Source organism: Anabrus simplex, chromosome 1, assembly GCF_040414725.1.
Source record: "Anabrus simplex isolate iqAnaSimp1 chromosome 1, ASM4041472v1, whole genome shotgun sequence".
Lineage (NCBI taxonomy): Eukaryota > Metazoa > Arthropoda > Insecta > Orthoptera > Tettigoniidae > Anabrus > Anabrus simplex.
Genome location: NC_090265.1, coordinates 497,985,021 through 498,057,109, shown reverse-complemented (window position 1 = coordinate 498,057,109; position 72,089 = coordinate 497,985,021). Strand labels below are relative to the sequence as shown.

At 39.7% G+C, this 72,089-nt stretch overlaps 1 protein-coding gene across 6 annotated transcripts; it reads right to left on the bottom strand.

The window, feature by feature from the left end:
* Positions 1-12,435: 12,435 nt before the first annotated feature.
* LOC136867843 (zinc finger protein 383) lies at positions 12,436-67,501 on the bottom strand. 6 transcript variants are annotated; one of them, XM_067144734.2, is made up of 3 exons: positions 67,292-67,501; positions 43,025-43,080; positions 12,436-13,832 (listed from the first exon to the last, which is right to left on the bottom strand). In XM_067144734.2, exon 3 carries the CDS (start codon positions 13,743-13,745, stop codon positions 12,894-12,896), a length of 852 nt encoding a protein of 283 aa, XP_067000835.1. In that variant the 5' UTR covers positions 13,746-13,832; positions 43,025-43,080; positions 67,292-67,501; the 3' UTR covers positions 12,436-12,893. The 6 variants fall into 6 exon arrangements, 5 of the variants coding, with proteins under 5 accessions (XP_067000835.1, XP_067000837.1, XP_067000836.1 ...); XM_067144736.2 differs by lacking the exon at positions 43,025-43,080 and having other exon boundaries at positions 67,278-67,501; XM_067144735.2 differs by lacking the exon at positions 43,025-43,080 and having other exon boundaries at positions 67,296-67,501.
* Positions 67,502-72,089: the final 4,588 nt, after the last annotated feature.

Below are 72,089 nucleotides of genomic sequence, written 5' to 3'. Positions count from 1 at the left end.
CAGGTTATGTACTTAAACCACTCATTCGTTTACCTACCAGTGCATACAATGCCAGAATGCGTATCCTTTATAATTATGTTATACTGCGTTAAAATATACCTCTGTAGAAATGAACGCCCTAGTCGCTTGTTAATACGTATTTACGAAATGGAGAAGGCCCGTGGTTGGCTATTCGCATACTCAGCACAAACAACGTTCAACTCCGACTCGACACGCTGCTCGCCGCACAATGCGGGGACAACGCTCTCGAGATCTCTCGAAATTTCTCGGGAGAAATTGTGCCTGCGCTAGTCTCGAGAAATCCCGAGAAATCTCGAGACCTAGTCTCAGACTGCCCATCACTAGTGCTACCCTTTTTAAAGCAATTGTAGCTCATCTCATACTTAACAGTTAACTTTCCTACACCCTTCCTTTCCTGGCACCAACCTCAGTAGAGGAGCTAATGAAGACGAAATGTGTTATGGTGAATGAAATTGGGTAAGAGGTGCGAGGACTCAGATCTGGCCTATGGATAGGAACTGTACCAGCATTTGCCTGGAAGTGAAAATATTGAACCACAGAAAACTATTCTGAGAAGAGCCGGCGGTGGGATTCGAACACACGTGTTTCCCGAATGCAGAGCTTGGCTCCATAGCCATAGCGCGTTAAAACGCGCGGTTACTCAGCCTACTTTCATCTATATACCGGTATATATAATTATTTTTTGTCTGCACTCTTTGATTAGATGTATAAGATTCCAGAAATTAATGTGAAGAAAATGTTTAGATTACAATAATTTGAAAAAAAAATGACAATTCTATAATGATAGCGCGAAAAGATTATATTGCGTTCGGAATATAGTGGGTTCGAATCCCATTGTCGGTAGCCCTGAAGATGGTTTTCCATGGTTTCCTATTTTCACAAGCAAAAGCCACGGTCGTTTCCTTCCCACTCCAAGCCCTTTCCTATCCCATTGTCGCCATAAGACCTATCTGTGTCGCTACGACGGAAATCCAGCGGTAAAACAAACCCACGTCACCAAACGTTCCTCACTTTTCAATAAATTTCTGTAGGAGTACCCATTATGTAAAGCATAAGGCTTGCCTTTCTTCGTCTCGTTGACCTCTATGTCGCAAGTAAACACGCAGATAGTATACCAACAAAAGCTACGTCAACGATGGATGTCTAAAGCTGGAATAATTACACTATGTTAAGAAGTATAGACTAATATTACCTAAAAAAAAGCGTTCAAGACAGAGGGTACGGGTTGGGAGAATCCTTATCGCACAGTTGTGTGGAGTACGCCTTAATTAGCAGTCCTCTTGCTGCATTGAAGTTGGAAAATCCTGACAGGCTGCTGATAATTTTACAGGGATCGCAAATGGGACAATAACTGGTCTTTCTTCGCATTCTTCTTTTCCACTGTAATGGGAGTGGTCGCAAATGGGACAAATTTTGCTGTGACTGTGACTGACTTGGTCTCATGTTACGTTATTTTTAACAGGGACCGGCCTGATAAGCTCAGAGAGTAGAGCGCTGGCCTTCTGATCCCAACCCCGGCTCAGTTAGGTGGTATTTGAACGCGCTACAGAACGTAAAATCATAACATTATTATTATTTAACAGGGGTGGTACCTATAGCATGACAAATCATTCAACATGCCCTTTGTCCTATACTTTGTCTCTGCACATCTTATTGGTCGGCGGTATTTTTTTCACGAGGTGGACGAGTCCTGCGCCTTCCTCCCCCTCGAGGAGTATTCATCGTACTCGACTTATAAATTAAAAAAACAATGATTGCACGTACGTACGTAAATAGTATTTAAAATACAATTAGAAACTTGCTAACGCCACAAAACATAAATAGAATGCCACTCACACTGAACAGCTTGGGACAAGATCCAACTCACAAGTGAAGTGAGAGATTTGGCAACTCCCAGCAAGACGAGCTGCCCTGAAGTTTTTTCTCCATGGCAACCGCAGTCGCCCCACCCTCGTTTCCATGGCAACCACACAGCCACTCCCTTTATCCCGCCACGGCAGGCAGTAAACGGATCTCCCTCTAAGAAATGTCAAACACCAACTCTTGCTATTACTACTATAGTGGCATATAGCAGGCAGTATAAGAGGATCGAGACGGCGGTGCCCCCCTGTGGGTGGGGGCAATAGAATAACACCCATGATATACTCTGTCTGTCGTAAGAGACGACTGAAAGGGTCTCTCTACTTGGGAGCGTGGGTTGGCAACCACGGGGCCTTGAGCTGAATCCTGGCCCTGCTTTCACTTACTTGTGCCACGCTCGTCAGTGTCATCTATCCTATCAGACCTCCCTTGGTCTACTCTCGTTCTTTTCCGAACCCGACGATATTAGAGCACTCGAGAGCTAGGGGGTCTCAATTTCACGCCCTTCATGGCCCTTGCCTTTCTCTGGCCTATACCTTCATTTTTTGAAATGTTGAATCCCTTCCATTTTTTCCTTCTGATTAGTATTTTATAGAGTATGGTTGCCTAGTTGTACTCCCTCTTAAAACAATAATCACCACCACCACAACTGTTACTATGGTGGCAGCTTCCTGCCATCATACCGCTGGCATGCAGCTTGCAAAATACAGGCAAGTGGGTGCTGCCTGCCTAATAGGGACAATCAATGTACCGAGTTTAAATGAGAAGTGTGAAGAGCTAGTGGAGATCATGGAGATAAGGTAAATATCAATTCTACGACTGAGTGAAACTATATGGAAAGGTAAAGGGAAGGAGCTGAAGAAGAACTCTACCCTCTACCTGAATGTTAATAAAAGAGATGAGCGATGGCTAGGACTGATATTGGCAAAAGGCTTCCAATGTATTGCAGAGATCCAGTATATGAATGAGAGGATTATAAAAGCAACAGTTCACCTAGCAAAAGAGAAGCAGACACTGGTGCAAGTGTATGTTCCTCTCAAAATGAAGTTTCTAGAAGACCTACAAGAAACCATCAGTGATGAAAGGGCGGTTATATTCTTTTTTTTTTTTTTTTTTTTGCGAGGGGCTTTTCGTCGCACCGACACAGATAGGTCTTATGGCAATGATGGGATAGGAAAGGCCTAGGAGTTGGAAGGAAGCGGCCGTGGCCTTAATTAAGGTACAGCTCCAGCATTTGCCTGGTGTGAAAATGGGAAACCGCGGAAATCCATTTTCAGGGCTGCCGACATTGGGACTCGAACCCACTATCTCCTGGATGCGGCGGTTATATTCGGGGACTTCAATGCACAGCTTGGGACAGACAGGAATGGCTATGAGATGGTGATGGGACCACACAGCCATGGGAAAAGGAATTCAGAAGGGGAACATCCCCTAGGCTTCTGAATCAGAAACAGTTTGGTGGCAACAAAGAAAGAGTTGATTCAACAAAAAGAGTCAGTCACAAGATTACCCAATAAAACTTGCATGGAGAGAGCAAGACGGACATTAAGTATGTCATCAGGTCATTACAGATAAAGAAGTAGACTTGTTACTGATGTTCAGGTGATTCCACGTGAGAACATCAATAGCGACCATTGGTTATTATAGTAGAAGATCTGAAAACCATTAAGGTACCAAAGATAACTAGGAAATTATGTAAGATTAAGATGTGGGAACTATAACAGATTGGAAAGAGAACAGTCTCTCAGGATAGTATAAGAGGACAATGCCTACAGAAGAAGAGAACAGTGAAGTAGAGTGGACCAGATTTAAAAATACCTTGATAAAGGAAGCAGTTGAGGTTTGCAGGAAGACAAGTGCAAGAGTAAGGGAAAAAGAGACAACCTGGTGGAACGAAAGAGTAAAATCATTAATAAAGGAAACGAACATAACACAAAAAGAATGAGATAGAGAGAAATCAAAGCCAGAACAGATAAGGGATGAGAGGAAGGTCAGAGATCTCAAGCAAGGTGTTTTTTTTTTTTTTTTTTGCTATTTGCTTTACATCGCACCGAACAGATAGGTCTTATTGCGACGATGGGATAGGAAAGGCCTAGGAATGGGAAGGAAGCACCCGTGGCCTTAATTAAGGTACAGCCCCAGCATTTGCCTGGTGTGAAAATGGGAAACCATGGAAAACCATCTTCAGGGCTGCCGACAGTGGGGCTCGAACACACTATCTCCCGATTACTGGATACTGAATGTAGGATGCTAAAAGGTCTGTTTTGTCACCTATTCAATACATATAAATTATACAATTTAGGAATTTATTATTGATTCCACTTGAGACATGTTTCGCCCTTCATTGAGGGCATCATCAGTCAAATTATCTCCTCAAGGCAAAAATCAGGTACCTGGTTAGTAGTTGACATGCACAAATTAATACATATTATTAATACACCTTACAAAAAATAAGTATGAGAAACAGTTGTACAATAGTGATGGTTGAACATATAGGTTTATAGATTAAGAAGTCAGCACCAATGCGTAAAATTAAAATAGTAGAGTTCGGCAGTGGTGCTCTGGAGAACAGCTGACGCAATCATAGGAAAATATAAAGTTTTAAAAATATTTACATTATAACAATCAAGGGAGAAAGGGTGTAGTGCTCGGCGTCAATGTTTGTAACCAAAAATTGATGTCAATGGTTGGTAACTATACAGTATTTACATTGTCCAATTGAACAGTTGAGAATAAGGTTTTAAAAATTTACATTATAACAATCAGGGGAGAAAGGGTGTAGTGATCGGCGTCAATGTTTGTAACCAAAAATTAATGTCATTGGTTGGTAACTATACAGTATTTACATTGTCCAATTGAACAGTTGAGAATTTTACTATTTATATACATATTTACACAAGAGCAGCTTGGAGAGCAAGGATATTAAAAAAATAAAATAAAAATCTAGTACCAAGTGCGTCTTGTTGTTTTAAAGGTTGGAAGAAGAATGTAGCATTGACATTTCAGAAAAATGCAGAGTGGTTTATCTTAGTTAAAATCACGGGGGGTAGGGAAATATTCCATAGCCAAATGAGGTTTTATATGCATCAAGCTGAAAGTTGTCTGGTTGCAGCACCGAGATCGATACGGAGACTGGTCAGTGTGGATGGAGACTCATGGGTATTCAGTGCATTTGAATGGCAACAATGATGACAGTTATTTGTAGGTAATTGCTTGTTAGGAATATGTTGCGGGTTGAAACTTTCGCTTATTCTTTTAGGTGACTTCTGTAGCTTCGAATGTTATGTGAAGACATCGGTGTGAGATGCCGGTGAGACTAAATTGATGTTATTCCGTGGGAAAAAGTATGACAGACCTCGGGATGAAGTTATGGTTTTTTGTTGCTGGTCTGGTGAAATAGAATAGAGTTGCTTGTGTTGTGAACTGCAGTGGAGAGATTAGAATGTATATGGTAACTGCAGAGTCAGAGCGTTGTATCTGGGATGAGGCATCTTCTCATTCTGACAGCGAAGAAGAGCCGTAGTGGCACGCCATATTCGCAAGACGCATTGCCAACCGCATGTGCGTACTACCGACTGAGCCTCCTTCATAGTGCACCAATACTCGTCAACAATTACCTCTCAGCGACACATCAGATAACTTCCACTTCATACAATAAAACTTTCAACAACACGCCAGAACCCAGCGCACATCGGCACGAATATGGTGTGCCACTACGGCTCCTCTTCGCAGTCAGAATGAGAAGATGCCTCATCCCACCTACAACGCTCTGACTCTGCAGTTACCATATACATTCTAATCTCTCCACTGCAGTTCACAACACAAGCAACTCTATTCTATTTCACCAGACCAGCAACAAAAAACAATAACTTCATCCCGAGGTCCGTCATACTTTTTTCCACGGAATAACATCAATTTAGTCTCACCGGCATCTCACACCGATGTCTTCACATAACATTTGAAGCTACAGAAGTCAACTAAAAGAATAAGCGAAAGTTTCCACCCGTAACATATTCCTAACAAGCAATTACCTACAAATAACTGTCATCATTGTTGCCATTCAAATGCACTGAATACCCATGAGTCTCCATCCACACTGACCAGTCTCCGTACCGATCTCGGTGCTGCAACCAGACAACTTTCAGCTTGATGCATATAAAACCTCATTTGGCTATGGAATATTTCCCTACCCCCCGTGATTTTAACTAAGATAAACCACTGCATTTTTCTGAAATGTCAATGCTACATTCTTCCAACCTTTAAAACAACAAGACGCATTTGGTACTAGATTTTTATTTTATTTTTTTTAATATCCTTGCTCTCCAAGCTGCTCTTGTGTAAATATGTATATAAATAGTAAAATTCTCAACTGTTCAATTGGACAATGTAAATACTGTATAGTTACCAACCAATGACATTAATTTTTGGTTACAAACATTGACGCCGATCACTACACCCTTTCTCCCCCGATTGTTATAATGTAAATATTTTTAAAACCTTATTCTCAACTGTTCAATTGGACAATGTAAATACTGTATAGTTACCAACCATTGACATTAATTTTTGGTTACAAACATTGACGCCGAGCACTACACCCTTTCTCCCTTGATTGTTATAATGTAAATATTTTTAAAACTTTATATTTTCCTATGATTGCGTCAACTGTTCGCCAGAGCACCACTGCCGAACTCTACTATTTTAATTTTACGCATTGATGCTGACTTCTTATTCTATAAACCTATATGTTCAACCATCACTATTGTACAACTGTTTCTCATACTTAATTTTTGTAAGGTGTATTAATAATATGTATTAATTTGTGCATGTCAACTACTAACCAGGTACCTGATTTTTGCCTTGAGGAGATAATTTGACTGATGATGCCCTCAATGAAGGGCGAAACATGTCTCAAGTGGAATCAATAATAAATTCCTAAATTGTAAAATTTATATGTATTGAATAGGTGACAAAACAAACCTTTTAGCATCCTACATTCAGTATCTTCAATACGGATAACAATGATTTTTATCACTTACTGGATACTGGCTGCACTTAAGCGACTGCAGCCATCGAGCTCGGTTCAAGCAAGTTTAGCAGGACAAGAAAATGAGAGTTAAAAGAGTAGTAGAAGAGGAAAAGATAAAGTGCTGGGAGAACTTTACTCAAAAACTGGATGGATGAAGACAGCAAAGGCACTATGAAACTATTGTTCAGACTTATCGAAAACAAAAGGAATACTGTCAAAACCATCAAAGCAATTGACGATTCAGAATGGAAACCTGGCCAGCAAAGAGGACATCAGAGAGGTTCTGAGCAATCATCATGATCACTTATTGAAAATGACAGAAGCACGTCAGAGAAGAACAGAACCTATTGCTGAAACCTACACAGAGGAACCTCCTATTACATGGGTAGAAACAGAAGCAACCATTATGATACTGCAAGGGAAATCCCCAGGAATCAATGTAGTTAACAATGATATCATTAAAGCAGCAGGAGTCCAGGATTTACGGTGGCTACACAGAGTGTTCAATGCAGTGTGGAAGGATTATATTTTTTTTTTACAAGTTGTCTATTTCGCACCGACACAGATAGGTCTTATGGCGACAATGGGACAGGAAAAGCGCTAGGAGTGGGAAGGAAGCGGCCGTGGCCTTATTAAGGTACAGCCCCAGCATTTGCCTGGTGTGAAAATGGGAAACCACAGAAAACCATCTTCAGGGCTGCCGACAGTGAGGTACGAACCAGAAGGATTATAAGATACCTGCTGATTGGAGAGAGGCTGTCATTATCCCCCTGTTCAAGAAAGAAAATCGTGGAAAATGCTCCAAATACCGGGGAATAATGCTCCTTTCTTATAGGCTTAAGATTCTTAGAGACCAGTTTGCAAATCTTCTTAAAGCCACAGTTAGAATAGTAACAGTATGGTTTCAGGCATAATAGGTCCACAATAGACCTAATCTTCAGTGTCTGTATGTTAATGGAGGAATATTGGGAGAAAGGCGCATAGATCTGCTCATAGTTTTTCTGGATATTGAAGAGCATGTGACAGAACGGCAAGATAGAAGATATGGGAATGCCTGAGAACAGAGGAACTGGTGAGGAAAGTTCAGATGCTGCATGAGCATTGTACCAGTTGTGTGTGATTTGGTGACGGACACTCATCCTGGTTCCAGACCATAAGTGAAGTCTAGCAAGGCAGTGTACTATCCTCATTATTATCACCATCATTGATGACATAATGAACATCAAGCAAATCTCTGGTGAACAAAATGCAATGGCTTTCACTGCTGACATCAAGATCTGGGAAGAAACTGAGGAACAAATATGGTTGAGACTCACTCAATGAATGGAACGTTATGTTCCAGGAATTCAATCTCAAGATAAGCAAACCCAAAACAGTAGTGATGGCAATAGACAGAGAGGCAACCAGTGAACATCATGCTAGGAAACCATCCACTGGACAAAAGACAAAGTCACCTCCGTACAGGCCATGAAGGCCCTTGGAGGAGTGGAAGGTAAAGGCTTCCACCATTGTTAACCGTGGCATGTTATGGGGTAGAGTGGTTAGCTCTACGCCCGGCCGCCTTTGCACTCAGGAATTAACCTGGTACTCACTTTTGGTGTAGGCTGAGTGAACCTCAGGGCCATATGCACCTCCGGAAGTGGAAATCTTGTTTCAACCACTCACTGGAAGGTGTGGAAAACTTTGCATATGTCGGTAGTGTAATTTCTCGAGACACACTACCCACAAACAAGGTAGTAAATACGAGTGCAGGAAAGCTCTCACTTTTACCAGCAAGTAAGAACACTCCTCTGGGACCCCAAAGTACCAAAAAAATCAAAGCTGGAGATGTTCAATAAATACTTCTTACCAGTCTTAACCTATGGTATCACGCACGCACCCTCCCTAAGGACTCATCAAGATTACAGGCATCTGAGATACAATTCTTGAGGTCTACAATTAGAAACATGTTTTTAAAAATGTACAAGTTAAGGAATGACGTGATTAGAAAGGGAGCTGGGTTTGAGACATCACTGTTAGAAAGAGTCAGCATATCTAGATTGAGGTGGTTTGGGCATGCAATGAGGGTGGAACCAACAAGGACAGCTTATGTTAACTTAGATGGGCATGTGGACGGAAAACCAATGAATGCATGGATGGATATCATAAAAATGAACACTAGAGACGTCATTAACAACAGAATGTACCTCAACCTGGAATTGTTAATTGATAATGGTGATTACTGCAAGGAAGTATAATGATGATGTTTGGTGCGTGATAATTCTCAAGTCTTGGCGAGAGCAACATGTTGTGTGGTTTTAACACTAGGGTAGGGACATTTCTGACCAGACAAGGTTTTATGTGCCCTGCAGTATAATTTCATATATAGAAGATAAGAAAAAATTGTGTCAGCACTGCGAACATCGAATATAATTTATAGGGGCAAGCCAGGTAGTTTTAACACAAGTAGTTGGGGAGCTTGTATGTGCAGATCTGTATGGACCATTAGTGTTTTCCCAGTTGTTGTATTAGTAGCCCTCAGCAAATAGGTCAAATTGTTACGCTGAGGAAAGCCAAAGGGTGAAGGTGTGTCCACCAGATCAATGTCAACTATGTGCTTAAGGTTGGAAAGCCAGTCAGAGTATTACCACACCATGGATCACAATTTTCCTTAAAAATCTGAAGAACTAAAATGCAAGTAATTGGGATCCAAGAGATGCATTTACCGGGCGAGTTGGCCGTGCGCGTAGAGGCACGCGGCTGTGAGCTTGCATCCGGGAGATAGTAGGTTCGAATCCCACTATCGGCAGCCCTGAAGATGGTTTTCCGCGGTTTCCCATTTTCACCAGGCAAATGCTGGGGCTGTACCTTAATTAAGGCCACGGCCGCTTCCTTCCAACTCCTAGGTCTTCCCTATCCCATCGTCGCCATAAGACCTATCTGTGTCGGTCTCCATACGATATATGCACGGAAATATGTATGAGAGAGTCATGAGAGAACTCTGCAGGATGTTCAGGTTGTCTGTGAATGATACACATAGCTTCTAATTGCCTGTATGATATTGAGCAATAGTTTAACATCACTAAACACAGCAGTATTGGGTATTCTCGTAAGGTTCAATTAGATAGGATGAACTTGCTAGAATACTAGGTTTAGCTACAGGAGGGTTTGTACCAAGAGATATCATCATCCAGCTGGCTAGGGACAAATTTAATTAAAGCAGGTGATAGGAGAATTCACCAACAAAAATAGAAGGCAGATAGCAAGTTTGAGGTACATGATGTTCTCAAGAGTACTGATCATCTTCTTTAAATTTTTAAGTTATATCAGAGTCCAGAGCCTCCGTGGGTCAGGCGGCAGCACGCCGGCCTCTCACTGCTCGGTTTCATGGTTGAAATCTCGATCACCCCATGTCAGATTTGTGCTGGACAAAGCGGAGGCGGGACAGGTTTTTCTCCAGGTACTCTGGTTTTCCCTGTCATCTTTCATTCCAGCAACACAATCCAATATCATTTCATTTATCAGTCATTAATCATTGCCCCAGAGGAGTGCAACAGGCTTCGGCAGCCAGCCCAATTCCTATTTACGTGTTGATGCATATAACAGATACACACTGCATTTCCTAACTAAAAAATTAAAGGAGAGATGCCGGGTTCAATCTCAGGCTCTGTTAACAACATATGGGGAGAACAAGTATCGCGACATCCTATTCACAGATGAAAAAATATTCACTGTGGAAGAGTCATTTAACAAGCAAAATGATCGTGCGTATGCACGGTCCCCAAAGGAAGCAAGAGAGAACGTTCCATGTGTGCAGCGCAGAAATCACCCTGATTCTGTCATGATATGGTGGGCGGTTTCCCGGCGGGGAGCATCAGAGGTGCATTTTTGCGAAGGTGGAGTAAAGACTTCTGCAGCTGTCTACCAGACATCGTTGGAAAAGTTGATACATGCATCAATTCAAAGCCATTTGAAGGGAAATTGTGGGGTTTTGAGCAGGAAAGCGCTCCTGCACACTAAGTAAAAATGATGCAGCAGAGGTTGGCAACCGATGTCCCATGGTTCATTGCTGCTGCTGACTGGCCTAGTGGAAGTCCAGACCTCAACCCATTGGATTATTCTCTGTGGCAGAAACTCGAGGCGATAGCATGTCAAAAACGGCACTGCAATATTGAGATGTTAAAAACATCAATCACGTCAGCTATCAAAAAAATTCCACTGGACACGATTCGTGCAGCTATTGATGAGTGGCGTTTATGTCTTTCATACTGTGTTGCTGCACATGCTGATCATTTTCAATAAGAGTATGTACATTCTATAGAACTTTTGTGGGTTTTTCTTTTCACAATATATGTATATTAATGGGTTTAGGTAGTTGTATTTAGTTACATGCACTGAAAGTACTGACAGAACTTATGGTAGTACTGTTAGACATAATGTGTATATATACATTATATATATCTTTTCAGAAGTAGTATGCTCATTTCATGATATAATTTATTAGAGTAGGGTTTGTTTTATGTTTAATCATGATACAAGTGGGCATTATGTGATAGTCATATCACACATCTGCATTATATTTATTATTACAACTATTTATTTATTCATGCTTACCCATGCTGTGTACATTTCAACATGTTGTAGGTCTGTATAGGGCTGGATTTGATGCAGTCCAGCATCCACTGGCTATTGTCTATTGGCTCTTGTGTGTTGGAGAACTGCTAGTCTACAGTATACTTTCAGGGTGTAAATGAATCAACAAAAGAGATGTGTTTTTTTCAAAAGTAAATACTATGATTATACTTGTGTTAAAATGAATGAATGGCTAGAAAAGGTACAGTATAAGAATGGTGGTCTAAATCGGAATGCTACATGGTGATGGAACAATCCTTGAAAATTGTGTATATTGCACAAGGTACTGAAGTATGTTGCCATTATAATTAGCCAATGAAATAATTACTACAGATGGTAATAGATCATAGCACTTAATTCCCCATGTATTTATTTCAGCTATGATTTGTGTTTAATTTGACAGAAAGTAAGAAGGAAGACGACCCGTGGGAAGGCCACGAAAGAAATGGATAGATTTAGTTAAGAGCGATGTACTGCTGAGAGGTCATGATTGGGACAAGTTGGTGGAGGAAGAATGTTATAAGGACAGGATGAGATGGAGGAGGCTCATATACCACACCCAGGAAACTGGAGATGGTTTAGGATGATGATGATGATGATGATGATGATGATGATTATATTAGGGGAAAACTTATCAGTCTTTCATTTGTTTATGTGATTGGTGCTCGCGCCTGACAATGCAGATCTCCATAGATTATGTCATGTTTAGAATATAACTAGTTTATTCTAAGTCACTGTGGGGATTCTACTTAAAGTAGATAAATCTGAGGTAGTTCCCACCAGTTTAATGTTTCAAAGGGAAAGGCAATGCCCATAAAAGTTGTTTAATCACACAGCTTCATCTCCACACCCTGGGAGAGAAAGAAAGAAAGAAAAAAAAAAAAAGAATTACGCTCTATCTAAATTTGAGGGATCAATTTTGGAAATACTGGTGCCCAAATAAGGGACATTCCAGATTATTACAACTATTTATTATTTCAAATAAGTTAAAGTGTAGTACAGCTGTTTAAATTAATATATGATGCCTAATGGTGAAGAAAGTAGAATCAGTAATGTTACAAATGATGACCAAAATGATAGCAGTAATATTACAACTGAGATATAATACAGGTCAGGACATTAGAATCATTTAATTTTCACTAGCTTCTAGCATTTACAACAAAAATATTAACAAACATTTGTAACATTTGTACAAGTTTCCCCATAAACATAGAGATCACCTAAATTCTTTTTCCAAAATGACAAAAATCTGCTTCAACATTTAATACTTATGATTACCAAAAATCTTCTCTCATTTAAAATCTCTCACGAAGCATAACATTTATTCACCTCATAAATCCTACAAAAGCTCCCACACACAAACTATTAACAATATTTAAGTTATCTTTTTACTTTCACACTTTTTGAGGTGCTTGTCTAAATTACATTTCTGTGTATAGGATTTTCCACATTTCTTACAATCGAATGGCTTCTTGTCAGCATGAATAGCCTCATGCTTAGATAAATTACTCTGCTGAGTAAAGGATTTTGAACATGTCCGACAGCTAAAAGGTTTGACACCTGTATGAATGCGTTCATGTTTTACAAGGTTGGACTGCTGAGCAAACCCTTTGGGACAGAATGTACACTGATAAGGTCTCTCTCCAGTGTGAATCCTCGTATGTTTTAACAAGTTCACCCTCTGCGAGAACGCCTTGCCGCAATTAATGCACACAAAAGGGCGTTCACCTGTATGAACTCTCATGTGCTTTGACAAGTTGGCCTGCTGCGTGAAAGCCTTGTGGCACACCTCACAAGAATATGGCCGCTCTCCTGAATGTGTTTTTGAGTGTTTCCATAGATTTGACTGCTGGTTAAAGGATTTAGAACATACCTCACAAACAAAAGGCCGTTCTCCTGTGTGAATGCGCTCATGTTTTATAGCATTTGACAACTGAGTAAACCTTTTGAAGCACACTCGACAAGGGAACTGACCTCCTTGTATTGATTGAAGTCCCTTCAAAGATGAACACTGGGAGATAGTTTCTTCGTAGCAGATATCTGGTACTTCATCAATTACGTCAACAACAACTTCAATTTCTTCAATTTTGAAACAATGTTGGGTGTAATCATGTTCATTTTCTTCAGCACTGGAAACCTGAAAGGGAGAATCCCTTTCTCTCTTTGAAAATTCTTCTTTATCACGCACATACATGTCCTTTTTATCATACTGGCAAGGAACAGACATGCTAATGCTGAACTATCTATTCATTCAGCATTCTTATCTTGTATGGTGAAATTCTCCCTAAGGAGTGATGTAAAATCCTCGTGTAACCTGGAAGAAAATGGAATCACTTAGAAAACTGAATATGATCCAACCACATTTATATTCTAAGTACAGTATCAAATAAAAAAAATCGATTCCACTTAGAGTGCAGCTAAAACATGACTTCTTTTTAGGTCAGATACTTCACAAAACATTAAAATGATCGACTCCAGACCTCTAATTTTCAATTACAAAACAGCTAATATGAAACTCCCAATTATAGTACACATTCAGAATAATAATAATTCCAATTATTAAGGTTGCCAAACCAGCAAAGAATATCATACAATATAAATTTAGTACCAAATCTAGTTACAATATAGAATAAAAAATAAACAATAATTATTTTAATAATATAGAGAAAACAATCCCTCTTGATAAAGAAGTAAAAATAATTGTAATTTAATGAAGTAGGTGGAATGTAGAGGTGATGCCTAAAGATCAATATCGAGGCTTTCAATGTATTAAAGCACACTGAGGTTGACTGGCATCAGGAAGGGTATAAAGATGCCATATAAATTCATTTCACCTCATCCCTGACCCTGTATCAAGAAATGGACTACGGGGAAGACAAACACAACACAGTATTAAAGCACATGAACAAATACAAAATTGATTTTTGAAATAATGTCTTTTTTTTTTTTTTTTTTTGCTATTTTGCTTTACGTTGCACCGACACAGATAGGTCTTATGGTGACGATGGGATAGGAAAGGCCTAGGAATTGGAAGGAAGCGGCTGTGGCCTTAATTAAGGTACAGCCCCGGCATTTGCCTGGTGTGAAAATGGAAAACCACGGAAAACCATCTTCAGGGCTGCCGATAGTGGGGCTCGAACCCACTATCTCCCGAATACTGGATACTGGCCGCACTTAAGCGACTGCAGCTATCGAGCTCGGTGAAAGAATGTCTAATAAAACGACAAATTATTGTCGGTACCACATAATACGATGCAACTGACCTCTGAGTATTCAATTTAAATAACGAAGACATACTAAAAAATATGTGCACAACACAGAATATTAATATCTAATCAGGGACTGTCTAGTCGAGGCAGTAGAAGTCTCTGGTTCAGCTAGAAGGATGGGAGTTCAATTCCCTGTCAAGAAGTCAAAAGATTTACGGACTTCTGAGGTAGCACATGAGACTATGATCACTAGAGTACACCAAAAATGCATACCAGATTAATTCTTGGGGACGAAGGGAGCCGGGCAAAGAGCTTACAACTCTATCTCTCACAATGCTGAGGTTACAGACAGTGGAGGCCTTAACCTTCTATTCCTCCAAGAGCCTTCATGCCTAGTACCGAGATTGCTTTTAAATACCTAATTGACTGTTCTGAACTCTACTATGCTACAAACTGTTGAGTGGTCTGAACCCCACATAATAGTAGTCCACAGAAGTGCACTCATGTAAAAATGAAAATTTCTACTTCAATTTTTAATACACTTAGAACCGATTGTGTAAAACGTTTAATCTCAGGCGAAACACAAAATTGATCTCAGTTCATGCTAAACTTGGACATATTTGTTGAACAAATGTCAATCTGAGATCAATTTGCACAGAACTAGAATCAACTTTGATTGGAGAAATTTCTTTGGTCAGTTTCTAATTGCAATTAAAGGGGATGTTTTTTTCTATTTGAGATAGAAAAACAGCTGATTATGAACATATTAGCAGCGTTGTTACAACAAATGGTAAGAAAATGGACAAAGGACTTAATCTCATACATTGCTAGCTATAGCTGTTGTCTGCTTATAGGCTATGTTATCATTCTTATTATGCAGTGTAACATAAATATGTAATATAACCTCTAAAAACTGCTTATACTAGTATATCTCTTTCCTATGTTACAGATGTCTGATTACTTTGATACAGGCTCTATTGATGACATTTTTTCTTTCTTTTACAATTGGCTTTACGACTCACTGACACACACAGATCTTCCGGCGATGATAGGGCTAGGAGTGGAAAGGAAGCGGCCGTGGCCTTAATGAAGATACAGCCCAGCATCTGTCCATGTGAAAATGGGAAACCATCTTCAGGGCTACCGACAGTGTGGTTCGAAATCCTGCGCGCCCCTAACTGCAGGGTCAATTCGCTTTGTATGATGAATTTTGTTGGGTTTCCTTTGTGTTCTATGAAAGAGAAAATCCAATGAGAGAAATGTGGTTTAAGCTGCAGGATCCCTCGGGAAAAGATTTTGTGGAACAGCTAGAAACAAGATGGTGTGATGTTTTACTTGAGACAACCTGGAGAAACAAATCTTCTTACTCCAATGCACATGGTGTTGCTAACTCCGACATTCTTTGCTATGTGAAGATTTCACATGTTTATTGGTGATTTGCTGCATGCAGATGCAGCAACAGTCTGCAGGGCCAATCATTATGTATCTAATCTTATTGCTGCACTGAAACACAAGTTTATCAAAATGCCTTCTGAACAAACTGAAACAAGGAAAACCTGCATGTGTTTTTCTATGTGCAGCACTTCCCTGATGTTACAAGTACTACAGACTGTACCCATATACCATGATATTTCCTGTGGGCAAACACACACAAGTTTATAGGAATTGTCATGGATGGTTTTCCTTAAATGTTCGGCTTATTTGTGATGCTAGTCTCAGGTGCGTAAACATCATAGCAAGAAGGATCTGTGCATGACAGCAAGATCTTTATTAATTTATGAGTGCATGCTCAGTTCGAAAAATGAGACATTCCAGACAGCGTACTCCTTGGAGACAATGGCTATCGGTGTTGTTGTTACCTGCTGACTCTGGTGCTTCATTCAAACCAGCTGCAGAGTGAGCTTATAATTGAGCCAATAAACAATCAGGTCGGCAACAGAAAGAACGTTGGGTTGTGAAAAAATGGTTCCCCCGTCTTCGTATGGGACTAAGAGTGAAATTACCTTGTGTTCCAGTAATCATAGTTGCTGCATTCAACTTGTACAATATTGCTGTAAATGCAATAGATTGAGGTTCCTGAAATAGGCGAGGCTGTGTTTGCTGCAAGAAGAGCATATGAAAAAAATCCTGTCCCTGTTACAAACTATGTTGGTGAAAGAAAGGACACTGACAGCAATTAGTAATAATGTATTTAGGTATGGATATTTACAAAAGTATACAATTGATTACTGAGAAAAGTACATAATTAAGTGGACCCAACTAACCTAATTATCCCAACAGTTTATCTACAACAAGAAAGGAATATTTAAATACAAAAGCCAAAAATAGAATACACTGTCGAACTACATGCTTCTATTAATGCCACTGTTCTATGCATCTCAACTTAAGTTTTACTTATCGTCCAGACCTAATTTTCTTTCTCAAAAATTTCCAACTTTTGAATTTCTTTATTGAGTTGTAAGGTCTCTATTTTCACTCTGTGTTCTGCCTTACAACATTCTACGCATTCTAATAGTCATTTATAGAATAAACGTTTCATTTCAAGTATATTCCCTGTCTTCTTCCTTTTAGGCAACCTTAATTTTGTAAGCTCATCAGCTGTTTTTGAGGTTGAAGCAAGAGTAGTGTTCAGATCAGCTGGTATTGATTTGGAAGCAGGAGCCTGAAATAGAAGAAATAAAGAAGCGTGGACCTACTGCTTGCCGACAAATTTAACTTATATAATATAGGATTAATGAACGATTTCTTTATTTACTTCAATAAAAATATTGTCTACAACCTCATTCTGGGCTGGTACCACTTCTAACACTATAAAATGTCCCCCCCCCCCCCCTCTTGCATGCAAATAGCATGTGACTCATCAGAGGTGGAGACAGAAATTAAGTCACTGCTGCGTGCAGCTCTGCTACAAAACAGCGAAAGGCTATATACACACCTCATTAACATGAACTACAATTGAAGTGTGACAGCAAAATTATTTTAGTTTAAAAGACAAGTGGCAATGAAATGATTTCCCTTAAGTCTGTACAGTAGTATCTTACAGATGTAAGAAGTACAGCTCACCTGACATAACCTAAAAATTCAGTGGTCCAGCACAGACAAGAGGCAGCCCTTCCAACTGACTAGGGTGCTGTGGGCCAGTAAATGGCACACTGAAAGAAATTACAGAAACCAGACTAAAATTATGCTGACCAGATTTTATGGAGACCGACATTTGCAATAAAATACAAGACACGAACTGGATTCTGGAAGTGTCGGACCCAGCTGCCCCTCAGCTGCATGTTCCTGGAACCATTCCCGGGCGACGTGGGAGCGATGTGGCGGCGTGTTATCATCTTGAAACACTGCAGAACCGTCTGGTCGCTGGAAGGCCAAAAATGGGTGGAGATGGTCTCCGAGCAGCTCAACATACCGCGTACCATTCAAAGCCTCTTCCAGAACAAATACGGGGCCATTCCATACCAGGAAAATGCACACCAGACCATAATAGAGACACCAGCGTCCTGGACCACACCTTCAAGGCAGGCGGGAACCATCGCTTCATGTGGACTGTGCCATACACGGCACCTCCCATCGGCATGGTACAACTGAAATCGTGATTCGTCTGACCATATCACGTTATGCCATTGTTGCAGTGTTCATCCCTGGTAATTGGCGACAAATGCGCGTCGTCGTGCCCGATGACGTTGGGTTAACAGTGGCACCCTTGTGCGGCGCCGGCTCCCATACCCCATAGAACCCATGTTCCTACCGATTGTCCTCTGGGAGACATGTCTAGCATGGCCTGCTTTGAATTGAGCCATGATTTGTTGCACGGTTACCCGTCTGTCACTACTGACAATCCGTCTCAGATGTCAACGGTCACGGTCATCAAGGGTGGCTGGAAGGCCGGATGTTCATCTGTTGTGGATGGTGACACCCGCATGCAACCATTCATGATACACCCTGGACACGGTTGATCGTGTGAAGCCGAATTCCTGCACAACTTACGAAATCGCACTTCCCATCCGTCAGGCAACAACCATCATACCCCATTCAAAACAGTATCAGCTCATGACGACGTTCCATGTTACATCTGTCACAAGGTTTCCTATACAACTGTCGCTGGCACAGGGGGCGTGTGATGCGCAGACAACACACCTGCGCATCAGTGCTCCGCTATCCCCCGACATTTGCTGTCAGTGTACATTTACCTTTAATAATAATAATAATAATAATGCTATTTGCTTTACGTCACACTAACTACTTTTACAGTTTTCAGAGATGCTGAGGTGCTGGAATTTTATCACGCAGGAGTTATTTTACGTGCCAGTAAATCTACCGACATGAAGCTGACGAATATGAGCACCTTCAAATACCACCAGATTAAGCCAGGATCGCACCTGCCAAGTTGGGGTCAGAAGTCCAGTGCCTCAACCGTCTGAGCCACTCAGCCCGGGAACATTTACCTTTTGGATTACTTTTCTCCTTTTGTATTTGTCCTGTATTCATAAGTCTATTACCACCTGCATTCATTTAAATCTTTTTGTTTCTTCACTTTTACTGTGTTTATCTGGCTTTTTTCTTATCAAACACCTCCCACATAAAGAATGAAGAATTTTAACACTAGAACAGTCGGGCTGGATCTGTGGGACCCAGTAGTATGCATTTTCGTAATAGCTATAAGGTCGCAGCACCTACAGGTATAGAGCACCCTGAAATAGTCTTCAGAATGGGCAGCAGCAGTAAACCGGAAGCTTCATCAACGAGTCCTAGTCTGGAGCTACTGCAAAATAGTCATGGGTCCATCAAACCCCTAACGTTAATGTAACGCTTGTAGTCCAACATATTGGGGGTTATGTGTGTGATATATTAGTTCCTGTTTGTATGATATATATTTTTAACAAGTTGTTTTATGTCACACCAACACAGATAGGTCTTATGGAGACGATGGGACAGGAAAGGGCTAGGAGTGGGAAGGATGCGACCGTTGCCTTAATTAAGGTACAGCCCAAGCATTTGCCTGGTGAGAAAATGGAAAACTACGGAAAACCACCTTCAGGGTTGCCAACAGTGGGGTTCAAACCCATTATCTCCTGAATACTCGATACTGGACATGTCATAAAAAGATGAAGATTGAGTTTTAGCTTCAGAAGCATAGTTTTAGACCGACAATTTTTAATCTATTTTATCATCACATGTTTTAATTGATGGTTTTCCGTGGTATCCCATTTTCACACCAGGCAAATGCTGGGGCTGTACCTTAATTAAGGCCACGGCCGCTTCCTTCCAACTCCTAGGCCTTTCCTATCCCATCGTCGCCATAAGACCTATCTGTGTCGGTGCGACGTAAAGCCTCTAGCAAATGATTTTGTATTCCAGTTTTAGATTTAAAATGTTAATTGTCTACTTTCTGGTTACACATTTTTTATTTTAATACTTAAGTTTAGCATTTTAAGTTTGACTAAAGGCTGAAGATGCCGTCTAGAAACGGCGAAACATGTACCATTAATCTATATAGCTGTTTATAAATGTAACCACAGAACTGTGGGTTGTATTGAATAGTTGGATCAGTAAAAATACCTTTGTTATTTCTTATACTGGATACTGGCAGCACTTAAGCGACTGCAGCCATCAAGTGATATAGATGTTGATTCCCATAGGGAATTATTATTTGCAGCTATCAAGCTCGGTATGTATTAGTTCCTGTTAGGTTCTGTGGAGTGTACGTTATATAATTGTTAAAAATACAATAGAAATAAATATATTTTAGAAACCTTAACAACTGCACCACATGCAACTGTGTCAAGGGAGGAAACAGGGGGGATTTTATGTGAGGAAGACAGTGAATTTGATGATTCCGATGCTGCCCCAGATTTTGTGATGAACAGTGAACACGATTTTAAAAGTGAATTAAGTGACGTATAGAGGAAGAAACAAATAATATCTGTACCGGGCGGTACACCTCCACGCCGCAAATTCAAATATTGCGCCAGTTGAAACCTCTCTACAGGAGAAAGCCTGAACTTTAACGAACTGTATTAACTCAACGGTTTCTCGGAAGATGTCACTACTGTCAATTTGGTAATCTTGAAGTGTTCTGAACTGTGTCTATTTTGATATGTGTTTGTTTGCTCCGTATGAGGAAGTTTGAACATTCTCTAACATATGTCGCTACCCAAAACTACGGTAACACCCTCTGGTGCAATGGAATGAACTTTCTTGAAGAAAGTTTTATTTTTACTAAATTTTGTTCTGTGGTTTGTGGGTTGGCAATATAAATCCTTTCCTTCCGCCAGTTTTGAAATTAGCCAATCATAAATTTCTGTAATTAATTTCCCACCAATAAGGTGTTTCTTCATCGTCTTGTGTATTAGTTTTTGCTGGTAGCCAATAAAAGTTTGTGGGCGGGTTGTTATCATTCATGAAAGGTCTCGAATGTTCCACGAGGGTATATAAACTGCTGATTTTCTTGTCTCTGTGCCACTACAGTAACATCTTTCTCAGTGTGTGAATATATAGCAGGGGGCGGGAAGTGCCTCTTTCTTCAAGCAGCAGCTCATCTACAAGGTAATGGCCTGTTAACATCTTCATTTCTTGCCAGCTCAGCAGTCTACTCTCGGGGAGGGTTCGAAACCTTTAACATGTAACCAATTCCTTTAAAATGTAAATTAACTTTCTGTGTATGTAAAAAACTTCATATCTCTTTTACTGTAAAGCGGGGATAGAGTGTGCTTCACCCTCTCGAACTCCCCTTCATTTTGAAATTGAGGTGACTACGTTTTCATAACCGTTTCTTCTCTTCCTTATGCATTAAAGTTTTCTCATACTTGTCACCTCCCTGGCTTGGGATTAGCCCCTGTATATCGGCCTAGAGCCACTTAGGTTTTAAAAAGTGTATTAGGAGTGCAAACTACGCCTCCAGTCAATTTGGTATTTTGGGCCATGTAATTAACCTGTTTCTTTCCTGAATAGGCCCAGTAGGTTGGGTACATGATACCCCTGTGTAAATTTGCAAGTTGTGTCTGCAGGCAAGCGATTGTAAAAGTCGAGGATGCCTTAAATAGGCGTGAGTAACTGGGAGCCGGTTCGCTCATTTCAAAATAGGTTTTGAGTGCCTCTTGAAGGCCGGAATGTATTTGGTGAGAGCAAGTGCTCTTTGATTTCAGGGGAATTCTGCCCCAGGTAGCCTGGTTGAATATTGGTAAAGTGGAGCTTGGAGCTCATTAATTATTCACCCGGGGCTTGAACCCCAGCAAATGTAATTTATTAACTTGTTTTCCTGCTACTTGGTACCTGTTTCTCTGTTGTTGTTATTTGTTGATTTTGAAAAGAAAATATAACCTTTGTTAAAGTTTTAAATTAACCTTAATTTTGTAGTTGAGACCTATTCCCACCCGCACCTTCTTTCACCTCTAACTACCACGGATAACTCCGTAACAATATCGATATTCCGAACATCAGCGAAGCCACTACTGCTGACAGCAGTGCTACAGGTATGTTCCAGATGAGAGTAATCCTTGTCGTTATTTTGTTGGTAGAGACAATAAGACTAAATGGAAGAAAGAGAAATTTCCGCAAAAAGTCTCCTGAAGCCAAGACTTAGTTTCCACTCGTTTACCAGGACCTGTAAGGGGTGCTATGAAAGTAGACACTCCCTTAGATTCGTGGTCCTTAATTTTTCAATGAACCTCTTGTAGATTTGGTACTATGGTGCAACCAATATTTCTATACGATCCATTACATCTAACCACAAGAGTGACTTAACTATGTGCACAAAAACTACAGAGTTCATGGCTTATTTTGGTCTCTTATACCTTGCTGACACATTACATGGAAGCAAAATTAATACTGAGGATTTTTGGGATACAGAGGGAACAGAAATTGAAATATTTAGATCTGGTATGTCTCTGAAACGGTCCAGGTTTCTTACACGTTGTCGCGAGTGCTGATTTGCAACACGTCCTTCCGTGGGGAAATTATGAAGCGAGCGCATTGAACAGGGTTCGATCTATAACCATGCAGTCAGAAATCCCTAATAATCATGAGTAATTTATGTGTACAGATACAGCAAAAGCAATGGAAGTGAGTGATTAAGTGTAAATACAATGTCATTGCAGTGAATAAGTGCAGAATTACAACTATAATTAAAAGCATTTCTTAAAGCTAGTCTCAACTGGGAACATAAAGTGAGCCAGGAATATTTGTCAGAGAAAGAAGTAAACAGACAAAGTCACAGTTAAAGACTCAAATTGGGTGGACCAGGAAAAGCAAGCCTGTTGTTAGTCACGTAGCAAGGTGCCCTGTAAAATATGAATGCACACTGTGGTGCAATCATTCCTTCTAGAAGGAATCTGTGGAAGGTCACCAGTCACATGTAGATGCATGAGGTGGGTGGGACCACACTTGACGTAACCAATAGGAAGCCAACAGATTAGTGATGTGAGGGAACTTAGTAGTAGGGGATGACTTGTTCTGGAAGGTCAAAGAAGTGATACAGGGGAAGTAATAAAGGGGTGCGACAAGGGAGACTCTTGGTCATTTTTTGGTGCTCATTCTGGTTTGGAAAGGAACGTTCTCTCAGGAAGGGACGGTCACTAGGCAACGATAGACTCTGTAGAATATAAACTCGGTGAAGATAGCAGTCTATGGAGTTAGTCAGATCAGGCAGCAGTTGAGCCTGCCATCAGTCAGTGAAGAAAGCAGTATAAGAAGTTATTCAAATTAGGCAGCAATTAAGACTGTCAAGCAGTAGAACTGGTTAGCAGTGTCCCACAGGGTAAAGTACAGAGACAGTACGTAGAGAACTCACTGAGTGTTTGAAGAAGACTATAGCTTCAGTTCGCGTTTGTCTTAGAAAGAGTTCTGTGTTCGAGTCCTGAAACCGTCAGGGAGGATTCAAGAAAGAAGCGAGAAGCTTCAAAACCCGAGATAAGTATCAACTAGTTAAGAGACCTTAAAGACTGAAGGGAATTAATAAGTGTTGTATAGTGAACTGTAGAAGTATGTGTATTTTCAATAGAAGCCAGAGACTGATAAACTGATTAATTTAAAAGTAATGATGAGAGAAGAATAATTACAGGTGTGCTGTAGTATTATTGAAAAGGTATATTTGATAATCTGTTTAAATAAATGAGAGTAAGAATTTAATGGTGTCAGAAATGAAAATGAAATGGCGTACAGCTTTTAGTGCCAGGAGTGTCCGAGGACATGTTCGGCTCGCCAGGTGCAGGTCTTTTGACTTGACTCCCGTAGGCGACATGCACGTCGTGATGAGGATGAAATGATGATGAAGATGACACATACACCCAGCCCCTGTGCCAGAGAAATTAATGATGGTAACAATTCCCGACCCTGCTGGAAATCGAACCCAGAACCCCTGTGGCCAAAGGCCAGCATGCTAACCATTTAGCCATGGAGCCAGACAATGGTGTCAGAAAGTGTTTTCTATCCCGGTCAATCTGATATTTAAACCCAAGTGCCCAGCCTGTCCATTCTCTAGGATACGACAGGTGCACTAGAAAAATTTTGGTGTCAGATTCTGGGGTAATGAATTAGTTAGGTTGAAGTAAAAACCTATCTAATACAAGCTTGTACATGTACCAGAATGTTCAGTATTGTGAGACCAGTGGTGAAAGGAAGTACCCAGCAGCGAACCACTTGGAAGCATCATCAATAAGTTACCAGCAGTAGCAGCCCAGCTCCGAGTCCTGTTTTTTTCAACAGTAGGGCGAGTCAAATTCCTAGTTCATAATGGATCGGTCAGATAGAAGTGATAGTCCTGCTCCCAGCAACATAGATGTAGTTCATGAGGAAATAGTGCATGCTCACCACTATACTTCAGTAACAAAGGCTTTAAAACTTAATTGGAGCAGAGTTTGATGGCTCTCACCCTGATAGGTTAAGAGAATTTTGTGAAATTGTGGAGATCGCATTGGGGCCAGTGAGACCAGGTGACCTAGACTTATTTTACAAGTTAATCCTAACGAAGATTACTAAAGAAGTGCAAAGCAAGTTGATAGTAAGATCAGATATTCAAACGTGGGAAGATATTAAGGGTGCGTTAGAAGAATATTATAGCGAAAAGCGAACAATAGATTTCTATGCATGTCAGTTGTTTGCAGCCCGACAAGTCAAAAGTCAAAGTATAGCACAATGGGCCCAAAGAATTGACAGCATGGGTACGGAATTAAGAAACATGGCCACAAAGGGGGAAACGCCTGTATCGAGAGAACACCAGGCAAGATTTTTTAGATAACTAATAAAGGCTAGTTTTGTCCAGGGCCTCAAGGTCAAAAGAATCCAAAATTTAATTAAAAGTAGAAACGCTCTACTTTAGAACAAGCTATGGATATTGCTCGAGAGGAAGAAACTGTTATCATCTCCACTCAAGCAAAACAGCATTTGATGACGCAGGTGCGAAGACCTGTGGAGGTAAGAACGAGGTCGGAACCTCACTATCAGAGGACATCCATGCCTGCCGGTAAACCTGAGAGACAGGCAACTATTAGAGTCATATGTTACAATTGTAACAGAGAGAAACACCTCGCCCGTGACTGTAAAGCCCAGGCAACAGTGAAACGGGAACCAAGACAAGATACCGGTAGCTATTGTAAAAAGATAGGGCATCTCGAAAAAGACTATAGGAATGAAAGATAGAGGAGGCAAAGTGAAAGACACAAAATTAAGATGTGTGAGATTATGTTATAATTGCAATAAGATGGGACATACCCAACGTTATTGAAGGGAAGTCCAAAAACAGTGGGGAGACAGGGCGTGCTTTACGTGTGGACGAAAGGGTCACTTGCAAAGGAACTGTTGGTTCAATCCTCAGAACACAAGGGGTCGAAGAAATCGCGGAAAGGAGAAAATCAGAACGTGTGATAAAGAACAGGGTAGAGAAGAGGTCTCCAGCAGAGACAGAAATAGGGTTAAACCGAAAGCCCAAAATATAAACGAGAAAGGGACCGCCAATATGGGTCGAAAGGTGTGTCCCAAGAAGTAAACGACCCACGAAGTGATGAACCACAGAGTAGGGGAGCCCCGAAAAATCAGTCTGCTAAAGAAGTGGACAGAAGGACAGATACATGGGAAGAACATGATCGAAACAGCTCTATTTTAGTGCGAGCCAGAGAACGTAAGGAACCCCTCCAATTAATGTGAGACCTTACAGATTACCTGAGGCTCAAAAGGAGGAGATCCAAAGCCAGATTGACAAGATACTAGAGGATGAAATAACTGTGCGTAATACCAGCCCGTGGTCCGCACCGTTACTCATCGTCCCAAAGAAAATGGATGCTTCAGGGAAGCAAAAATACTGCATTTGTATTGATTTTCAGAAACTCAATGAGGTGATGAAAGGGACAGTATTTCCAATACCTCTCATATCAGAACTCTTAGATGCTTTAGGGAAAGCACGTTACTTCTCTACTATGAACCTAGCGTCAGGGTATCATCAGGTGTTAGTAAGGCCAGAGGACCGCGAGAAACGTCTTTAAGCCCCATCGGCAATAGAAGGCGTGATCACCAACAGGAAGAAAAGCATTGAGGGTGAAAAGGTAAACTGGTTACTGTTCAAGGAAATCCAGCACAGGAAATCAGAGCCTCTGTCAGATTTTGTGAAAAGTGATCTAAGACAAGAAACCTACACGGAAATAAACATTGGAAAAAGGACTGGTCAAAAATTAGTCAGTGACAGCCTACATTTCTCAAGAAAACTGCTTAAACTGTGGCCTGAAGGAAAACCAATAAGCTCAGAAAAATTACGTGATCTGAAGTCCATGTTTCACTTGATCCCTAAAGTTTGTTTGGAGTTTTATCAAAAGTTCTCCTACCATAGCTTAAGATGTCATTGGATTTCAGGAAAACCTAATTTTGAAATAACTTGTGAAGTCGTTTTAGAAGGTGAACTTTATTCTTACGATGATTTTACTGTTATTCGCATCACTTAGTTGTGAAATTCATACACTATAATGAACATGGGAACAGTGTTAATAAAAGAGTTATTATTGAATATAAAATGAAAAATATTAATATATATTGATATTGTGCCTGATAATTCTTTCCTGTAGAAACGTTGTGTTACTTTTGTATTAATCTGTTTCATGTTTGTAGACTAAACACCACGTGGCGCTTGGACTCTGATTGCATTATAGAATTTCTGAAATCACTTGTAGACTAAGACACTTTATCTAAATAAAATACTAAAATAAGGTTTTAGCTTATAGTACTTTAGAAAAACAAAATATACTTGAATATAATAAGATTTTATTTATAGAAAAATGCATGAGGTAGATAGTTTTACTTTAAGCATTCGCAAAGACGCCGTTTTCTCGAAATATGAATTTTGTCGCTTGGTCTATCATTGCATAACACCATCCAATTAAAAGTTGACCATTTGGCACCCAAAGACCGAGAAGAGTTGTATGCTATCTGTGCGGCATATAATGTCATTTTTCACTTGGAAGGGGATAAATTAACTTACACCGATGTGTTAAAACCTGCAATCCAGGTCAGGGAAAATCAACCTCCATTATGAGTACTTACTTAGTACTTTTATGAGGCTGATGACGATAGTGTTGTCAGGGCTGAATGGTGTGAAATGCCTGGTCAACATTGACGACATTTTAAACATTCGCAAGCTCCATTGAAGACCACAATCAGAAATTGCGGGAAGTTTTCCAGAGACTCAGGGAACACTGGCTAAAATTACAGCCAGACAAGTGTGAATTCCTGCGAACAGAAGTGGCATTTCTAGGTCACGTGACTACAGAGTACGGGGTGCAGCCAGATGAACGAAAGGTTGAGGCAGTGAGAAATTTTCAGAGGCCTACAACCACCAAACAATTAAAGGGATTTTTAGGCTTGAGCGGGTATTATCGGAGATTCATACCTGAGTATAGTAAGATCGCCAAACCTCTATATGAACTCCTGAAGAACAATGTCCCTTATGTATGGACAGACAAACAGGAGACGGCTTTCAGTATCTTGAAACAAAAGTTGACTGAAAAGCCCAATTACAATATCCAGACTTTGAAAAGACATTCATCCTAACTACGGATGCAAGTGGTGAGGCTTTGGGAGCCGTCCTTACACAGGGAGAATTAGGAAGAGATTTACCAGTGGCATATGTGAGTAGAACTCTAATTAAGGCAGGGAAAAAATACTCAGTTACAGAGAAAGAATTACTTGCAATCGTATGGGGAGTGAAGTACTTTAGACTGTATCTGTTCAGACGACACTTCACAGTCGTGACAGATCATATAAGCCACTGAAATGAGTATCCAATGTCCAAGATCCCTCATCCAGGTTAATAAAGTTCAGGCTAAAGTTAGCTGAATATGATTTCACGATAGTATACAAGAAAAGTAAAACAAATAAGAGTGCTATGCATTGAACAGAATTCCCGTTGTGCCTGAAAAAGTGGTACAAGTAGTGAATTCAGAGGGAATCGTATCCCAAGGGACATCTGAAACCGAAAGAGTAAAAAATGAGTGGAATGATCTTGTGGATGCGGAAGCAGAAAGGTCAGGAAGGGAGGTACAAACCAAATACTCTAACTCCGAGGATGCAATAGCAGAGGAGAATGAGTCCGAGGAAGAAGGAGGTTCACCTGCTAATGAGCGTTAAGATTTAACCGAGGAGAAAAGTTAGCAATACTACATGATGCCCATACGTCCCTTGTAGGTGGATATCAAGGGATCACGAGAACACTGGTGCGAATAAAAGACATTCAGTGGCCAAACATGAAGAAGGACATGGAAGCCTTTATACGCTCCTGCCCTTAAGTTCATACTTACTTGTCAGGACCAATTGTTCAAGTATTTAGTTGCAGTACAAATGGTTAATCAGGAAGCTGAAACCGTGGCGAAGGCATTGGTAACGAATATTATTAATGTATTTGGGAAACTGAGCTCAATTCTGACTGACATGGGGAGTAATTACATGAGTCAAACTTTTAAAAGGCTGTGCAAAACTTTTCGAATTCAAAAGGTACACACAAGTGCATTTCGGCCACAAAGTAATGGTAGTATAGGGAGAGCACGTAGAGTACTCACCAAATACTTGCATCACTATATTTGCAAGGATCAAAACGATTGGGATGAATATTTACCCACAGCCACATTCGTGTATAATGCCTCAAAACACAGTAATACGGGATTTACACCCTACAAGTTAATATTTGGAAGAAAAGCGAATATTCCTGGAGTCCTCCAAAGGAAACCTGGAACATCCTATAGTGAGTATTAAAATGTAGTCTAAGACTTAACTCGCCGACTACAAGGAAACCATTAGATTGCTCGAAAAACATTAATATAGAATAAGGTGAAGGAAAAAAAAAAAAGATGTGACAAACAACAGCATGGCATAACCTTACAGGTAAGAAATAAGGTATTGTTAAGGGATGAAACTCTGAGACGGGGTAGGTCCCATAAGCTAGAACCTCTGTTCAGGGGCCCCTATGACATAGAGTGAATTGATGGCATACATTGTCTTCTAAAAACAAATAGAAAGGGAAAATTAATCAAGCTGCATAGGAACAGATTAAAATTGTATATTTGAGTGTGAGAAAGGATTGGCTTCATTTCGGCTGCGATCGTCTTGCATTCTTCACCATCCCAACGGCTTTTTAGAACTATTGATAGTTGCTGGTGTGGTAAGTAGAACCGTGCCAAACTGCGTGCACATTTTTTTAAAGAAAAATGAGAAATTTAACGTGGGGATATCAAAGCCACGGAATTTTGGTACAGGAATATCAGTGCATATATATCCTTAGTACCCGCCATGAAAAGACTGAGATAGCAAGGCCACAGTCTAGATGTCAACCTCGCAAAAGGACAACAGTACTGGAAAAGCTGAGTCCTGCACTTAATAAATATGTGCCCCTGTACTGGTAGGCGACATGTAATTAATAGCAAACCCCTACATACATAGTGATTGTAATGTAGATGTAATGAGAAACCTGAATCAGTAGAATAAGATAGACTAACCCAAAAAAAGTACTACACTTACAAAAGTATAGCAACATTTTGTTTTCTTTACAGGTCATACGACAAACGATATGGAGAATCCCAGAACTAAAATAGTCTATATACTAGCTTTAACGTGCACGTTAAATTTTATGGGAGAGGCGTTAGATTTTCAGATTATGCCTTACGAGAAAACACCAGGGGTTTATTTTAAGAATCAAGGGGAAATGCAATTATATTCTATAGAATGGAATTTAATCACTTATGTAAATCTGAGTAAATTAAATGATGCGTACATTGTTATAGAGAAAAATAATGCAAAAGACCCAAATATTGTGCTATCAATTACAGCAACAGTTAAATCACACGTGCTGACACGAATTACAACTAGAAGTAAATCGATTGCAAAAGGTTCAAGAATTAAAAGAAACTATAAAGCAATTTACTAAACAGAAGGGTAAACACGAAAAGAGAGGAATTTTCAATTTTATAGGAACTACTATATCTAAAACATATTTGGCACTCTGAATATTATCAAAATCAAATTTCAGAGTTAGAGAAAGAGCAGATGTCAATGCTCAAAATCACGAAGAACAGTTGACCGTTGTTAAATCAACGTTACAATTGGTCAATAGTACTTTATATGATATAACGGCTAATGAGTTATGCTTGAGTAAAAACTAAAAACAAATAAAAGAATTTCTCAGAAATGAAACGGGTCAGTTAAAACAAGTATTTACGCAAATGGATATAGATATTGCGGTCAATAGGCACCTGTTCGAAATTGAGGATCTGATATCACAGTTGTATAAGGTAATAGGATCAGGGATAATGTATGCACAATTAGGAATTATACATGTGCAAATTTTAAGCCCCACAGAAATTGTAAGAGCCTATAGAAAATGTAGGGATCAATTTCCACACAGTGAGCTGGGAATGACTCAAGAACATTTAATCTATAAGATTGTAAATGTAAATGCATTTATTAATAAGAATATGCTGGTATATACAATAATGAAGCCTCCTAGTGACAAAAAGACTTACCGTATAAATTGTATGAAATACTTCCTTTCCCGACACTAGTGCAAAATAACATAGGAGAAATTGTACACATTAGAACTGAGAAAGATTTTATCGTAATTGACACAAAAAAGCAATTGTATGCATACTTACCTGATAAGCAAATAAGAAATGTAAAGAAATTAACGAGGACTGTAGGGTTTGCAAATCAGAATGTCCACTAAAGATAATACAGGAAGACAAAGACTGTATAGTTACTCTACTAAAATGGATAAATACTATACCTAAAAACTGTGCAGAAGATGTCACTCACATTAAACAGTTAACATGGTTGTTCATTAAAGAAAATAAATATGTGTATCTAGCACCAGAACCAACAAAAATAACTGTAGTGTGTAAGGACACCACTGAGGAGACTAAATAATTCATGGATAATTACATTTTATGAATATTTGGACAGTGTATGGACCAAACGGTAAAATACGGTCCACAGAAAAGGTAAATACCACTAACAGAAAAGATCTAATACCAGATGTCTTGTTAAGAGTATGATTGTTGTATACATTTGAGTAGTGATTTAAAATTAGCAGTTGTAATAAATTTAAATGAAGCCCCCTTGCACAGTTCGTTAACACATGTCGAGAATTTTAAACATGCAGGCAAGAAAGTAGAGGAAGTCGAGAACTTAATTATTGATTTAAAAAAAAAAAGGAAATGTATGCAAATCACCATGTATTCCAATTTTAACATCTATAAAATAATCCTATGCACTATTGTAGCCATACTCGCCATATTAATATGTTGTAAATGTTGTAATCCATGTCTTACCAGCATGTGTAAAGAGAAATATTCGGATTCAGCTACTGGATGTTGTACGAAAATTTGTTTCAAGCAAAAGATAATTAATGCAAGTCAAGTAAAGGCGAAGTCATCAGACGATGACATACTAGTACATTTTGAGATACCTGGAGTAACTGGCACTAGGCCTAGTATTCATAACCAGGAATCAGAGTCAAGTGTTTCGGAGATAGAGGAGGATAGAAAAAAGTGCAAACATCCCATAGCCAGAGGATTAAAGACAAGGCCAGAGTATAAAAAGGTCGAAAGAGAAGAGACTGACAGAAGTGATTGCGACGTGGGTCGCGATACACTACTTTACCTGGGCGGGGAGGTGTCGGGAGTGCCGATTTGCAACACGTCCTTCTGTGGGAAATTATGGAGCGAGCGCATTGAACGGGGTTCGATTCGTGACCTCCCAGTCAGATATCTCTAATAATCATGAGTAATTTAGGTGTTACATACAAAGATACAGCAAAAACAGTGAAAGTGAGTGATTAAGTGTAAATAAAATGTCAGTGCAGTCAATAAGTGCAAAATTACAATTATAATTAAAAGCATTTCCACAAGCTAGTCTCAACCTGGAACATACAGTGAGCCAGGTAGTGAATCAAACTTGTGCAATCAGAATATTTGTCAGAGGAAGAAGTAAACAGACAAGGTCATAGTTAGAGGCTCAAATTGGGTGGACCAGGAAAAGCAAGCCTGTTGTTAGTCACGTAGCAAGGTGCCCTGTAAAATAAGAACGCACACCGTGGTGCAATCATTCCCTCTAGAAGGAATCTGTGGAAGGTCATCAGTCACATGTAGATGCATGAGGTGGGTGGGACCACACTTGAAGTAACCAACAGGAAGCTAACAGATCAGTGATGTGAGGGAACTTAATAGTATGGGATGACCTGTTCTGGAAGGTCACAGAAGTGATAAAGGGGAGTGACAAGGGAGACTCTTGGTCATTCTGTTTGTCATTTTTGGTTGTCATTCTGATCAGGCAGTCATTCTGGTAATTTGGAAAGGAGCGTTCTCTCAGGAAGGGACGGTCACTAGGTCTCTTGGCAACGAATAGACTCTGTAGAATATAAAGTCCGTGAAGATAGCAGTCTATGGAGTTAGTCAGATCACACAGCAGTTGAGCCTGCCATCAGTCAGTGAAGAAAGCAGTATAAGAAGTTATTCAAGTTAGGCAGCAATTAAGACTGTCAAGCAGTAGAACTGGTTAGCAGTGTCTCACATGGTGAAGTACAGAGACGGTATGTAGAGAACTCACTGAGTGTTCGAAGGAGACTATAGCTTCAGTTCGCATTCATCTTAGAAAGAGTTCTGTGTTTGAGTCCTGAAACCATCAGGGAATATTCAGAGGAACCCTACAACGAGGATTCAAGAAAGAAGCAAGAAGAGAGAAGCTTCAAAACCTGAAGGGAATTAATAAGTGTTGTATAGTGAACTGTAGAAGTATGTGTATTTTCCATAGAAGTCAGAGACTGATAAACTGATTAATTTAAAAGTAATGTTGAGAGAAGAATAATTATAGGTGTGCTGTAGTATTACTGAAAAGGGTATACTTGATAATCTATTTGAATGAATTAGTTAGAAATTAATGGTGTCAGAAAGTGTTTTCTATCAAGGTCAATCTGATATTTGAACCCAAGTGCCCAGCCTGTCCATTCCCTAGGATATGTGTTATTCGCTTTGATGATATCCATTCATGGAATGAAAGGAAGTCTAAAGATAATTTAGCAGCACTCAAGGAGCTCTTGGACCTCTTTGTACTGAACTGTAAGAAGTATTACTCACTTTCAGAATTTGTCAATATCGACGAAATGCTAATACCATTCAGAGGAATGGTATATCCCCTCTTAGCCATCAAAATATGGTATAAAAGAAGTTTATGCTGGAACTCAACCAGAAGACCCATTTTGTGTCGGTAATAAGCCGAACGACGTTGTTTTACGAGTAGTGGAACCAATGACATGCAGTGGTTGAAATTTAACTGTAGATAATTGGTTTATATCTTACAGCCTTACTAAAACACTTCTGACAGAAAACAAATGCTTGTTGGTATTTTGACGAAAAACCAGGGTGAAATACCAGGGAAATTCCTTCCAAAGAAATCTAAAGAACAATATTCAAGTATGTCTGGATTTCACGAAGAGGTTACTATGGTGTTGTATGTGCCAAAACGTAACGAACGTGTAATACTACTTTCCTCCATGCATCACACTGCAGAAATCGATAAAGAAAGTGGTATCAAAAGGAAGCCAAAAGTCATCAATTCCTACAATGGTACCAAGGGTGGCGTTGATATAGTAGACACAATAACTGCGGAATATACTGCAAGGGGAACAAGGCACAGGCCATTATGTTTATTCTTTGCTGAATATTGCAGGGCCTAAATGCGTATGTCACGCTAAAAGCCAATCTTGTGGATATGAAAAAGGCATGTGTTCCTCACAGAGCTTGGAAAATCACTTGTGCAACTGTACATGGCAGAGCGAGCACACCAAAGTTGTCTACCTCGAGAAATTTGATTTCTGGCTTTGAGACTTTCGGAGGCAGCTATTGAAGAAAAAAAAATTTTTAAAAATTGCCGGAGCTTGGGAAAAGAGGAATATGTCACATGTGCAAAGACAGCAAGACAAAATACTTCTGCAAGATGTGCAAAGTTTGGGTTTGACTGACACATGTATAGACTGTGTTAACAATTGAGGGACATCATCCTAGTATAAAAACAACTGAACTGTATTTGTTGCGCTTTTTTTTATAAGCATTACTTTTACCAGCTAAAATTTTGAGTTTATTTTCTTTTGCAGTTGTGGAGTATAGCTCTATACAGTGCAGAAACACTGAAAATGAGAATGGAAGGACAGAGAAGAAGAGAGGCATTTGAGATGTGGATTTGGAGAAAAACAGAGGAGTGAGCTGGGAAGATAGAATAATAAATGCAGTTCTTTTTATCAATAACACAATGCAAAAATATAAAAATGACTTAAAGTTACTGAGAACACTCCATAATATTCTTCAATGTATCATATTGTAAAAATTAATAATTTTAAAATATTTTATGGGCATTTTCCTTTTGGGTCTACCTGACCCAGCCCGACTTTTCATGTTAAATTTTCTACCAGACCGTTGTAGTGTTGAGATGGCTCCTCAGTGAGTGCTGAAGCCTGCCCTCCTGATGAAGCTGGGAAGCAGGAATGAGCTAGTTGGGAGCTGAGAATAAATGGATGTAGAAGAACTGAGAGAGAGCCAATTTAATCGAAGACAATGATGTACTAGGAATAAACCAAGACTGTACATCAATTAGTTTATCACCATTTTACCAGTAACTAATCGATTCTAGAAAACATAAGACTATCATCATTCACTCGACAAGCTTACAATTGAAGAATTTTGATTACATGCTACCAAATGTAGTTCAACAAAACACCAAGAAAATCATTTAAATACATTACTATATACTGTAATTTGAATTGAGGGCATATATTTGTATCTTTACCTTTTAACTTTTGTACATTGTGAGATTGAAAGTGTCACTGAAAGAGACAAAACAAGTTCTCTAAGTGGAACTTTTTCTTGATAATCAAAAACTGTTCAAAGTTGACAATTGGGACAAAAAAATTTAATTGCATTATGTGTAGAAGAGAAGTAAGTAGGATCTATTCGCAATTAGACTACTTTTATGTGGGGTGGTAGAATGTCTATACTGATTATTGAAACTGAAAGCGATAGTGAAACTGGCACTCCTTCGAAACTCGATGATGACACCCTTGATGGTAAGTTATTAGTAAAATCAGTAACTGTTTGGTTCTTCAGTTTGCCTCAGGATAAAATCATCACACTGGTGGTCTGCCTTTCGGCAGGTCTTCACATGAGTTCTCCACGCTGTTCTGTCTTCAGCCATTCTCTTTGTCTTCCAATAGCTTCTATTCACCTTTACACTGTCCACTAACTGATATCTCTTCCTTCCTCTAGTCAGTTTCCCTTGTATCTTCCCTTCCAATGCTTCGGTTATTAAACAATTTTGTTGCAAGCAGTGGCCTAACCAATTATTTTTCCGTCTTTGAATGCACTCCAATATCGTTCACCTTCCTTCACCCACTCTCTTTAATATTTCCCCATTCCTTACCCTTTCCTGCTAGCTGATTTTCTCCATCTTCTGCCAGACCCACATTGCAAATGCTTCTAGTCTTCTTCCTTCCTCTTTTCTCAATGTCCAAGTCTCAGCCCCATAAAGCTCCACACTCCACAAAAAGCACTTCACTTACTTCTTCTTAAGGTCCCTATTTAAAGGGCCACTCAACAGTGTCTTTTGTTTCACAAATGCTTCCTTGGCCACTGCAATTCTAGTCTTCACTTTGTCCAAGCAATAAAGGTCACTTCTGATTATGCTTCCCCTGTATTTGGATTTAGACACTTGTTCGATCTCCTCCCATGAAGGTATTATTTTAGCTGTTGAGTCCTTCTTTGACCCCATGATCATTGCCTTGGTCTTTTTCCTATTAATTTTCATGCCTAACTTCTTACAGGATCTGTTCAATTTTTCCAACATACTATTCATCATTTTCTCAGTTTCTGCTAGAAGTCTCATGTCATCTGCAAATCAAATGCATTCAATACTTTTTCCTCCAACTGCCACACCTTGTTTTCCTTGAAAGCAATTTGCAATTAATTCCTCCAGGTAGACTACATTGTAATGGTTATAGCGTCTGCCATGCCAACTCGCTACGCGCCAGGGGCGTCACCGTATCGGCCCCACCCCCCTTACACTCGAGCGTGCCAATCATGAGCAACATTTAAGTGCTAGGCTGGCCCTCTCGCCTCTGTCCGCGGTCGCACAGCAGAGGACAACGGAAATTACTCGACTATCAATCTGGAGTCCTCCATCTCGCGAGATTCCTGGATTCATCCAACATCCAGCCTGTTCCAGAAGGGTCGGCGCAGCTATATAAGAGAGGAGCGACTTGCCTGGAATGCGTGAGAGTTAGACGGAGTTAGTGAGTGAGTCAGAGCGAGATTGAGTTCGTTGGAGCGCAGTCAGTGATGGCCTGGGAGAGTGCAGCCTGATGGAGTATCTGCCTGTTGTTGTTGTTCCTTTCTGCAAATCCATATTTTCCAACAATTCACTCTTCCTCACCTTCTCCTACTAGAGCATTCCAATCCCCCATAATAATAACACAAGCAACCTTTTGCTCCTTCTCAATTGTCTTTTCTAACATCTCATAATATTTTTCCACCTCATCTTCGGGGTGTTGACTGGTTGGCATATACACCTGTATTAGCACCAAATCTTTTCCTTGTCCCTTTAATCTCATCACCATTATCCTACCATCAATTGCATCTACTTTAATAACTTTTCCTGTGAGGTCTTTTTCAGTAGAAATCCTACTCCATTGGTTCCATTCTTCTCTTCTCCCGAGTAGTAAAAATGGTAATCACTACTTGCAACCTCACCACTTTCACCCCAATGCACCTCAGACATACCAAGGATATCCAGATGGTTCTTAATCATTTCTTGCTTGGCATTTTCGAGTTTTCCACTTTGTAATAGTGTTCGAACATTCCACGTTCCTATTCTCGAGTCTGTTTCCTACCTTACTTTTACTCTGCAGAACAACGTGTTGCTTTACTTCCTGGTCAAGATTCTCTCTCATTGTAGTCCTCTCCCGGAGATCCGACTGAGAGGACGCTCTACCTCCGGAATCTTTTTACAGGGAGAATCATTTCATACACTACTAGGGAAAAATAAATAAATGTGGTAGTTCCCGTTTCTTTCCACATTTAAACTGAGGATGAGAATCGTCCTCAGTCCGCCAGCACTGGTCGGCTTGCTGACCCATTTTCCCGCTGGGGTTGGATACCCAACCTTCCAATGGGTTGCTCAGCTTAACAGGGACACCTCTTCTAGGTTACGTACTGTTGGAGTGAAAGAAGCTAGTGATGGATTCTCTTGCTGAACCCAATATTTTATGTTGTAGATGTCTGGCAACGATGCATTTCAACCCCCCCCCAAAGGTTAATTCCTGGAGCCCAGGATAAAATAAATTTATAAAATACCACAAAACGAAGCATTTCTGAATGACATGCTTTGTTCTTGAAAGAACATCAGATCTATCAAATCATACTTTTAATGATTATTAATTTAAAACATGAATTCATGAATATTATTAAGAAGTTTAAACAATTTATGTTAAAATTGTTGAAACGTTAGAAATTTTATTACTGAAGTACTACTGGTTTAGCAAGAAGTGCAATGTAGTGTCATTGGTGTTTGTTTAACAGTAATTTTCGAGAAATTATTCTGTCATTTCAGGAAAAGTTTACTACTTTGCTCACGAAAGATACCTGTCCGGGTGAGTTGAATAAACTGTATAATGATTTTATTATGACATTGTTTGGCATTAACAGCAAGCTGTGTTGTTATGAAATGAGGAAACAAAATGATTAGGTCTTTTCAAGAAATGATAGGAAATATACAGTGAGTGTAGTAGCCCACAGAAGCTATCAAAAAGAGACAGGGAGAAAAGAAAGGAAAAATTCTAAGCTTGTCCAATATCAATATTTTGATTAACATAAAAAATGTGTTTAGATCACTGCTGGGTACAGGAAAGATTAACAAAATCTGTCACATACCAATTGCAGTATTGAAGGACGCAATAGAAAAAAATGGGAAATGTCCAATAATTCCATCCCGCCTTGAACATTATGAACCTATTTTAAGTAGTTCACAGCAGGGTGATCTGAACCAGTCATTCAAAATTTCTGTAGATTATATACAACAATCTCTAAATAGTATGAGATCTGATTCTGCACTTGGAACTGGCAAGATATTAGTACCGACATTAAAATTAACAGAATATTCTCCAGTAATTTCTGCACTCCTAGTAGTAATGCCTAAATGGGGAGTAGTTCTTGATAAGATGAGAGAGCCAACAACTATCTTAATTTACAAGGATAAGAGTGAGAGGTGTGACCCGATTTATTGGAGGCATATTTCTGAGTGTTCCGTGATAAGGTGTTTAATAGAAGGACTACTGACAGGATACTGAGACAATGTATAAAGTTCAGTGAGAATCAGAGAGGATTTGTATCTCAGCCAGGAAGATTTGTTAGCGTTTCATTGGTAGATGATGTTTCCGAAAGGTTAGAAATGACAAGGTCAACATATCCATAGTAATGCTAGATATAACTCAACCTTTTGACACTGTGGGGTTAGATCATCTGGATAAATGTAAGTATTAGTCATACAAGTGAATCGGTCAGAGCTAAAAGTTAATAAGTCACAATATGTCCTTTTTATTTTACTAAGCGAAACGTATAACCAATGTGATGCGCTTCGAACACTGAAAGAAGGAATCAAGTCAGACTTCTCCCTCTTGCCTGAATCATATACCATGAATTGTTATACGGTGGAAGAAAGAACTAACTCTTTGAGTTACATACATATACATTTATTGAACATAACAGGCGACTTCGCCCCTATACATGTTCACATGCAAAGTAAAATAAATAATAAAGAATGATAATAATAATAATAATAATACTAAGGATAATAATAATAAGAATAATATCTAGCAGTCATTAGCTGTAGCAGTCCCTCACTCAATGTTCAAACATATTCATCCAGTGTCCTTATTGTGTTCTGTACTTGCGTCACATTATTGTTCCTGACCTCAAACAACAACACTCAGCATTTCAGCACTTGCATTCCAGCTAACTTTAAAACAAACAGACCATGCAATCCTGTATCATTTCCCAACTCCACATAACTAAGTACTCTATCCCTATATTCCCAAATCCATTAGAATTTTAACTATTCCACCCCCCTATTCCCCTGCCTACCCTCTAACTCACTCTCCTTCATTTTACTCTCGCACGCCCTTTTTGTCGCACATAAATACCTGTTCAATTCACCCCCTTTCTCCCATTGTGTAATAATCCATCTCAGGATTGCGTTCTCATCTCCTCTCCCCAATATTTCCCAATGCTCGGCACTCAATAAACCATGTCTTAACCCCCTCGTTACCTCACAGTCTCTTAGCAAGTGAAAATCATCATTCACATCTCCGCAAAGTACACATCTTGTCTTATCCCTCCCCTGTAACCACCCTTTATTCCTTTGCAGACCTAAAAGCCACCACATCATCCCATACCGTTTTGACCTATCGACGTATCTAATATTCAACCCTGCTATCTCCTCTATTTTCGTCAAAACCGTCAGCGAATTTCTTAGTCTGCTTTCCCCCAATAATTTCTGCCTATGGATATCTCTAATTCTCCTTTCCAGTATATTCATCCCTCTCACTTCTGTCTTCGACCAAACCTCCCCCCACAGGTGTCCTAATCCTATCCTCCCCAAATATCCCTTTATTTTTTCTAACCATCCACCCTTATACATGCTCTTAAATTGCTGTGCATATGCTGCCTGTAATACTCTCCCACCTTCCTGTCTTTTTAAATTCATCCAGTATCTAACTATTCTTTTCACACCCTCTGATTCCAAATCCTCCCCACACATTAATTCCGCCCCTACATTTGCTGTACACCTCGGTAAGCCCATTACTAACTTAGCAAAACTACTAACAATCCTTCTTAGTTCCTCTCTTTTCTCATCCAGCCCCCAAACTTCTGAGCCGTATAATACCCTCCCAACGATTACCGACCTGAACACAAGTCTCAGTGTTTTATAACTGATCCCCGGGTACTTGACTAGCAAATTTCTGACTGAGGCTAAGGCTGCCAATCCTCTATATTTCACCCTTTTGATCTGGTCACTCCAAGTTCCTTTATCATTAAAAATAACTCCTAGATATTCCAACTTCGTTACCTGTTCCAATCTTTCTCCCTGAATTACCCAATTACCTTCTATCTTTCTTCTTCTGTCCACCTGTACTACTAATATTTTAGACTTATTTCCATTAATTTTCAATCCCCATTTCCTCGCAAATAGCATCACTGACTCTAAGGCCCTATTCATCGCCCCTGCGGTTAGCGTCATCAATAACACATCATCCGCAAATATCAGTCCTGGTACTTCAAAACCATTAATTACTGGTACAGCCCAATTTTCTGCCCCAAACCCCTCTAAAATATCGTTGATAAATAAAATAAACAGTATTGGCGATAACTTGCATCCTTGTTTTAAACCCACCTTGGACTCTAATGGTCCACTCAGTCTCCCTTCTCCCAATTTTACACAAAACCTGACAACCCTATATATTCCTTCCACTGCCCTCAACATCTTCTCCGAAATCCCTAGCCTGCCTAATTTCTCTAATAGGGCCTCTCTATTCACCTTGTCAAAAGCTTTCTCAAAATCTATTGCTGCTACATAAACCGTACTTCTAGCCATATTCTTATACTTTTCTAAAATAGTCTTTACTATCATTATATTATCCACTGTTCTTTTCTTTTTCCTAAATCCCCCTTGGTAATCTGTCAAAATTTCATTTTCTTCCGCCCACCCGCTTATTCTGTTCGCTAACACCCCAGTATATATTTTACTCAAGAATCCAACAGAGATATACCTTTATAACTGTTCACATTGTTCCTACTACCCTTTCCCTTGTATATAGGGCATATAATTCCTGTTTCCCATTCCTTAGGGTAATTACCTCCCTCAAATATCCTATTGAATAGTTTAACCATGCCCTCTATCATTATCTCATTTTTACTAATTTCCTTCCAAAACTTGTTATTTATACCATTACACCCCCCGGCCGACTTCGCTCTGGCTCTGCTTATCACTCTCAGGATTTCCTCTCTTGTGATTTCTTTATCCAGGTCATAAATTGCCACTCTTCTATTCCTCCAAATTACTTCTTCTCCCGAACCTCTCCATCTATCATCCCCTTTTTTTCCTAGTAATTCATCGAAGTGCCTGACCCATTGCACTTCCTCAATACTCGTTCTCTCTATATTCCTTCCACCCTTAATAATTTTATTAATCTTATCCCAAACTCTCTCAAAATTATCTGTCTTGCAGTCATTATTTATGGCTTCCATTTGTTCCTCTAACCACGTCTTTTTTGTCTCAGAGATTTTCTTTTTATACTCCTTCCTCAACCTACAGAAAAACTCCCTTTCTTGGCTCCCACCTTTCCTTCTATATTCTCCTAACGCGTCCATCACCTTCCTCCGCATTCCTTCACACTCCCTATTAAACCCTTCTTCTCCCTCTCTCTTATTTCCCTTTCTAGCTTTCGCCTTCTGCGCTATCATCTTTATTGGATGTAGCAACAATTCCAAGGCTTTATCAGTATTATTCTCTTCTAACGCCCCTTCCCACCCAAATTTCAGAAGATGTAACTCCTCTTTTACTACCCTATTCCAATCCCGGCCCACCTTCTTTGTCCATTTATACTTATTATAACCACTCCCTCGTTTATCATTTGTCTCATCTTCCTTCATTGTACACTTCTCTTCCTCCCTTTTCAGCATAACCCTCACCGGGAAATGGTGTGATTCAATCCAGTCTCCTATTTCCATTCTTACAACTTCCTCAATCATCCCTTCCGAACTTATAACCATATCTATCACACTACCACCCTTCTCAGTAACATATGTCAATTTCCCCATCCTGTCCCCCTCTATCCACCCATTCAGAATATACAAATTTCCCACAGCACACATCTCTAGGAGCTTCTCTCCATAACTATTTGTAATTTTGTCCTCACTCCTCCTACTTTCCAACAAACACATTCCATCCTCCCTACTATAAACTGGGCTCTGTTCCCCTATTCTCGCGTTCCAGTCCCCAAATAACAACATATCCTCCTCACCTGGATACATTCCCCTTATCCTACCAATATCCACCAATAACTCTTCAAAAAAATATTTATTTGCATATGCTGAATTACTAGGGTGGCAGTAAACAAAAGGTAGATTTATTTTCTTCCTCCTTCCCTCACTCCCTCCCAAATTCAATCTCAGCCATATGGTTTCCATCATATCGGTCTCTATATCCTCTACTCTTTCACTAATTTCTTCCCTAATTAAACTCTTTGAGTTGATTCCTTATAGCGCCGAATCTTGAATCTAATGTTGGCACTACCGACATGCATGACCTTCATTTCTTTCTCTGCAACTCCTTGGCAATTTTGCGCTATAATATTGTCATTGTTTACATTGACAAAACGTGGAAGAAAGGTTTGTCATGTCGCAAAAATGGAAAAGGAACGACACTTCCCATAAATAGAATATAATCAAACGTGCTATAGTGAAAGGTTTAAAATGCACAAATCATAGTGGAAATGTTGTGAATGAAAAGACAATAGGAGACGACTGCAGGTAAGTAGTTTGGTTAGTTTATCACTAAGGCACATTTCCGATAATGAATACAGTGCACTATTTCAGCATGGTTAGTATTTTTACGAATCTTGTTTCCAGATGTCGGAGGAAATGTTCCCAAACTATAGGTGATGATATGAAGAATAGTATTTTCATGACCTTTCACAATATGCCAGACAAAAGCACACAAGATGTATACTTACAGGGTCTCATCAAAGCGGTGCAAGTTGAACAGCGCAGACCTAGGGTAAAAGATGGCCTACAAGAAAACAAACACATTGCAAGTTTTCAATATTTTCTTATGGATGGGGTGTTTAGGACAATGATCTGTCGTCAAGCTTTCTGTAGCTTACACGCTATAGGGACAAAATGAGTGTAATTTGACATGAAGTCTGCTTAGGGGTGAACAACCGATAGTCAAGAGGGGCAGAACACCAGCTGTGAACAAGATTCCTGCAAATGTGACTCAGAGCACTGATGAGCACATTGGATCATTCCCGGTGAAATCTTCGCATTATGCTGGGAAAGAAACGCGATACTTAGATGCCAGATTGGATGTTAAACAAATGCATGAAATGTACTGCACTACACATCCAGAAACTAAAATATGATTTTTACAGGCAGTACTTCCGTGATAATTTTAATTATCGTTTCGGAAGACCGCAAATAGACACGTTCTTTATGTGAAGAGCTTAATGCTAAAATAAAGAGTCCTCACTTAAATGACAATGTTAAATTAACAGCCAAAGCAGAGTTGGAAGTACATCTTCGCCGGAGTCTGAAATTTTACAGTTCCCTACACAGCATGAAGATCTTATGTAATGTGAACGATAGGACATGTGCTTTGGCTTTCGATATCATGCAGAATCTTCCACTCCCTAACATTTCTGTGCAAGATATATTCTATTTGCAGCAACTCTGGGTGAATATTTTCAATGTGCATGATATTAAGACTGACAAATCTGTATTTACCTGTATCATGAAGGAGAAAGGAAAAAGGGTGCAAACGAAGTTTGTTCATTCCTGTCGCATTACTTTGAAAATTATGTACCCAAACATATTAAACTTATTCTCTGATGGCTGTCCAGGTCAGAACAAGAACCACACGATCAGAATGTGCATGGCCTTGACTGCCAACGGGAGATTCCAATCAATTGTCCATAGATTTCCTGAGCCCGGGCATTCGTTTTTGCTGTGCGACAGGAATTTTGGAGTATTCAAAAAGAAGATTAAAAAGGTGATCATATTTACACTCCAATGGAATGCGCAGAGATATTAGCAAATAGTAAGAAAAACATTGAAGTTCATATGGTGAAAACAAAAGAAATACTTAACATCGATAATTGGTGGCCGCTCTTCTTTAAGAAAACTGTACCGTCTGTGCAAACTAAAAATCTGCAGAGAAACCAGAAACAGCAATTCACACCAGCAAGCTTTAAACAGTTTACGTATAAAACAGCAAAAGTAGGGGTAGTTGAAGCAGCAATCTACATCAACTCTCCCGTTAAACATACATTCTTCTTAGGGAAACCAAAACATTTTTCAGGGATAACTATGCCAAACATCAAAGCCTATGATGATAAAATTCCCGTTAATACAAACAAACTTGACGACATAAAAAAGATGGTGAAATATGTTAGCCATGATGCTAGATTCTTCTATGATTAACTATTGGAATGGCCAAGACTGGTGTACTCGACAGAATTGCATAAATAGTTGTCGAGTATGGCATCAAAGTAGTGACAGTGCATTGCATTATACAGTGTTTGTATTGTCATAAACATCATTCAAGACCAAATCTACATTACATAATGTTTCCGAATATCCATTTCAATGATCATTTAATTTATACAGAGCTAAAAGGCATTAAGTCCGAAAATCGTTAATTTCTCAACTGTATATAGCAATTTACTGTCAACGTTTGTCTCAGTGAAGTGTCTTTTCATTATCTATAACATAGAAATCTTCTGATACAAATAGATAAAACAGTTTAAAGAGTGGAATGTTTTTTGCTTCTCCTGAAAAGTTGTAAAAACTGACTTATTACCCTTTAGCTTCAACCGATTCAAGTGATGAATTAGCACAATAAAATACAAAATACATTATTTAAATTATAGTTGAGGAAGAGTTTGGTCTCAATTTAAAATATACTCTGTTTCAACACAGCAAGATAATATTTGTTTGTATTACATGTTATAAACAAACTATCAAATTTTCTACAAGTATGGTCACTCTGCAAATAGCAAAAAAAGAATAACTATAAACAGAACAGAACAGTTAGGCCTATGTTTCGAGGTTACACTCTGCTTTTTGTACTCCAGTCTATTTTAATGTGAATGAAATGCCACAAAGCAAAGCACGTGGCAGCCACATTACAATTTTTGCTTGGTTTCCTGGCCGCTTTACCGCACTGCACTTGCTTTTTCCACGATTCAAGATGGTGGGATACCCTATAGAAACGCACTCCTGGCAACAGGTGTGAGGACACTTCCACATTACATCTTCCTGCGTTAGGACGCAGAGCAGAACAAGATAGAATATCTACCCTAACTATGTACTGTGTGAAGCTGAGCAGGTCTACATTCTCCTCTTTGCCCTTTGAGGTCAAATGGTAAAATTGCCACGCACCTCACGTGAAGAGCTTCAGAAGGAACACAATTAGAAGCCAGTACCTTTGTTGGTTTCGATGCTGATGCAGTTGGTTGGGCTGCCAGTCGTCAGAATAACTTCAAGACATATGTGTTTCTGGACAAGCTGCTTTTTCACCAACATGACTCAATTTTCAATCAATACACCATACTGCATTATGACTTTAACATTTACAATTAGTCTTGTACACACTAGTTCAGCACCTGCCCAAAGCTGAATGCCTGAGAGACTATTTATATCCCCATACGACTTATCACCATCACTATTCCTGTCAGATGATTCTATGTATATATTAGCTTTACGATGTCATCTGATGCCTCCACGATATTAAGGATCTGCTCGATAGTTAATCTGAGAACAATAAATGAAAATATGGATATGTTGTGCTCTGCTAGAGGAAAGCAACTATCAATATACCACAAATGAATTTAAAATATGTAAAATACATGTTTCGTTATTACATTTAACAGCACATTTAAATTTTATTAATACAAGTAACAAAATAATACTCTGTGCAACGGAAATGCCATCCTCTTCACTATATATGGAATTGTATTTCACACCCAGTCACTCTATAAGATGAAAAACTGAGAGTCTCATGTTTTCATGTTGTGCGATAAGTGTTTTTTTTTGTCTTTTTTTTGGAATTTGCTTTACGTCACACCGACACAGATAGGTCTTATGGCGACGATGGTATAGGAAAGAGCTAGGAGTGGGAAGGAAGCGGCCGTGGCCTTAAGGTACAGCCCCAGCATTTGGCTGGTGTGAAATTGGGAAACCACAGAAGACCATCTTCAGGGCTGCCAACAGTGGGGTTCAAACCCACTACCTCCCAGATGCAAGCTCACAGCTGCGCACCCCTAACCGCACGGCTAATAAGTGTCAAACAACAAATTGTAAACAATACACATCAATATTTTTTTCCTGTTTACGAATATAAGATCAACAATAATCAGATATTCATGTCAACAGTGGGCAAATGTGTGTTAAATGCCTTGGGTAGCTCTTTCAGAAACTTACTGATTTCATCTCTTCTTGTTGTAGCTAGCAGACCATCATCCATGTGTGTCAGCACTATCGATTTGTCAGTGGATGAGTTTCGATAAAACAAGTGATCGTAAGATCTGCGGCCGTGAAAGCCATTTTTAGTATTGTATCTCCATGCCGAGAACACATTTTTGAAAACAGAGAATTCACTTCTCCTTTAGCAGGTTAGCAATCCCTATTTGCTAACATGGTGGGACCACGCGGTTGGTCTGCCACTGCTAAGCAGTCTTGGAGGAGCGTGCCAATCCAACTGATGAACCCGAATGGCATGCCTGGGCGAAACTCTGCAAACGTACATGGCCTAACCACCCAAAAGCTGGTTCTATTCCCACAGTGACAACACAAAATTCCTAATGTTTCTACATGTATCTTGATATTAAATCATTACTGTAAGTTTCCAGAAACCTCCATATGCATCAGAAAGTTAGTGGATTATACCCAATTTACGAATATTACAGAGTTTTCTACAACACATATGCATCAGAAAGTTAGTGGATTATACCCAATTTACGAATATTACAGAGTTTTCTACAACACAGATTTGAGGTTGGACGCATTCACAATATGTATTTGAGGCTATACAAATGTGCAATACATATTTACAGTGTATAGTAGTAGTTAGCATTTAATAAAAGATAATTAAAATTTATTAAACACAATAATTGAAGGTTTTACAAGAGTTAGGTTATGTGTAGGATGGCATACATACATCTCCCACTGACTCTCACTCCAAAGGACTACAAAGATCTGCATGCATCAGGTTCTCTACTTGGCTGACATGATATAAAACTGCTATCTTTCCTCCGCACAATCCTCACAGAATTCACTGTCAGCAGCAACAGCAATCCTTTTGACTAAGATATTGGTGAACATGATATTTGTTTTGATGCCCTAATCTTTCAGGGCAGATATGTAAAGCCTGTTCTGAAGCCACATTCACTTCATACAGATGTACGACCACAGGTTCATTAACATGAATCAGCATTTTTAATAAATGCTCATGATGAACATCAAGAGCCGTAATGAACTTCCCTTCAGAAATTCACAAGAAATGTTAGAAGATCTGAGTTGCATTTTCTTATCAAGAATGGATGTTACACAAAAATTCCTTCTAGCATCTGGAACATAAAGGACATTTTTCATCCTATTTGGTAACCATTTGCCATAAACGCTACCATGAATTTTATTGTGCCCTTTCCGACTGCATTCATAGACAATTTGTCACCAATGCATATTTTAAGTGGTTCCATAAAACCAACAATATTAGTATCAATCACTGCAGAGTGTCATATGATCTGTTGTACCTGAATATACATTACAAAGATTTATGTCACATTCTGTATTTACATATTTTGGCAACATAAACATTTTCATTTTTCTCTGAACTGTGTGCTCTGAGTGCCTTACATTGATTAAAAGCCCCGTAATTACATCTAATGTGACTTATCATATTAATAGCATTTGAAATTACTACTTTCTGCTAGTAGTTGTAATGTTACACTAACACATTGACTGTTTGTAACGATGCAAGGGTGGGAAATGGTAGGATTGGACAGGTAGCCATAGCCACTATGGCCATAATCAAGGTACAGCCCCAGAATTTGCCTGGTGAGAACGGAAACCGCAGAAACCCACCTTCAAGGGTGCCGACCGGATATGAACCCACCACCTTCAGAAGCCAATCTCACAGTTACAGGATCCTAACGGTAAGGCCAACTTGCTCTGTTTACTACCTTTAATAATAATGTGATTGGCTTTATGTCCCACTAAATACGTTTACGGAGCGATGAGGTGCTGGAATTTAGTCCCGCAAGAGTTCTTTTACGTGCCAGTAAATCTACCAACACGAGGCTGACGTATTTGAAAACATTCAAATACCACCGAACTGAGCCAGGATCGAACTTGCCAAGTTGCGGTCAGAAGGCCAGCGCCTCAACCGTCTGCGCCACTCAGCCCGGCAGTTTATTATTTTTGATCCTATCTTTGTGACCAAGGTGCTTCCTCTTTGGTTGCTGATATTTTCCTCCAAAACGAGCATAATGCTCACACTTTCTCTGGATGCTCAACCTTGCTGCCATTAATATCGATGTTTCTTCAATCTTCACAACCTGCTTCAATAGATGTTAGAATGGCTACAAGAATTGAGAAAGTTTGTTGCTCTTTTGACCTTGCTCATGAAGCCTGATGTAGAGCCTCGTACTCATCTAGTAACATGTCCAATAATTTAAACATAAGCAGAGCACCATCCTGCTTGACATTTAAATTTTGCTTGTACTGTATGTGTGGTTATTTCTACTGTTCCCAAGCCAGTTTCAACACTTCTGAACAAAACAAAATGAATTCCACAACATATATACAAGCTTTCAAATGTAAGCCAGTTAGAGGAAAGATTTCCTGAAAAATTCATTCTAGCTTTCTTATGCTATGTGATCAAAAGTATCCCGACACCTGGTTGAACATGATGTACAAGTTCGTGGCACCCTCCATCGGTAATGCTGGAATTCAATATGGTGTTGGCCCACCCTTAGCCTCAAGGACAACTTCCACTCTCGCAGGCATACGTTCAATCAGGTGCTGGAAGGTTGCTTGGGGAATGGCAGCCCATTCTTCACTGAGTGCTGCACAGAGGAGAGGTAGCGATGTCAGTCAGTGAGGCCTGGCATAAAGTCGGCGTTCCAAAACATCCCAAAGGTGTTCAATAGGATTCAGGTCGGGACTCTGTGCAGGCTAGTCCATTACAGGGATGTTATTGTCATGTAACCACTCCACCACCATGCGTTATGAACAGGTGCTCGACCGTGTTGAAAGATGCAATCGCCATCCCCGAAGTGCTCTTCAACAGTGGGAAGCAAGAAGGTGCTTTAAACATCAATGTAGGCCTGTGCTGTGATAGTGCCACACAAAACAACAAGGGGTGCAAGCCCCCTCCATGAAAAGCACGACCACACCATAACACCACCGCCTCCGAATTTTACTGTTGGCACTACAAATGTTGGCAGATGACGTTCACCAGGCATTCGCCCTGCCACACCCTGCCATCGGATAACCATATTGTGTACCGTGATTTGTCACTGCACACAACGTTTTTCTACTGTTCAATCGTCCAATGTTTACGCTCCTTACACCAAGTGAGGTGACGTTTGGCAATGACCTGCATGATGTGTGGCTTATGGGCAGCCGCTTGACCATGAAATCCAAGTTTTCTCACCTCCCGCCGAATTGTCATAGTACTTGGAGTTTATCCTGATGCAGTTTGGAATTCCTGTGTGATGGTCTGGAAAGATGCCTGCCTATTACACTTGACGACCCTCTTCAACTGTCGGTGGTCTCTGTCAGTCAACAGACGAGGTCGACCTGTATGCTTTTGTGCTGTACGTGTCCCTTCACATTTCCACTTCACTATCACATCAGAAACAGTGGACCGACGGATGTTTAGGAGTGTGGAAATCTCTCGTACAGACTTCTGACACAAGTGACACCAATCACTTGACCACGTTTGAAGTCCGTGAGTTCCACGGAGTGCCCCATTCTGCTCTCTCACGATGTCTAATGACAACTGAGGCCGCTGGTATAGCGTACCTGGCAGCAGGTGGCAACACAATGCACCTAAGATGAAAAACGTATGTTTTTGAGGGTGTCCGGATATTTTTGATCACATAGTGTATTGATTTGTTGTTGTTGTGCATCTGACAAACTAAATGACAAGAAACACAAGTACATAATGTTCCGCTAATGAAATTATAACTTAAAAATTAGTAATAACTCTAATATTTATATTAATGACTGTAGATAGAAATAAACATGAATCTAAGTTACAGTGACATAATAATAACAATAAAAATTCAACTATGTACATAATTTAACCTTCAGATGACCGAACTCGATAGCTGCAGTTGCTTAAGTGCGGCCAGTATCCAGTAATTGGGACATAGTGGGTTCGAACCCCACTGTCGGCAGCCCTGAGGATGGTTTTCCGTGGTTTCCCATTTTCACACCAGGCAAATGCTGGGGCTGTACCTTAAGGCCACGGCTGCTTCCTTCCCATTCCTAGGCCTTTCCCATCCCATCATCGCCATAAGACCTATCTGTGTCAGCGCGACGTAAAACAAATAGCAAAAATAAAAAAATTAACCTTCAGACTATTAAGTCCAGAGACCAACACCAATGATTGCCAAACATGGTCACGCTAGTCCCCAAGAAGAAATAATATTAGAACAATGAAAACAGTATGGAAGAAAATAATAAATACAGTGCATTTTGGAAATACAGGATATTTAATCAACGAGTTCAGAAACAATTAGAGTTCATTTTCAGTAAGAATGACCTTCTCTAATACCTTTAAGAACATTTTCTTCTCAATTTTATTTCATATATCAAAGATTAAATTGTCTGGATTAGTATGGACTCACATGCGAGCACTCAATTCCGCATAACATCACAAACCCGTACAGCACTCCACAGCAACCGAGTGGTAAGTCCCGGTGTTAATGTGATTATGAACGAGCAGTAGAACACTAGAATTTCATAATACTCTGTTACGGCTTGTTCGTGATAACTAGAGCCCGGATTTCCATGCACTATCAAGTCTCGAAATATGCATGCATTCATGCAACATCAGATGACTATGCATGCACAATCAAGTGGAAAATATGCACTATAAAAATTTAGTTCCACATTGTTATATTTTCACTTCCGTTTGAAACATTGTACAACAACTAATTTCTCCATATTTTCTTCATTTCATTAGTTTATCTGACAGAACATTGCTGAACACGGAAAATGATCTTTCAACGTCACAAGAAGTGACAGGTTCATATTTAAATGAAGACATTTAGGACGAAGTATATCTGAAGTTATCTCTTTTCGAAAATTAACTAAAAAATTTCTTACCTCAATCCATTTAGACACGAGGTCTCTTCGTATACTTTTAACAGGTGGCATGATGCCAACACTTCACAGCATAGTCCAACACTAATTTGCAATTTGAAGCGTGTAAGTGTGCTGCTATCCAACTCCCTTCTTTTCTTAATTATTTTGGCCTGAGACGTGTGAACAGTGAGAGTTCGGAGTTCGGGGTAGATAATTCCAGGAAAAGAAAATAGGATTCAGTGCAAAACCAAGGTTTGTAAGCTGCTATCTCAGAAACGCGGCGTTACAGAAGTATGATTGAAGTTTTGATATCTTCGTCTAACATAGACGAAAAAAGAAATAACATTTAGTAACCCCAAATTTACGGTTAGTTTTTACTGGGATACCATATTTCTAAGGATTAGAGAGGTCGACGGGGGGGCCTTCCCGCTTATGTCAATGTTTATTCAAGCAACAGAAAAGAACGTGCTTGGTTAACTGTATTATATCACCTCTATGCATCTAACTTTAGTTGTGAAGTTATATACCAATAACAATATACAAAGAATACATTTTATTTCTCTCTCAGTAATAAACAAATAATGTGGATGTACGGTCCCAAATTCTGCAAATCCATGTTCAGAAAAAGGCACTATCATGCAAATTAACATAACATATGCATCAAAGTCAGAAGAAAAGTCTTATAATACAATATAAATGCGCTACTAAATCCAAAATCTTCAAAATATGCATTATGCATGAATTTTCTCCCCAAAAGGCCAAAACATGCAAACATGCACGGAAAAAGTACGGTTGTTTGGAATTGTTTAGTCATAAAACGAATATTTGCAAAGTTTCAGAAGTGTAACCAGCATATTTAGGAACATGCATTTGCATGGAAATCCGGGCTCTAGTGATAACACTAAAATCAATTCTGCAGTTAATGTTTTAATGTTTACCTGTCTAATATTACTGGTAATGCCCTCTGTAGATCAGTGGCAGAGTAATGGTCTCTGGATCCCAAGATGCCAGGTTTGAACCCGTTAGGGGTAGTCGGATTTTTGAAGGGTTGGAAAAAAAAAAAAAAAAAAAAAAAAATTCGATACTCCATGTCGTATGATATCAGCGTGTAAAAGCTCTCAGGTGACATATTTGAGGTTCACCCAACAAAATTCATTAACACTCAAGACCTTAGACGCCGAAGAGAGATTCGGCTTATTCTGCCATCTAGTAGGCCTAGAATAAAATGGGTCGAAACTGATGAGCAAGCAGCCAGATGGCGTCAAATTAAAATGCTTGCACACGTTACGTGAGGCCATGTGATTATTATTATTAGCATTATTATTGTTAATACCCTGGCTACTCATTCCTGCCAGCTGGCTGAAGAAAATTTCTGGGGAGAACACTGAAGATAGGTGAACAGTTTGGATGGTGCAAGATGACTTACCAACCCAATGGCAGATTTTTTTTTTTTTTTTTTTTTTTTTTTGCTAGCGGCTTTACGTCGCACCGACACAGATAGGTCTTATGGCGACGATGGGATAGGAAAGGCCTAGGAGTTGGAAGGAAGCGGCCGTGGCCTTAATTAAGGTACAGCCCCAGCATTTGCCTGGTGTGAAAATGGGAAACCACGGAAAACCATCTTCAGGGCTGCCGATAGTGGGATACGAACCCAATGGCAGAAAAAGTAGAAGAACTATCTTCAGCTAGCAGCACTTCAGTGAAGTGGGTTTTTTTTTTTTAAGACTTGCCTTTTGTCATGACGGGACAGGATAGGGCCGTGGCCCGGTGTGAAAACGGGAAACCACGAGTGAAGTGGCTACAAAAAGCATCTGTACTCCAGAGTGGTGGCCTTATTCAACACCTGGTCAAAGATATAAAATTCAATTGCTGTCTTGCAGGTAAAATAGGGGACTGTTAAAGGGTAAGGGAGTTCACTATGACAGAAAAACCCTAGGCAGTAAAGGGCCTATGGCGTTAATGGGCTTTCAAAAAAAAAAAAAAAAAAAAACAGTGTTGAAAAGAATAAAAATACATATATTGTCAACAATTTCTTATACATTTTGAACAAATGACAACTCCTTGCAGCCAAAACTTAACCTAGGGAATAGTACAAGAAATAACACACCCGGACCAGACAAAATAAAAGCAGTGTTCCAAAACTGCGGATTGGAACATTAAATATAGAAGAACTGACTGGGAAAGTGGAAGAGATATTAGATTTGCTCAGATTGGTAGACACAAGATGGAAAGGGGGACGGCAGCAGTGAACTTTGCAATTTACTTTATGTCACACAGACGGAGAGAGGTTTTATGGCGATGATGGGATAGGAAAGGGCTAGGAGGGGGAAGGAAGTGACTGTAGCCTTAATTAAGGTGGGTACAGCAGTGGCATTTGCCTGGCATAATTATTGGAAACCATGGAAAACCATCTTCAGGGTTGCTGACAGTGGGGTTCAAACACTCACAATCTCCTGAATGCAAGCTGATAGCTACGTAACCCAAACCATGCAACCACTTTGCTTGGTCTAGGAGAGAAAAGAGGGAAGGTTTAATGTTATACTCTATTGAAAATGAGGAAGAATGGAAAGGGAATAGTAGTGAGAGATGATTTAAAGGAAGAAGTAAAGAGAATAAGTGAAAGTATTATAAATATTAAAATAGCACTATAGGGAAAGAACTTGGAGATAGTGCAAGCATATGGCCCACAGGCAGGCTGCAGAAGCATCTGAGAGGAAAGAATGGGGAACTGAATGCATATGCTGGCAAAGAAAGGCAAGGATATAAAAATGTGCTTGGAACAGAGGGCAGCCAAAATGACAATGAGAAGTTACCAGATTTCAGCAAAGGGAAAGGCCGTGGTGGTTGTTAAGAAGTACTAGGTAACTATCCTCTCTGAACAAATTAAGTGGAAACAAAAATGAAAAAACGTAATTTTTTATTAAATGGAGGGATTAAAAAATGAATTTGAAAAAAAAGATATTTTATTAAACTAAAAAGAACACTGAAAACTTGAAATTTAGAACCCCTTCAATAATCTACTCTCATACAAAGTGAATGACAATGATGCTTGTTGTTTAAAGGGGCCTAACATCTAGGTCCATCGGCCCCTAATGGTATGAAATGAGACAAAATGTTATGACAATTTGAAAATCCATAATCCTCCACTGACCAGAATTTGAAAACGTGAGGATGAAGAATGAATGGATGGATATGAAGTTAAAACAATCAGTGGATACGACCTGCAATGCCCCACATTCCCAGAAACTACCGTTAAACAATAGTATTACTGACCAAGGGACTGTCTAAAGCACAATAATGAATCAATGATGCCTGTAGTCAAATCGGGTCCAAAATCCAGGTCATCGGCCCCTCATAATGGTACTTATCACTAGGAAAATAGAACCATGCTATTTGTCATGTTGCGGTACTAATCAAAAGCAGCGTAGACTTGTGTTATTCCACACATTATGGTACTACTCACAGGTAATGAAATTCGCACATGTAACACAGATCTATGGTGTTTCACACACTGTGGCGCTATTTACAGGCAACGCAAACCTATGGCTTTCCTCACGTAAGTGGACTAACCACAGGAACACGCACTATCACTATCCTGTGGTGTTCCTCACATACTTGGTACTAAGCATAGGCAAGGCAGAACCATAGTGTCGCTCATCCCATGGTGCTGTAGGTACTGTAAAATGCATCCTGAGCCACACACTGTCACTACTAATCACAAACCTATTTTGTACCTAACATAGTAGTACTATGCGCAAGTAAAAGTGACCTATGGTGTTCCTTATGTGATGGTACTAATTACAAGTAGTCTCATGGTTCTAAGTTGATCATCCCTTGGTCGTCCCTTTTAGTCGCCTCTTACGGCAGGCAGGGTATACCATGCGTATATTCGTCTGCGTCCCCCACCCACAGGGGGTAAAGTGAACGACAAGATCAAAAGTATTCCCGTCACCGGCTAGTATGAGTTCAAGTGTCTCCTGCAGAACAAGGTTCCGTCTTAGGCCAGAGAGATCGGCACACTCTCTGAGGATGTGGACCACCGTGAATTTGGCACCACAGGAACATACTGGGGGGGGGGGGGGTCTTCCCTCTTCAAGAGGTAAGAGTGCGGAAATCTTCTATGACCTATCCTCAGCCTACATAAAACTACAGCTTCTCATTGTGAAGGCCGGAAAGAAGACTGCCACATGGCAGTTGTCTTTTTAATTGCTCTCAGCTTGCTAGAAGTTCAGATAGCTAGGCACTCCGATTCCCAGGACATCAAGATGGTTCGATATAGATGAGAACAAATATCCGTAGCAGGTATGTCCATAGGTGTATGTGGTAAAAATTCTACTTCTTTTGTAGCTGGTGCACAGGTTCATTTCCTGCAATCCCAACGTGGCTTGGGAGCCATGTGAAAGTGATTCTGGTGCCAGTAATACACAACCTGGCTTAAAAGGTCATGAATCTGCCGCACCAGTGGGAGTTGTGGGAAACCGATATCAATAGACTGCAGAGAACTTAAAGAGTTGGTACCTACGAGAAAGTGGTCTTTTTCGTCGCCTAATGCAAACTGCAAAGCTTCTAAGATGGCTAAAAGCCCTGCAGTATACACACTACATACACTGGGAAGTGAGATCTTTGTGCTAATATCATCGGAGACGAAAGACCATCCGACCTTTTCCCTTATCTTGGAATAATTCGTAAAGACATGTAGCGAGGCCAGATACTGCTAAATGAAATCCCGGAAATACCTCCGATGAACAGAGGCGTCCGTGTTTCCCCTGGGTCCACTGGGTAGATCTAGCTGTATATCTGGCTGCGGAAAGAGCCACAGGGTACTTTGCTATGGATCTGCTCAATATCCTCGGACACTCCCCACATTAAAAGCCATACGTCGTTTTCATTTTCAGCTACATCTAACTCATGACATAAGATATCATTTCGAAGCCCAACCGGCTATGAGGCATTCAGTCGGTTTTGGCACCTCAGGTGATACAGGTACTAAAGATGCACTGAAAGCCTGGATGTTGGGGCATTGCACAAATTTTAGCAGCACACGTGAGGAGTATCTGCTCCCGCAAATTTTTTTTTACAGGTGGAACTTCTGATTTGACGAGTAAGCTGGGAATGGGGCTAGTAAGGAATCCTCTGGTAGCCAGCCTAATTCAACTATGCTGAATACTATCTAAAAGTTTCAGCATAGATCTTGATGTTGAACCGTAAGCCACACTACCATACACTAGTCTATTCGGGATATACTCGTGGCTATGTACAACCACAACAGCACCGCACGGTCAGCCCTCAGGAGGTGCTGCTCAGAAACCTAAGCATATTAAGTCTCTTCATGCTAGCAACCTTCACCTGATGGATGTGGGGCTTCCACATTAGTTGCTTATCAAAATGGAGACCCATGAACCTGCAGATGCCTACCATTGATAAGACACTATTTTGCAAGTGCCATCCTTCCAGAGCTGTAATGTACAGCTAACTTGTCTATATACAGAGATGGAACAACACTGCAGGCCCAGCAGTGGCAACTATGCCGTTGATAGTGATTGCAAACAGCATGACACTCAGAAAAGAACCCTGTGGTACTCTATTTTCTTGAACGTAATATTGAGAAAAAGCATTCCCTACTTGCAGTCGAAAGAGTCGAAGGGACATGAAGTTCTCAATAAACATAGGCAAGTTACCCCGAAACCCTCACTGGTGTAGTGTGGAGATCATCCCATACCGCCAGGTAGTGTCGTAAACTTTTTCCCAGGTCAAAAAACACGGGGACAAGGCGTTCCATTGAGCCCATTCATAGTGTGCTCAAATTAATAATATTAAATCTAACTGAAATTATGGATATGGACATTTAAGTCTGGAATACATTGGTTTTAGTGGGCGAGTTTTCAAATGGATTACTATGCTGTTATGACAAGAGAAAGGCCAGCTCATTGTAAGCTAGCCGACAAGGGGATCATACACAAGTCGCCCAGGCACTAAACCACCTTAGACAAACGAAGACACAAGGACACAGGCCAGAGGTGCACCTGAAATCAAGGCATTTTAGAAACAATCTCATAAAATCTCAGCTGCTGCTGAAAAAAGTAAAGAAGCCAAAACATTGACAGAAGGTCTTAAAAAGATGGGATAATGCAGAACACCATATAGAGTAAACGGCGGAGGAAAGAATCGATCCATCCGAGCTTTAAATAAGCCAAGGAAAGGGGAGGATGGTTACAAAGCAGGTGGACAGCTGAATTTATAAATTTTGTGACAAATGTTGAGAGGTCAGATAATGGCGAAGTTACCTGCGGATATTGTTAACCAATCGAAGGCAGCTTCACGAGAACATTCAAGACCTGGTCTGAGTTGTTGGTAGAAGACAACAGAGAAAGTGCCCTTGGCAGGAAATGAAGAGCAATATGTAGACAGTGGACAAGCAACAGGGGCTCACTCGGTCATTTTGCGTGTAATTCGACGATCTAGGTGGTCATGCAGTTCCTAATTCGGACTTGTATTTGAGTGCTGACTCAGATACAGACTCTTACATTCATTTGAAGGTTTCATTGGCAAAGGCTTTGGAGACTTGATTATCAGTTGCCTTAGACTTGTGTTGTTTGTGTGTGTGAAGTTAGACTTATTTATGTCTTGCGCACACAACATGTACAATGTTAAGTGTAAGCACACGTGGACATTTAATTGAGGTTGCAGTAGAAACATTACTTAAGGAGAGTCATGTTCGAGTCTGGTTGACAAACTATGAATCGTTATCACAGAATGTAAAGATCCCAAGTATTTAATATTGATATAGTCAGAGGGTAAATATGTATATTGGAAGGCCGTAAAATGAACATGTTTTTCTCACGTAAAATCTGAGAGAGTAAACAGAATTAGAGGTGTGCTCTTAATTGAAACATTGAGCTAAGTAGAATAGATGACGTGAGTGCCGAGAACCTGGATATATACGGGAACAATATTTGCGCAGAACAGTGCTGGAGGCTCCTGGCGGTACTACCATGATGGGCAACGAAGCACGACCATGAACATTGATGGCGTAAATAGACATTGGTAGTGGTGATTTTTGTTTTAAGAGGAAGTACAACGAGGTAATCATCCTCTCTCAACAAATTAGTGGAAAAGAAATTTAAAATTTAAAAAAATTATTTATTCAACAAAGGAATTTGGAAACGCAGTACAAAATAAAACAAAAAAATTATAGAATTAGGCCAAAAAAATTACTAACAAATCAAAAGGGAATGTGTGTTCCCTCAGTAACAGTACACTTGTAATTTATATACCCCTGATAAGTCTACTGTCGTACACAAAGCAGACGACAAAATCAGCAGTAGTCGCGTCATCGGCTAGTATGCATTCGAGTGTTTCCTGCAGGCCGAGGCTCCGTGTTGGGCCAGAGAGATCGGCAGACTCTGTGAGGACGTGGGCCACGGTGAAGTCGGCACCACAAGAACACACTGGGGTGTCTTCCCTCTTTAGGAGATAAAAGTGCGTAGATCGTAAATGACCTATCCTCAGCCTACACAATACTATCGCCTCTCTGTGAAGGTCGGAAAGACGACCGCCACACGGTAGTTGTCTTCTTAATTGCTCTAAGCTTATTGGGATAAATGGAGGAATCCATGTTCACCTTGAGCCCACTCCATGCAGTGGTTACACGTTGAATCTTTTCTAACAGCTAGGCGAGTATTTCTGCGCCTGCACCAAGCAAGGCCAATTTCCCCTCGACACTGGGATGTATCCTAAAACGTTCTCCGCTCGTGTTACCACAGTGAAAAGTGGAAACAAAAGCTTATAACGCCAGTGCTGAGCTGTTCTGTCCGTTCGTTCTGCCGTGCTCAACAGTGTATTGTTATATTACTGTGTTATTGTTTTCTATTATAATACGATGTGACTTCTCTTGTTAAAGTGTGAATTTATATTTAATTTATATTAGGTAAGAATAGCCTATAGGACTGCACAATGTATTAAACATTAAAATGAATGCTGTCGCTTTCACCTCAAAAATAAGTGATTTGGCAGGTCCGAATGTTCATGTATAATAGATAGCTTTACAAAAGAAAATATTTATAAAATCCTCCTATCAATACAATTCAAGTCATCTGTTAGATGAAGCAAAGTCTATACATGTTTCAGCCTAATCTCAAGGCCATCTTCAGTAGTAAAACAGTGATTACATAATATACAAACAAATTAAAAAACGTAATGATGTGAAGTGACAGTGATCATGATTAGTGAGTTAAAAACACATTGAGGTACAAAGTCCTCTCGTCTAATAGATCTTGCTGACTGTTAAATAAAACACTATGCTGAGGAGTGTAGTGAGACCGTCAATACTACGAATAAAACGTGTAACATCTGTAATGAGAAAAAAGGAATATATGAGTGGACGAAGAACAAGTTAAAAATGATGTACAAAAAGAAAACTCATATGATTTACTTGTAACTAAAAGTTGTCGTCTCGAATGGAGATGACCTTGTCGGTCTCAAGTCACATTGACAACTAAGCCTGTGTGTGGCTTACTGTGTATCTGTGTCGATGTGGTTGGGAGGGGTAATGGAGGGGGAGGGGCAGGGAGGGAGGGACGTTGTGATTCGCGGAAGGAGGGTGTTGATGGAAGGGCGGGTCTTGTTCTAGAATGTCGGTAGTGAAACTCTTTTTTATTAATGAACTGTTCGCAGATGAGCGGGACAAAGGTTTCCAATAAAATATTTTTCTTTTCGTTGATTTCATTTAAGTTATAGACGGGATTGTTATATTGGTCGATATCTATATATATATTCTCTAGTATATTAAGTAAGGGACCTTTCTGTTCGTAATGCAGGATCTTTAAATCTTGATCAATAGATAGCTTAACGAACACGCCATTTTCGTTGAGATCTTTTGAGGAAAAGAAAAACATAATTGAAAAAGGTAGACCGGCACCTTTTCTTAAAAATTTATTCAAGGAATCGAAAAGAACACTAGGCCTACGATATTTTCATAACTCGTGGTACAAAAATCTGGACTGGTTATGTGGTTGTGCAAAAATGAATAAACTGTTAGCCATGTATTCTACTTTCCTCAGAAAATAATGCTTGGAATAAAGACAGTGTGAACAATTTAGATAGTTTCAGAGTTTTAAAGAAACGCCATGAGGTGCCTCAAGCACACATCAACGGTTGCCGATATGGTTCAGTTCGGAAGGTCCAGAATAGAGCTCTGTTTGAGTACAGCTTACAGAAAGAAAATTGATGAGCATAATAAGTTAGTAAAAAATAACAGATATATTGTCAGCACTTTAATAGATACTGTGTGTTTTCTTTCAAAGCAAGGATTATCCTCCAGGGGTCATCGAGAAACTGAAGAATCCGATAACAGAGGTAATTACAGGGAGTTACTAGCATTAATTGCTAAGAAAGATGACGTATTTCGGCACCACTTAGAAACATCTACAGTTTCCTCAGGACTTTCATCTGATATACAAAATGATATTATTGAAGCCATAGCTACTTTTTCGACCAGCGAAATTAAAAACGAGGTTAAGAAAGCAAACTTTATTTCAGTTATTTTAGATGAAAGTACAGACATTTCTAACAGAACACAACTCTCGACTGTATTTAGATATGTTAGTTCCGAAGGCGGAATTCAAGGGAGATTTTTGAGATTCAGTGATTTAAGCAGTGATTGTTCTGCTGTTTCTCTCTCTAAACATCTCTTTGGAGTGTTATAAGAATTTCAGTGTGGTGAAAAGTTAGTACCAGAAACATCTGATGGCGCAACAGTGATGGCAGGACAGCACAGTGGGTTGCAGTAGTTAGACAGGAATAAATACGACCAGACTACATTTGTTCACCGCTACAGTCATAGGCTCAGATAGGTATTACAGCAATCTGTTAACCACATCAAGGAATGCAAAGTATTTTTTCAAACCTTGTCCGGGTTAGCAGTTTTTTTTTTCATCATCCCCTAAAAGGGCCGCTGCTCTTAAAGTAATACAAAGACGATTACCAACAGTAGCGCTTACCCAATGGATATATGCTGGTAGGCTCATTGAAGTTGTCTTCTCTCAATAAAGATCTCCTTTAACTCTTCAGGAAAATGAAAGATAACGCAGACGAATGAGGCGGAACGAGAATTCAAGCTAAGGGTTACTACATGGCCCTGCATTTCTGATTTATATTTACTATTAAATTTCTATGCTGAAGTGCTTCCTCTATCTGATGTTCCAGAAGGAAATATGTGATACTGCCTTCGGCTCCAAAGAGATCCAGCAATTCAAAGCACTTTTGCAAACAACCAGAAATAATTTTGAAACGACGTGATCGAAGTTGCAAGACAATGAAGGGAGGCAAAATTACCCTCGAAAGTGCCAGAGAATTGATTTTATAGGAACTTAAGAAAACATCGAATCTCCGGTTGTATATGGAAATAATTGACATCATATCCGTGCAACTACCAGATAGATTTTCTGATATTAACAAGCTGGAGTTCCTTCAGTTAACTGATATTGACACAGTTTAACCATTTTGCAAAGGAGTTCCCGAACAGTGCCCATCAGTCTATGGAATGCATGAAACTTGAAAAGTCAACTGTCTGTCCTCTACACAAAGCCGGACCTTGTGAAAAATAATGCATACGACTTCTACCAATATTTGCACACCAGTGGTCTTAAAAAAGCATATCCAGGAGCAACGAAATTGATTGACCTCATTCCCACCATCCTGGCAACTAGCGCTTCTGCTGAAAGAAGCTTCTTGGCCTTAAAAAAGATACACGCCCTCCAAAGAAATTCACAAGTACTGGACAGACTCTCCGCACTTTCTTTGATTGCGATTGAGAAGAAATTTCTGAGTGACATAATGAACAGGCCTAATTTCTACGATGCTATGATAGATATTTTTGATGCCACAACATGCCGTAATATCGAGCTGAAGTACAAATGGGAAATACTGAGGTAGGCTAAGCCTTGAAGCTCCGTTAGAAATTAATTTTAAACTTTACATGTTCAATGTATCATGTGCCATTTCATCATTTTCAAATGACGTTTTTTAGTACAAAAGTAATATCAATTATCAAGACTTCCACTTTTATGAAATTACATCTGTACTGCTCATAAAAATGTTGTGGTGCAAGCGACAATATACCCTCAGAAGGAGTGTGATAACACTTTTCAAAACGTCACGCGTCACCAGTGGAAGACATTTCGTCCCTGCCTTCCCGCTATACTTAACATTTCAGGTCTAATCTATTCCTGCTGCTTTAGAATAGAGGTTTTTTTCCTTTTTTTCCTTTTGCTATCTGCTTTACGTTTCACCGACACAGATAGGTCTTATGGCAATGAAGGGACAGGAAAGGGCTAGGTGTGGGAAGGAAGCGGCAGCGGCCTTAATTAAGGTACAGCCCCAGCATTTGCCTGGTGTGAAAATGGGAAACTACGGAAAACCATCTTCAGGGCTGCTGACAGTGGGGTTCGAACCCACCATCTCCCGAATACTGGATACTGGCCGCACTTAAGTGACTGCAGCTATCAAGCTTATTACAATAGAGTTTATTTACCACGTTTTCCACTTCCTCAAGCATAAGTTCACCAACATCATCCCCCCCCCCCCCCTGTGAGCTTCGTTGTTCGTGACATCACCAGGAAGATTTCCTTTTATGTTGAGAAGATTTTCAGAATTTTCCCTCCACCTCTCAAGTGATTCCTCCTGGGATCTATTATGAGTTCACCTGAATTACCCAAAACACTGTTTATTTCCTTTCTCCCTCCCTTCCTAAGATTCTTTATTACTGTCCAGAAAGGTTTCCCTGCTGCTTGACCTAGCCTTTCCAGATTATTACCAAAATCTTCCCACGACTTCTTTCTGAATTCAACAACTATTTGTTTCGCACTTTCTTTCATTTACGTTCAATTCCCTGTCTGCATCAGCCCCTGTTTGGAGCCATTTCTGATAAGCCTTCTGCCTTCTTTTTACCTTTACAAGCTGCTCTCACTTCATCATTTCACCAAGATGTTAGCTTTTTCCATCTTTATACGTAGTTGTTCTTAGGCATTCCCTTGCTTTTTTTTACTACAGCATTCCTGTATGCCACCCATTCTATTTCCATATCCTGAACCTGCTCACAGTCAACTGTTTGGAACTTCCTCACTAATCGTATCCATGTACTTCTGTCTAATTTCTTCGTTCTGGAGATTTTCTACCATTATTCGCTTGCAGACAGATTTCACTTACTCTATCGTAGGCCTAGAGATACTTAGTTCACTACAGATCAATAGTAGGCTGTATCATCGAAAAATCCCTGGAAAATCTATACATTCCTGCCAGATTTCCTGAATTTGAAGTTGGTTAAGATATAGTCTATTATGGATCTGGTACACCTACCTTTCCATGTGTAGCAGTGAATAGCCTTATGCTTGAAGAATGCATTCGTATCTGCTAAACCCATGCTAGCACAGAAGTCCAGCAAACGCTTCCCATTCCTGTTAGCTTCCATATCTTCCCCACATTTACCAGTCACGCTTTCATATCGTTCAGTTCTATTTCCAACTCTCGCATTGATATTGCCCATTAGCACTATCCTATCCTTGCTGTTGACCCTCACTACGATGTCACTCAATTGCTTTATAAAACTTGTTGAGTTCATCCTCATCTGCACCCTCACATGATGAATACAATTAGACAATTCTTGTCCTAATTCCTCCAACTGCCAAATCTACCCACATCATTCGCTCATTTACATAAGTAACAGAAACTATGTTGCGTGCAATAGTATTTCTGATGAACAGCTCTACCCTACACTCTGCCCTTCCCTTTTTTACACCCATCTAGTACACTTTATAATCACCTATCTCTTCCTCGTAATCTCCCCTTAGTACATCCAGATACATCATCTTTGCTGACTCAGCCAGTTCTACTTTCTTTCTTCCATAAGCCCCATTAATATTGATAGCTCCCCATCAAATTCCATTTTGTTCGCCAAGTTGTTTCCAAGGAGCCCCTCGCCTGCCAAATGGGAGTGGGACTCCGTTACTCCCATAGGTCCGAGGCTTGCTTAAAATGTTCTGATCTTGGTAAATTCATGAAGTAGGATGCTACGCTACTTACATACAGTCCAAGTGAGGATATCTCCTCTAACGGGTTAGGGACCGCCGGTGGATTGTATAGTCCTAGCCGCCTGAGCACAAGGAGTGCCGTGACTCAATATGTCCGAGATGCCCACTCCCATTCCATAGCAACTGGTTATCCCGACTCTCAGGACCACTCACTAGGCCACTCAGCCGTTGCCCGTGGTTCGTGAACTAGGCCTACAACATCCATTCATGTGATTGTAGGCCTAGAACGTGACAACAGTCTACAGGATTTTCCATGTCTCTCAAATACCTGTGTACACGAAAAGAATGTGTATGAAATGCAACAAACATATTCAGCAGAATCATTATCCTCCATCTTGCTACCATACAACAATAACTAAATCACGTAAGTGTATGAAGGAGGTCCACTTAAAGGTATAAGTGGGACACTTATGAATTAGCAAACAAATGTTTTCTCATTGAAACTGAAACTACACCAGTCACCAATTCTTCAGGAGACTGTATTATTACAAGCCAAAATCCAGAAGAAAAATGAGACTTGGTTAGACTTTTACAGCACAGATACCATGCTAGACCAAAATTGAATGGAAGCAAACCAGGAACTACACAGTGCTTTAACCAGGTTTCTTCTGACATTACGGATATTCTAAAAAAACTCTTCAGAAGTTAACCTGGTTATGTACGCAGACAACATGGTGTTGGGATCAAGAAATAAGGTGCAACTACAGGAAGCCCTTCGAGAACTAGATATGTGTGTGGAGAAGAACAGTCTACACATAGATGATTGAAAAAAAAAACAGTACAAACGATGTTGAGGAAAGAGGGAAAAGTTTGGGTCAATGACATACTGTTGCTACAGCAGAGACCATTTCAAATTGTAAACAAATTTAAATAACTTGGAGTTACATCGCAGACCTCAGCATCTTCATTCAATTATCATGTGCAGGAGAAAACTATGGCAGCTACTGAGGCAATATGACATGCACAGAACCTTCCAAAGTTATCTTTATGTATAGCAATGGCACTGTTTGAAACTGTCATATCACCTATGGTTACATACGATCTAGGGCCCACGAATGATATGAGAAAAATTAAAAAGTGATCTTGAGAGAATAGAAAAGGTAAAAGCATGCTTCCTAAAATTTGCAAGTTAACAAAGGGTACGCAACACACAATACTAATGACCGTACAAATTATTTCTCAAAATTAATTTTGAACTGGGATGGCAACAGTGGCCTAACATTAGGCGTTTCATTAATCTTGTGCTCGATATTAACAGATGTTTAATTTTCCTATACATACATTTTCAAAGAAAGCTGACATGTTACAAGTTTCTTGTTACAATGTACAAACATACGAGGTTGAAACATGTAAGCTACAATTTAAATTTTCTTGGATGGAAATTAGAATTTCCACTAACAGCTAGTAAAAATGCCTGTTATTCACTTCTTAAAATGTAATATATTTCCATACTTATAAAAGATCTATGCTTGATTTTACATAGTGTTGTAATGCTTAGTGACTTTCCCTGTTCACTGAGTTTCCGAAATTAGTATTTAAAACTTACCGTAAGAAGTCCAGCCTCTAAAAAGCAAGCGAGTTCCATCACTAGTGAAGACATGTATAGTACGCGAACCTTTTCTTGATACCTGAGCTCCCTAGTGCTGAATCGGAACTCGGTATCAAGAATGGGTTCGCGTACTATTATATGTACAATCCAAGTAGAATTACAACTCCACTCCAATAACAAGTAGATATTCAAATATATGATCTAATATTATTCTTGGTAAATATCAATGGATTGTTGTTGATGTTAGCAGATCATTTAAACTCAAGCCGCAGCATTTCCGCTTTACTCATTATATTAGGAATGTTTCTAGCCTATAGCATACTCCACTTAAAATATCATCCTAAATAGAAAAAACAGCTCCCTCACGATAAATCTACGAGCTAGTAAAAGAAACATTTTATACTGAAGACCTGCGCATCAGATTATAATTACAACCAAGTGGTCTATATTCCGAACTTCCAAAAAGAAGGGCGAAGAGGATGCATATAGACCTGGATGTCGAGTGCTATGTTAGAAAGAAAGTAGACAGGAAAATCAAGTTCAAAGACTTGTTACCAGATATGCTATTCACAGTTTTCACCAAAATTTGCCAGTTAAAGACCTATCACCGTGAAATGTGTGAATATTGTGAACGAATATGATGCAGATATCATATCAATGACTGTCCAAGTAGGTTAAAATTGTTATTATTCCTATTGTAAATATTAATTCTGTTTACTTGTATGCCCCTATCGACCTTAATAAATAAATAAATTATTAATTATAAAACTAGATTAGCAGTTGGTTTTCACTATGAAGTTTGTACGCAATAAGGCTAACATGATCCAAGATCTTAATGTATATGTAAATTCTGCTAGAGGTTATGCGAACGTTAACATTTCAGCGTGTGTTCCAGGTCAAAATTATTACTGGAATTTAGCAGAAAACGATTATGTTAAATCCCTAAAATGATGACGATTATGCTGTATGTATTTTTATTTTATTTTTGTCAAAAGAGGGGGAGTAAGGCTGAAACTTAACTGAACCATATATTTAAGTATGCCTACTTGAAGCGATATTGACGAATTCGAATTAAACTCTCAAGGTAACACAATGTCACGTGTATTAATAAATAATGCACACAACAATCTAAACACGAAAACGAGAAAAGGTTAGTAGAGAAAAGGAAATAGTTCCACTTCTTTTCATACCTGCCATATCACGTAAAACCCTCAGGATGTATAGAAATAGTAAGAAATGCTAATAATAAGCACATACATGAAATAGCATACCTACGATGATTGGATCAATTACCAAAATCCTTTCATTCTTATGAATCTATGGTCATACATAACCAATACACCATTCATTTAAAGTTTTCTTCTTCTTTACAGCAACACGGGCACCATTATGTTTTTAAATCCAAGGAAAAGCATCGAAGTCAGGGAGGTTTGAGCTAAGATAGACGCAAGAAATATTTACACAGGCCATCGTGCAGAAACCAACATGGCGACTGCTTGCAAGAGAAAAAAAAAACAATCTGGAGCACGGCACAGCCAACTAGATCTCTAGCTGCACAGGGAGCAAAAGCAACGCATCCAGTCGGTCGTGGCGGTGCCTACGAGACATACAAGGCCAGGACATAGCTACTAATTTGTCGCTGAAAATGTGGACCGACCGTCTTCACGGTTTGTTTCCGTTCTGTTTTTGCCGGACTTTAACATTGTTAATATTAATAAAGAGGAAAAGCACACAATGTGCAAGAAATAAAAACAACAAATAGTTAACAATAGTTATTAGGATAGTCCCGCACTGCAAAACATTTTGAATGAGCACTTCCTTACACTGCATATCATTGCGTGATATCGATCACAGCTTCTGTTGCACAAAGCACAAACACAGGTGACGTCTGGATCGTGATATTTGCTGGTCATGCAGACCTTGAAGTAGAAGCCATGAACGGCGTAGCGTGTCACTAAATGTCTCAGCTCATAGTTCCCTTGTTCCCAATCGTTGTAGATCATAGCGTCTGTAGCGTAGAACTCTGACCATATTTCATTTTTCTTTTTCCAAAGCCTTCCATGAGGCCTTTATATGCAGGAGTTGCTGGCAAAAGTAGCTGTAGTCGTAGTTCCTCCATGAAGAAAGGCTCCCTGGTAGCTGGGGTACTATAAGGTGGAAGTACATAATCTGGAGTGAGGTTACCGGTAGGTTCTTCAATATGTTAAAAGTTGAGTGGCTTACGGTGTGATGAACATGATGTTATAGTTATTCCTGAGTGTATTAAGTCAGTTGTTATAAAGTATGCAAGAAACCAGGGGGTAAATTACATGCCATTTTTATAGATTATTCGAAAGCTTTTGACACCATAAGCAGAACCATACTGTTAGAAAAAGTGGAGAGTATCATTGGTAGTACGAACTACCTTATACCGCTGATTAGGAACTTACTGCTCAACAATTCAATAGAAGTAGATGATGGCATTACCAAATCTATTATTTTGGAACAAACAACCAGGGTATTACAGGGAGACCCGTTAAGTCCGTTATTATTCATCATTGCGACAGCAGACAGTAGATTTGGTAAACCAGGAAAGCGTCAAACTATTAATGTACGCTGATGATATGGTCTTAACATCAGAGAAGGAACTCCAGGAATCATTCAACCAAATAGTAGGCTGGATAAATAAAAATGAGCTCAAACTGAATGTAGAAAAAACAGTTTCCATGACGTTTAGAAGAGGGGGTCCTCATGGAATCTTCTATTATGAAGACCAAGAACTTAAGTCCGTAAAGCATTTTAAATACTTGGGTGTAATTTTTCAAACCCAAGTTAATGTTTTCACCCTCCATCTCATGGACCGTCTAAATGCATCTATGAAAGCAATATCTGACATTAAGCATATGAGAAACTTGTCTTTAGAAACGGCCATAAAACTCTTTCATCTAAAAACCAGCCCTATAGCAACATATGGCTTGGAAAACATTTGGGAACATTTGAGTATGAAACAGTTAGATAAAATCGAGAAGTTGAAGGCAATCTACTTGAAACGGACTCTATTCCTCTCCAAATATTCTCCTTCCCGGCTCGTGTATGAGCTATCCAGAGAGGGATTTTATGTGGAAGAGCTAAGGTTACAGTTGTTACTTCCAGCAACAGCACCCTATATACATCTGCTTCGAGACCTACGATGGAAGAAGGCTGACATCTGGGAAGATTTCTACCCTACCGATGCCATGCTAAATCGCGAGTGGGTTCAAGGTGGATATGAACTGCGACACCTGCTGACAAGGTTCTCCGTTCATGGGTTCCATTATAAACTGTGTAATATAAAGCGTTATCATGAACCAGGTTTGAACTGTGTATGTTTAAGATGTGGTGCACACTGTACTAGGTACCATGATTTAAATTGTAAACAGCGATCAGAATCACTGGTGAAATTTTGCAACGATGATTAATGTTTTATATAATAATTCTTTGCACATTGTGCGCGTTAAATAAATTATTATTATTATAAAGTATATTGCGTGTTTTAAGAGTGACAAGTGCTAGGTGTCAGTTTATAACAGTGCTTTTAACTGTGCTCAATCGTGTGTATCACTCAGTATAAGGGAATACTTTAAAATACGTAAATGCAGAATAGGTAACTGCCATCACAACAATGCAAGATTCGAAGTGATATATTTTAAAAATATATATCGAGTGCTGTGTTATGATAGCGGCATAGTTAATACTAACATAAAAAGAAACCTCAAGCAGTGTTAGTTATGGGTAAAACCGGGTAGATATTATGTAATTGAAACCGTTAAATATCACACGTATACCACGTCGATAGGCCGCCATTTTAACCCGGTTTACGATAATCGAGAGCAAGCAAGATCTTATCGCTAAGAGTAATTCTCAGAAGGCAAAAGACTGACAGTCAAAGAACAGAGGAACAGAGAGCTAAAGCATAGAAGACATGCCTGCTACGCATAATAATAACCAATCCTTAACTTCTTCTACGAACAATGAGGAAAAGTGTGGCTACTGCAACAAAGTATTTGTTACAGATTGCGCTGCAGTACAGTGCGAAGGCTTATGCGCCACATGGTACCACAAAGAGTGTGCAAAACTCACTAATGGCGAGTTTGAAATCATGAAACGCGCTAAATGTAGACTCTCATGGATCTGTGATACATGCAAATCGGAAATCTCAGAACCAAATAGGGAAAATAGCATCTTAAACCAGCTAACAAAGAAGCTTGAAGCCATAATGACATTCCTGTCCAAAGATATGACCAAAGCCATCGAAGAAACGGTAGTGAACTAATACCTGGGGACACAAAAAAGGAGTTCCAAATCCTCCTCCAGCTGAAACAGCACAAATGATGACAAAGACAGGCTCAACAGAATTGGAAAGTCTGCTAACATCAACATCAGAAGACCGTCAGCAAAGGAAAGGAGAACAGGAAGGGCAACGACAATCATCAGAGGACGCTGTTCGAAAGACAGTACAGAAAGTCGTAACACGGCCGTCAGATGATGCAGCTCGTAAGACTACAGAGCCAGACATATCAAGGAAGTAAGAACCAAGATATGTCCTTATAGAAGACTCTATTAAAGAAACGGGAACAATAGACGCAACAGGGACCCAGGGGCCATCGATTAGAATTAGAAGAGAACAACACTTCAACCAAGCAAGAGAGAAAACGAGTACCTATGAAAGACATGACATCATCGGGACAAAGCAAAAAACAGGTGAACTGCAAGCAGCCGAAAAATGGCATGGATGTACATAGGAAGACTAAGATATAATGCCAGCAAGGAACTCATTAAAGAATACATTAAAATGAACGGAATACAGGGAAACATAGAGTGCGAGGAGCTTCAAACAACGGGGATAAGTAAGGCTTTCAAAGTCGGCATACCATTCAAGAATCGAGCCGATATCGAACGATCTGACTTCTGGCCTGAACGGGTTATCGTTAGACGATTTCGTTTTCGTGCCAAACACAACAGAATGTTCAGTGCTATCTAATCCAGAATCACTACAAGAATTGAATGTACTCTTATGGAATGTGGAAGGACTATCGAGCTTGGCGACAACAATCTCAGATGAAATGTTCTTGCAATACCATATTATAATTATGACAGAGACGTTTCTAAAGACAGAATACAACCTGAGAGACCGATATTCACTAAATGTTTTTGCAGAACAGGAACAATTAGGAAGGCCAAGTGGTGGCATAGCGTGCTACTTGGATAAAAGTTTAGCTCCATTTAGGACACCTCACAAAACAAGAAACTTATTACCGGTACTAGTACAGACTCAAATGTGTTGGATAATCGCTGTCTATTTCCAACCTGAATACACTGGCAGGGAGATAATAGACGAACTTGGATCTGTACTCTGCAGAATCAACAAAAATAGCACCGTTATCGTGGCTGGTGATATGAACTGTCGAATAGACACACCTACTTCAAAAACAGCAAGCGTCTTGGAATATATGGAGGAAGAGGGCTTCTCTTTAATAAATCAGAAAGAAAATAAAACATACATATGTCATAATGGATCAAGCACAATCGATTTAGTTTTTTACAAATATGAAAAACATCAAGTCAGTGACTCAAAAGATAAGAAACATTGCGGACAGAAAGCATGTACCGGTCGAAAAAAAGAATAAAACTGTGCAAGGAAGCACAACAAGAAGCACCGATCACCAGGAGGTTAAGGCGAAAGCTATCAAAGGGGAAAGTGGACCCTGAGTTGAAACAACAAATATCTGAGCACATTCGGCGAGGACACCTTAACAGTGGAGCAGTTGGTATAGAGCAGGTAATAAGAAGTGCGGCATCGCCGGTCCTTCCTACAGCGAGAAAGGCAAAGCCTTGGTTCAATGAAGCATGTTATGCGGCTCGGCGTAAGGCTCTGGATGCTTTACACATAGCAAGGAGTGAACCATCGGAGATAAACTGCATGAAGTATGCGGAACTACGAAGAATCTATAAACGCCTAGTGAGGGAAGCAAAGAAAGAGCATCACCAAAAAGAAGAAAGTGAACTGATATGTGAAGCAGAACAGAACCCATATAAACCGCTAAATGTACG

Bases quoted from the DNA above. Each gene is read 5' to 3' on its own strand.
- LOC136867843 (XM_067144736.2), bottom strand. From the start codon at position 13,745: ATGTCTGTTCCTTGCCAGTATGATAAAAAGGACATGTATGTGCGTGAT.